The sequence below is a fragment of the Mesoplodon bidens genome (genome assembly GCF_964165515.1).
Source record: "Mesoplodon bidens genome assembly, chromosome: 16".
Classification (NCBI taxonomy): Eukaryota; Metazoa; Chordata; class Mammalia; order Artiodactyla; family Ziphiidae; genus Mesoplodon; species Mesoplodon bidens.
Window position 1 is genome coordinate 29,465,359 of NC_138173.1, and position 72,089 is coordinate 29,537,447.

Genomic DNA, 72,089 nt, shown 5'->3' on the forward strand with positions numbered 1-72,089 from the left:
CATTTTTTTAATTGAAGGTTTGTGGCAGCCTTGTGTTGAGCAAATGTATCATCACAGTTTCTCCAATAGCATTTTAAAAATTTTTTATTTTATATTAGAGTATAGTTGATTTACAATGTTGTGTTCATTTCAGGTATACAGCAAAGTGATTCATTTATACATATATCTATTCTTTTTCAGATTCTTTTCCCATTTAGATTATTAACAGAATATTGAGTAGAGTTATCTGTGCTATATAGTAGGTCTTTGCTAATTATCTATTTTATATATATAGTAGTGTGTATATGTTAATGCCAAACTCTTAATTTGTCCTTCTCCGCCCCCCCCACCTTTCCCCTTTGGTAACCATAGTGTGTTTTCTATGTCTGTGAGTCTCTTTCTGTTTCATAAATAAGCTCATGTGTCATCATTTTAGATTCCACATATAAGTGATATCATATGATATTTGTCTTTCTCTGTCTGACTTACTTCACTCTGTATGACAGTCTCTAGGTCCAGTCATGTTGCTGCAAATGATAGTATTACATTCTTTTTTATGACTGAGTAGTACTCCATTGTACATATATGTACCACATTTTTACCCATTCCTCTGTTGATGGACATTTAGGTTGCTTCCATGTCCTGGCTATTGTAAATAGTGCTGCAATGAACATTGGGGTGCATGTATCTTTTCAAATTATGGTTTTCTGCAGATATGTGTCCAGGAGTGGGATTGCTGTGTCATATGTTAGTTCTGTTTTTAATTTTTTAAGGAACCTCCATATTGTTCTCCATAGTGGTTGTATCAATTTACATTCCCACCAACAGCGTAAGAGTGTTCCCTTTTCTCCACACCCTCTCCAGCATTTATTGTAGTCTTGATTTTCATTTTTCTTATAATTAGTAATGTTGAGCATCTTTTCATGTGCTTTTTGGTCATCTGGTTTGTATATTTTGGAGATTAATCCCTTGTCAGCCTCATCATTTGCAAATATTTTCTCCCATTCTGTGGGTTGTCTTTTTGTTTTGTTGATGATTTCCTTTGCTGTGCAAAAACTTTTCAGTTTAATTAGGTCCTATTTTTGTTCTTATTTTCATTACTCTAGGAGGTGGATCCAAAAAGATATTCTTGTGAATTATGTCAAAGAGTATTCTGCCTATATTTTCCTCCAAGAGTTTTATAGTATCTGGTCTTACATTTAGGTCTTTCATCCATTTTGAGTTTATTTTTCTATATGGTGTTAGAGGATATTCTAATTTCACTCTTTTACATGTAGCTCTCCAACAACATTATTTTTAATTAAGGTAGGTACCCTGTTTTGTTTTGTTTTTTTAGATATAATGCTATTGCACACTTAAAAGACTATAACATAATGTAAAAATAGCTTTTATATTCACTGGGAAACCAAAAAAATTCATGTGATTCAATTGTTATATTTGCTTTATTGCAGTGGTCTGGAACAGAATCCACAATATCTCAAAAGTATGTATACACATAGAGAGAAAGCGGGGGTGGAGAGAGAGACAGAGAGACAGAGATTGAGAGAGACAGAGGCAGAGAGAGAGAGACAGAGAGAGATTTCCCTTACGGAATTGGCTTACTCCATTACAGAGGCTGGTGAGTCCAAAATCTGCAAGATGGGCTGGCAGCCTGGAGAGCTGATGTTGCAGTTCAAGCCCAAAGACCTCTGCTGACAGAATTCCTTCCTGACCAGAGGAAGTCAGTCTTCCTATTAAAGTCTTCAACTGATTGGATGAGGTCCACCCACATTATGGAGGGCGATCTGTTTTACTCAGAGTCCACCAATCTAAATATTAATGTCATCCAGAAAACACCCTCCCAGAAACATCCAAAATGATGTTTGACCAAATACCTGGGCACTGTGGCCCAGCCAGATTGACACATAAAATTATTCATCACACCAAGGAATAGCTCTTCATACTTAACAAGTCCTTTGACATTTGTGGCCACCATCTTTGACGGATAAAAGGAGATGGGGAGCAGAGTTGACTAACAAAGGTCAAGAACATCTTCCCACATTGCCTCTGTTTTCTGAAAGGACAGCTCCAAATCCAAATCCTTTAAAAATAAGCTGAGTAGAGGAATTTTTTATATTGAATGATACTGGATGGGTGCCACTATCGGGATACTATCCACTCAGCCATCTCTTACACTTTATACACATAACTACAAAGTTGTAGATGTCAGATTTTATTCAAATAAAGACATAGTAAATTTGTCCCTCTAAGATACTTCAGAATTTAGAGAAAGGAGCACAAAGGAAAATAACCTAAAAATTCATGCTTCTAATACGGATTTAAGTTGAAACAATACTTCTAGCAGAGAAATCTAGTAAGACAAATGGTATTTTTTTAAATTGGAGTATAGTTGCTTTACAATGTTGTGTTAGTTTCTGCTGTACAGCAAAGTGAATCAGCTACATGTATACATATATACCCTCTTTTTGGATTTCCTTGCCATTTAGGTCACAACAGAGCACTAAGTAGAGTTCCCTGTGCTATACAGTAGGTTCTCATTACTTATCTATTTTATACATAGTACTGCATATATGTCAATTCCAATCTTCCAATTCATCCCACCCCACCGTTCCCCCTTTCATGTCCATAAGTATGTTCTCTATGTCTGTGTCTCTATTTTTGCTCTGCAAATAGGTTCACCCGTGCCATTTTTCTAGAATGCACATATATGCATTAATATATGATATTTGTTTTTCTCTTTTTGACTTACTTCACTCTGTATGACAGTCTCTAGGTCCACCCATGTCTCTGCAAATGGCACAATTTCATTCCTTTTTATGGCAAAGTAACATTCCATTGTATCTATGTGCCACATCTTCTTTATCCATTCCTCTGTTGATGGACGTTTAGGTCACTTCCATGTCTTGGCTATTGTAAATAGTACTGTAATGAACATTGGGGTGCATGTATCTTTTCAAATTATGGTTTCTCTAGGTATATGTCCAGGAGTGGGATTGCTGGGTCATATGTTAGTTCTATTTTTAATTTTTTAAGGAACCTCCATACTATTCTCCATAGTGGCTGTATCAATTTACATTCCCACCAACAATATAAGAGTGTTCCCTTTCCTCCACACCCTCATCAGCATTTAACGTTTGTAGATTTTTTGATGATGGCCATTCAGACTGGTGTGAAGTGAAACCTCATTGTAGTTTTGATTTGCATTTCTCTATAATTTTAGTGATGTTGAGCATCTTTTCTGTGCCTCTTGTCCATCTGTATGTTTTCGTTGGAGAAATGTCTATTTAGATCTTCTGCCCACTTTTTGATTGGGTTGTTTGGGTTTTTTTGATATTGAGCTTCCTGAGTTGTTTGTATATTTTGGAGATTAACTGATTATCAGTTGCTTCATTTGCAAATATTTTCTCCCATTCTGAGGGTTGTCTATTTCATCTGGTTTATAGTTTCCTTTGCTGCACAAAAGCTTTTAAGTTTAATTAGGTCCCATTTGTTTATTTTTGATTTTATTCTCATTACTCTAGGAGGTGGGTCAAAAAAGATCTTGCTGTGATTTATGTCAAAGAGTGTTCTGCCTATGTTTTCTTCAAAGAGTGTTATAGTGTGCAGTCTTACACTTAGGTCTTTAATATATTTTGAGTTTATTTTTTGTGTATGGTGTTAGGGAATGTTCCAATTTCATTGTTTTCAATGTAGCTGTCCAGTTTTCTCAGCACCACTTATTGAAGAGACTGTCTTTTCTCCATTGTATATTCTTGCCTCCTTTGTCATAGATTAGGTGACCACAGGTACGTGGGTTTATCTTTGGGTTTTCTATCCTGTTCCATTGGTCTATATTTCTGTATTTGCACCAGTACCATACTGTCTTGATTACTGTAGCTCTGTAGTACAGTCTGAAGTCAGGGAGCCTGATTCCTCCAGCTCCATTTTTCTTTCTCAAGATTGGCTATTCAGGGTCTTTTGTGTTTCCATACAAATTGTAAAATTTTTTGTTCTAGTTCTGTGAAAAATGCCATTGGTAATTTGATAGGGATTGCATTGAATCTGTAGATTGCTTTGGGTAGTATAGTCATCTTCACAATGTTGGTTCTTCCAACCCAAAAACATGGTATATCTCTCCATCTTTTTGTGTCATCTTTGATTTCTTTCATCAGTGTCTTATAGTTTTCTGAATACAGGATTTTTGCCTCCTTAGGTAGGTTTATTCCTAGATATTTTAATCTTTTTGTTGAAATGGTAAATGAGATTGCTTCCTTAATTCCTTTTTCAGATCTTTTGTTGTTAGTATATAGAAATGCAAGAGATTTCTGTGCATTAATTTTGTATCCTGCAACTTTACAAAATTCACTGATTAGCACCAGTAGTTTTCTGGTGGCATCTTTAGGCTTTTCTATGTATAGTATCATGTCATCTGCAAACAGTGACAGCTTTACTTCTTCTTTTCCAATTTGTATTCCTTTTATTTCTTTTTCTTGTCTGATTGCTGGGGTTAGGACTTGCAGAACTATGTTGAATAACAGTGGTGAGAGTGGGTATCCTTGTCTTGTTCCTGATCTTAGAGGAAATGCTTTCAGTTTTTCACCGTTGAGAATGATGTTGGCTGTGGGTTTGTCATATGTGGCCTTTATTATGCTGAGGTAGGTTCCCTCTATGCCCACTTTCTGGAGAGATTTTTATCATAAATCGGTGTTGAATTTTGTTGAAAGCTTTTGCTGCATCTATTGAGATGATCATATTGTTTTATTGTTCAGTTTGTTAATGTGGTGTATTCCATTGTTGATTTGTGTATATTGGAGAATCCTTGCATTCCTGGGATAAATCTCACTTGATCATGGTGTATGATCCTTTTAATATGCTGTTTGATTCTGTTTGCTAGTATTTTGTTGAGGATTTTGCATCTATGTTCATCAGGGATATTGATCTGTAATTTTTTTTGTGTGTGATACCCTTGTCTGGTTTTGGTATCAGGGTGATGGTGACCTCATCGAATGAGCTTGGGAGTGTTCCTTCCTCTACGCTCTTTGGAAGAGTTTGAGAAGGTTGGGTGTTAGCTCTTCTCTAAATGTTTCATAGAATTGTCCTGTGAAGCCATCTGGTCCTGGACTTTTGATTGTTAGTAGATTTTTAATCACAGTTTCAATTGCATTACTTGTAATCAGTCTGCTCATATCTCATATTTCTCCATGATTCAGTCTCAGAAGGTTGTGCTTGTCTAAGAATGTGTCCATTTCTTCCAGGTTGTCCATTTTATTGGCATAGAGTTGCTTGTAGTAGTCTCTTATGAGCCTTTGTACTTTTACAGTGTCAGTTGCTACTTCTCCTTTTTTGTTTCTAATTTTATTGATTTGAGTCTTCTCCATTTTTTTCTTGATGACTCTGGCTAAAAGTTTATCAATTTTGTTTATCTTCTCAAATAACCAGCTTTTAATTTTAATGATCTTTGTTATTGTTTTCTTCGTTTCTATTTCATTTATTTCTGCTTTGATTTTTATGATTTCTTTCCTTCTACTAACTTTGGGTTTTGTTTGTTCTTCTTTCTCTAGTTGCTTTAGGTGTAAGGTTAGATTGTTTATTTGAGATTTTTCTTGTTTCTGGAGGTGGGATTATATTGCTATAAACTTCCCTCTTAGAACTGCTTTTGCTGCATCCCATAGGTTTTTAGTCATCATGTTTTCATTGTCATTTGTTTCTATGTATTTTTTGATTTCCTCTTTGATTTGTTCAGTGATCTCTTGCTATTTAGTAGCATATTACTTAACCTCCATGTGTTTGTGTTTTTTACAGTTTTTTTTTCCTGTAATTGATTTCTAATCTCATAATATTGTGGTTGGAAAAGATGCTTGATAATATTTCAGTTTTGTTAATTTTACCAAGGCTTGATTTGTGACCCCAGATGTGCTCTATCCTGGAGAATGTTCTGTGTGCACTTAAGAAGAAATTGTATTCTGCTGCTTTCATATGGAATGTCCTATAAATTAAATATCTGTTAAGTCTATCTGGTCTATTGCATCTTTTAAAGGTTGTGTTTCCTTATTAATTTTGTCTAAATGATTTCTCCATTGGTGTAAGTGGGGTGTTTTAAAGTCCCTCACTATTATTTTTTACTGTCAATTTTCCATTTTACGGCTATTAGCATTTGCCTTATGTATTGAGGTGCTCCTATGTTGGGTGCATAAGTATTTATAATTGTTATATCTTCTTCTTGGAATCATCCTTGTTCATTATGTAGTGTCCTTCCTTGTCTCTTGTAACAGTCTTTATTTTAAAGTCTATTTTATCTGACACAAGTATTGCTACTCCAGCTTTCTTCTGATTTCTATTTACATGGAATATCTTTTTCCATCCCCTCACTTTCAGTCTGTCGGTGTCTCTAGGTCTGAGAGGGTGTCTTGTAGACAGCATATATATGGATCTTGTTTTTGTATCCATTCAACTAGTCTGTGTCTTTTTGTTGGAGCATTTAATCCATTTACATTTAAGGTAATTATCAATATGTATGTTCCTATTACCATTTTCTTAATTGTTTTTGTTTTATTTGTGTAGGTCTTCTTCTTCTCTTGTGTTTCCTGACTAGAGAAGTTCCTTTAGCATTTGTTGTAAAGCTGGTTTGGTGGTGCTGAATGCTCTTAGCTTTTGCTTGTCTGTAAAGCTTTTGATTTCTCCATCGAATCTGAATGATATCCTTTCTGGGTAGAATAATTTTGTTTGTAGGTTTTTCCCTTTTATCACTTTAAGTACATCCTGCCACTCCCTTGTGGCCTGCAGAGTTTCCACTGAAAAATTAGCTGATAACTTTACAGAGATTCCCTTGTATGTTATTTATTACTTTTCCCTTGCTGCTTTTAGTATTTTCTCATTGAATTTAATTTTTGTTAGTTTGATATTTATCAAACTAATTTTGATTAGTTTGATTAGATGCATATTAATGTGTTTCTGTGTGTTTCTCCTTGGGTTTAGCCTGTATGGGACTCTCTGTTCTTCTTGCACTTGAGTGGCTATTTCCTTTCCCATGTTAGGGAAGTTTTCCACTATAATCTCTTCAAATATTTTCTCAGACACTTTCTCTTTCTCTTCTTCTTCTGGGACCCCTATAATTTGAACGTTGGTGTGTTTAACATTGTCCCAGAGGTCTCTGAGACTGTCTTCATTTCTTTTCATTCTTTTTTCTTTATTCTGCTCCATGGCAGTTATTTCCACCATTCTATATTCCAGCTCTCTTATTCGTTCTTCTGCCTCAGTTACTCTGCTATTGTTTCCTTCTAGTGTATTTTTCATTTCAATTATTTTGTTGTTCATCACTTTTTGTTTATTCTTTATTTCTTCTAGGTCCTTGTTAAACATTTCTTGTGTTTTCTCAATCTGTGCCTCCATTCTATTTCCAAGATTTTGGATCACTTTTACTATCATTACTCTGAATTCTTGTTCAGGTAGATTGCCTATTTCCTCTTCATTTATTTGGTCTTATAGGTTCTTACCTTGCTCCTTCATGTCTAACGTATTTTTCTGTCATCTCATTTTTTTTGATGGGTAGGGCTGTGTTCCTGTCTTGCTGGGTTTTGGCCCGAGGCGTCCAGCACTGGAGTTTTCAGACAGTTGGGTGGAGCCATGTCTTGGTGTCAAGATGAGATGAGGAGCTCTGGGAGAGCTCACACTGATTAATATTCCCCGGGGCCTGCAGTTCTCTGTTAGCCCAGTGTCTTGGACTTGGTATTCCCACCACAGGGGCTCAGGTCAGACCCCCAGCCTGGACACCAAGACCCCAGAAGCCACATGACAAAAAAAAATAATAATAAAGACAAAGCCCAAGGCAAATAATAAAGTAAAACTGAACAAACAAAAACAAACACCCAAACAAAAAAAGAAAACAGACAAATAAAACCCAAGACAAATAACAAAAACAAATTCAAGCAAACAAAAAACAATTCAACAAGCAAACAACAACAACAGCAAAAACCCACAAGGAAATTAAAAAAACCAGAAGACACCCAAACAAACAAGACAGCCCAAAACCCAAAACCAATAATAACAACTAAACTAACTAAACAGAAAACAAAAATTAAAAAAAAACCCAAAAGGACAAGCTAAAAGAAAAGCTAAGAGAACAAAAGACAAACACATGAAAATGACAAAAACAGAAATAAAAAAATAAAAGAAATTTTTAAAAAGACAAAAACAAAACAAAATAAAAACACTATGAAACAAAACAACACAAAAATGTCAAAAGAACAAACCAACAGGAAACAAAACCACAAAACAAACAAAAACAAAAAACAGACAACAAACAAAAAAGAGCAGAATAATAACAAAGAAAAAAAATAAAATTAGAAAAATTAAAAATATGTTAGAAAAAATAAAAGTGAAACAACAAAACACAACATCAATAAATAAATAAATAATAAATTTAATTAAAAAAAAAATAAAAGTAAGGAATCCATGATGCCTCTTCCATCAGTGCTCTTGCCCCTATGGTGAGCTCCATGCAACCCACACTTCCCCAGGAGGCCCTCCAAGACCTTTAGGTAGGTCTCTGAACCCATTGTGTCAGCCCCGGCTTTGCATGTGTTCTTTTCACCAGCATCTGCTCCTGAAGCTGGCCCAGAGCACATGTGCCCACACAGGCCAACTGGGGCACAGGCTTCCCGCCTGTACCCATGCAGCCAGAGGAGGCTTTGTTGGGGGTGAGACACAGGCCTGGAGCCTGTGCAGCCCTCAGAGGCATTGAGGGGTGCAGTGCTCAGGCCTAGGACACACATGGCCAGAGGAATCTTTGTTGGGGTGGTGCGCAGGCTGCCAGGACCTGCCTGGTTCTTGGAGGTTTTGTGGGGGCGGGGCAGTGCTCAGGCCCACTGGAACCCGTGCAGCCAGAGGAGGCCCTGGTGGGGCAGGGCTCAGACCCGGGACCCTAGCAGGCTCACTGGGGCCCGAGTGGGTGGAGGAGACCCTGACTTGAGGGGTTGGCGAGCCCCTTGAGGTGTGCCCACTGCCCAAGGAAGCCAGGCCAGCAGGTGGGGAAGGGCACTGCAATGGCGTCCCTGCCCTTTGCTCACCAATTAACAATGCTACCCCACTTCTCTGGTGGCCCGGTCTTCCTCCACCAACATTCCCGGCTGTGGAGCCCTTCCCTCTTGCTGCCCCAGGCTGCCTCCCCACCGTCAACAGCCATCCACTCCCCAGGTCCACCCTCCAAACCTCACTCTCTGGCACCCAGCCCTCATCTCCACCAGGAGACACACAACTCAGGCTGAGGTGCACAGTGCTGTGACACAGACCATACACATAGTTCCCACTATGTCCCGCCCTCCACAGACCAGCTGCCACATCCCCCTCTGATCCTCCAGTCCCCTGAAGGTCCCTCTGTCCCCACTGATCCCCTCACCATGAATGGGGCCCTCTGAGTGTGGGAATCTCTTTTCTTCCCTAGCCCCCCTTCAGGGGCACCAGTCCTGTCCTGCCTCCTCTTTTCTTCCCCACCTCCTTCCCTCCCACGTCATACCCAGTTGCACAAAGATTCCTCCAGTCCCCGTGGGTGTCTGGGGTCCCCCACTAGTGCTCAGTAGGTGCTCTGCAAGAACTGCTCCGATACATTCTTGTGTACTTGTGAGGAGACATGAACTCCACATCCTCTTACTCTGCCATCTTGACTCCACCCCCTCTCCAAATGGGTTGTTTTTATATTCAAATCAGCACCAAAAGAAGGACTCAGGAAAGTTGAAGAGAATGCTTTTTAATTTTATTTATTTATTTATTTATTTATTTATTTATTTTGGGCCACACAGCACCGCTTGTGGGATCTCAGTTCCCTGACCAGGGATTGAACCCGGGCCACAGCAGTGAAAACACTGAATTCTAACCACTAGACCACCAGGGAACTCCCATGCTTTTTTATTTTTAATTGTTAACTTTTATTACAAGACAACCACAACTTCAGTAAAGAAGGGGTGGGATACAGAAAAAATGGAAGAGTGGGAGAGACATCATCAATATATCAATGCAAACCAAGACTTAAGCTTTTTGCAAAACAAAATGTGTGTCATTACACATAACAATTTCTGTGTGATTTTTAAAGATAGGTACTGTCCTGTGTACTTCTATATATATTATCTCCTTTGAGAAAGAAAGTTACCATAGGTACTTTATCATTAATGTTCCATTATGTGCTTAATCTTTATTTGCAACTTGGTGTGTTTTTAGAAGGCTATTTATTTTTCACAGTTCCTACTTCTACTTCTGACATCTGTTCATCAGACACTTCAGGGATGCAAATATTAAACAGCAATTGTAAATAACACGTCATCTTCTCAAACCAAAGCAACCTCAATTTAAATATATTAAAGGTATATAAAACAGAAGTCCACTGAGAATAAAGAGACACACATAGATATAATACATATGTGGAGACTTCACCAAAGGTATCAAAACCAAGCACAGGCTGATGGCTATTGCTACCAATACAAATTCCAAAAACCCCTGAAAAGAGCAAAAAAATTTTTTAATTAGATATGAAAACCCATTTAAGGTACTTACGTATTTATGTAAACAAAAAATAAGATATAAGCTACTGATAAAAAATGGGTTAAATTATCCATGAGTTTAGATAAACCTGGCTTACTATTTAAGATGTTGAAAATTCTTATTGTTAGGGTGTTGGCTGTAGGGAATGAACATCTAGCATTTGACTGTTCGTGAGTGAAAATAATCATGACCATTTGCCGGTAGGATAAACATCTTCTGGTCTAGAAGGCATGAGTTCTTTAAGAGGGAGTTCCTAAGGCCCAAAGGAAGTCAAAACAATTTTCCCAGAAAAATATCTCAAGGCAGTAGGAAATTCATGTCAATAACACAGAGTATCCTCAGACCCTCTGTTACTCAAGTAGATATTGACAGGTAAATATTATGGCTTTGTAGGCTCAGTATATTAAAAACAAAACAAATCAAAATAAAAACTTTGGCCAAAACAACTCTCCTTATTTTTTTGTGGATTTTTTTTGGCTTCTGTTTTTGCCAAAAACCTTGAATCCCTATCCTTGACACTTGCTTTGCGTTAGGATTTCAAGTGTTTTGCACCAAACATTACCCTACCTAGGGAGAAAATTCAGTAGCCAGTCACTTTTGCAATGTATTTAAGAGATAGATATGAATCTGTACCTCCAAAGTATAACACAGCTAGTCACAATTTATTAAACCCTTTAATTAGAGGGTCATTCATTTGGGGTTTAAATCATTAAGAAACTCCTTTGAATTGGTAAAATACCCCTGAGAAAGATAACCTATCATCTCAGAGCTTACTATCAGTTATCCAAAAACTGAGAGATGAGAGAAGAGCATTCACGTGGGCATTAGAGACAAATTTCAACCACTTACGCTGTGGTTACTCTTGCCTTCTTTTTTGATGCAAATGAATATCAAATAATAATATAAATAATAATAACTATCAATGTGGCTCTGTATTGTTTGCATGCCTTAACTCATTTAATACATCCCACATTCTTAGGAGGTAAGCATTATTTATTCCCATTTTAGGTCTGAAGACCCTGAGGATCGGCCATTAAAAAACAAGATTCCCCTTCCCTATGTACTCTCTGAGCATACTCTGGAGGCCACCACGTAGCAATGATCATACTATGGTTTTGGTTCATCTGACTGTCTAGATAGATTATAGTCTGCCTGAATGCAGAAGCCAAGTATTATTCCTTTCTGCACCCAGAATACCTAGCAAGGTACTCAAATCATAGTGGCTTCTCAATAATTGATATAATTAGGAGATGGCTGGATGGAAGTAGAAGGAACTGAAAAGAAAAGATGGTTGTAAGTCAACCAAAGCTGATGATTAGAATGTTGCTTCCTCCCGGAGTTCTTTCTTATATTTTGCACTTAGTGAGAGACAAACATCCTAAAGAGACTGCCTAGATTTGAATCTTGGCTCCACTCCATGCTGTGTGACCTTGGGCAAGTGACAAGTTTTATAGATCTATTTCCTTATCTGTAAAATGGGGATAACACTAGTATCCATCTTCTGTATTACTGAGAGAAATAATTTTGATAATCCAAGCAAAGGTTTTAACATGATGCTGAGCCAACCAAGCCTGTTTTACTATTCTGATAACCAAAGCATCAGGCCACATTTCTCCAACAGTTTCCTTATGCTGTCCAGTTTTTTCTTCTTTCCTTTTCTATGATTAAAGAGCACTCCTGTGAAACTCTTCCTCATCCAGACTGAAAGTAAGTTTAAATGTAAGTAGAATTGAAAGGATGGAATTTGTTGGTGATCAAGTTAAGCTGACATTTCAGGACAGGAGATGTTATAACTTGTGACCCCACAGCAGCACTTGCCTCTTCTTATTTCCCACCTGCAAAATCTGACCCTCACTGTGGAAGATACTGGTATGCAGTGGTAGCTAGCTACAGAACTAAACAAAGTAATCTCTGCTGAAAAGACTCATAATGATTTGTCTGACAGTCCAGAGGACTATCCTTCTCTCTAATAAACCGAACAGAACCTGAGAGATTTTATATTGAGTAAAATCTACCCAATAAAAATTAAAACTAAGACCAAATTATCTGTACATGCTTCACAGTTTGTTAGTAATAAAAAGATCTACTTGTAGACATTCTGAATATAGTCTTCCAATAAATTTACACCCAGTATCTTTGATTTCACACAGAAAAAAATTCGAAAACTCACTTTTACCTTATAAGGTCAAGGTAGATTGGGCTTTTGGTATCTCAGTTTTAGTATTCCTGTCATTGATAAAGCAAACCAAATAGAAACTACAATATAAAGAGAGTTTATCAAATCAATTAGGTTTGTCAAGACAACCGCAATGGACGCCATAATGACAAGTAGTAGCACAGACATAAATGGAGAGGAGTAAATATTAAGCATGTTAAACAACAAAGGCAGCTGGCCCTCTTGGCCTGCAATGTATATTACTCTTGACGATTCAAATACATTAATCAGAAGGTTGCTAAATAATGAGGCAGAAATACCAAAAGGAATAACCCACGTTAATGAGGGGATAACTCTATCAGTCCATGTGATAGCCAAAGCATCTGCAGAAAAACCAGAACACACAAAAGAAAATGTATTTAAAAAGAGAATGATAAAACTTTAAAAATTATTTTTAAATAAAAGCAGGACGTTTAAAAAGTCATTAAAAATTTGAATTTCATTTCATTTCACACTTCATTTCCTTATACATGTGTCCATTTTAGCTCTGTCAAACCAGTTATTATTTTATGTGTCTTCCCCAATAGACAAGGAATTTCACTTCTTGAGGGCAAAGATCATTTCCTTTCTATAAAACTAGTACTTCATTCAGTGACAGACATAGAGTAAATTTTCAATGATACTTGTGAAATAAATTGATTTTGTTGAATGGATGATTGAGTGAGTGCTTAAACTAAAACTAGTTTACAGAGTGCTGATAATTACAGTCAGAGTGAAAAAAAAGCATGGTGCAATGCTGCTGACACAGGAATGAGACTCACAAAGTTCCCATATCATGGTGCAATTTGAAATACTTAACAGAAATAAAAATAAACCATATGGACAGGGAAAATATATTACACACAGATTAAAATACTTATGACATTTGGGCACTAGCCTAAACTATAGATCAGGGGCTCTCAGGGGAGATGGTTTTGCTCCTCAGGGGTCATTTGACAAAGTCTGGAGACATTTTTGGTTGTCACAACTGAGGAGGTAGGAGGTTACTGCTGTCATCTAGTGGGTAGAGGCCAAGGATGCTGCTAAATATCCTACAATGCATGGGACAAAACAACAAAAAATGATATGGTCCAAAATGTCTAGTGCTAAGATTGAGAAACCTTGGTATTGACCAATCTTTAGAGAATATTGTGATTTTTTTACATAAAAGTGAGGAGATCTTATGAACGCTAATTCAGTATAAGTCAGTAGATATAAAAGGCATCAGTGAAAACAATTATCCACAATCTATGTGAATCTATCTGAATCCAATTCATATTATGTAGGATATATAAGCTAGGATAGATCATTCAGACTCAGAAAAAAAATTCTCAGTTTTTCAGTGGAAAGAGTGCAACACGATCTTGTGTCCCTGGGGGTAGGGGTCCTCCAGGGTTATGGCAAAGTTGTTTTCCAGGGGAGCCTCCAGCACGTCAACATACTGGCTTATAACAAACAGTAAATTTTTTTTCAATATGATGAAATTGAAATATCATCAGTGGTTCCTGTTCCTTAAAGTCTATTTTTTAAAGCCCTTTCAAATAGCCTCAAGTGCTCTTTTCACTATTCTCTTTAATGCTATTCTATAATATTGGGTCTTGTTTTAAAATGTCTCCTGCCTCACTTAATATTTATTTTAAATAAGGTATTGTTGGTTATTCCTCCTGAACAGTCATACCTCCACACATTTTCCATTTTCAGACACATTTCAGAAATACTTCTTTCCAGTAGTGAAGCCCTTGTTCTCCTTTGATTTCCCATCCTTTTCAAACCTGGTTGGTTATAATTAGAGGAGGTTCTAGTTCAGCTCTGCTGCATAATCTTTATCTCTATCTTACAAGTGATTTTTTTTTCTTTTTCATTCCTTCTCTTATGTCATTTATTTTCTTTAAAAAATTATATTATATATGTTTTTGATAAAAAGTAAAATAAATAACTCTAAAACACATAAAGTAAAAATGTGTCCCTTTCTTTGCCAATCCTTCAATCATACACCCCAGAAGTAACTACTGTTAACATCTTTTCTGATATTCTTTCATAAATTTTCTATGCATATATAAGTATCTGTGAGAGGTATGTATATGTGTACATATATGTATTTGTGTGTGTGTGTATATGTGTGTGCTCCTGCATGGTTAATCTTACTTTTTTCACCTTCAAATATATATTGATCATATTAATACATATACATCCATCTAATTATCTTTAAAATTTTTCAGTATTCCATTATATAACTGCAACTTAAATTATTTACTATTTCCATATTGGTGGATTTTTAGGTTGTTTTCAATTTTTTACTAATTAAAAATGTTCTTTAATGAACACACTTGTGCCCCAGGTGTTGGTGCACTTCTCCTCTGAGAGTAAATTCTTAGAAGTGGGATTTGTGAGTCAAATGGTACATACTTTTTAAAATAAGCTAGGTTTTACAAAATTACCCTCCAAAAATGATTGTACCAATTTGTTAGTAAGTGATTCTAACATTTTCAGTTTCCTCTCAAAGTATTTAATCACGCCTGGTTGACCAGCTATCTGCAGGCTGCTTCTGGTCAAAGAAACCTTCTTAGCCTCTGCTCCCAGACAATGTACTTACTCTTTTGGATTATCTTTTCCTATGCCAATAGTCTCTAGTTTCAAGTAGGACACAAAACCCTCAAGAACACCAAGTGGGAGCAACCCTGTCAATGGTGTGTTAGCAGGGCTTTCAGGAACTTTGAAATCCTCAGACTGAAAAAGCCAGGAACCTGTGCTCCTCACTATGACATTTCCACAAACCTCATTCTAGAGGGACAGGCTTCCCCCACTGTGCTGTAGAACTTACTCTATTTTTTCTTCTAAGAAAAACACACACATCCTAGATGCTCTATATCCCTTTGCAGCTTGTCATGTCTTTTAAATATACCCATTTGTCTGAAAACATTCACTCCTTAATCCTTAAAATTCCTTAATTTAAGAATCCATTTCTTTTGCTTATAATTTTTTCTCCTACTATATAAATTTTGCCGTTCATTAAAGAATATTTGGAAAATTTAGTAAAGAATAAACAAAAATCATTTGTTTATCAATATCATTCCAACAGGTCATTATTAATTAGTTATTGATACTTTGTGTTTTATATTGTAATGTAGATCCTGCCTTTGCTCTCATTTTTACATTATAAACAGTCTTTTTACTTTAAGTATTCTTCAAAAATATGATCTTGAAAAATCTCAGGATGGTCTATTATATACATTTCTATAAATTATTTATTTATTTCAAATTTATTGGATATTTTGGTGGTCCTTAATTTTTTGCTCTCATAGGTAATGCTATGATGATTGTCCCTGTACATACATTTTTCATGTATAGCTCTGATTATTTCCTTAACGTAAGTTCATAATATAATAAAAGGTAAATATTTGAAATCAAAAATATTATTTCAGAACTTAAACAAGATCTAAGGATGATATGTCTAAAAGAGTTGTATCAATTATAGTCAAAACACTTCATGTGTCTTCCATACATGCCAAAACTAGTATACCGCCCACAAAAATGCTGCTACTGTTATGACACACCAGAAGAGATATTCATCATTTTTAACAACGAGTATGGCCAGAGCACTGGCCAAAACAGATGCCAGCTTCAGTGAGCCATTACGGCTGAGCCAGCTGACCAACAGCCCAGACCACATCTGTACCTAGTTTCATAAATTTATTTTCTACATAATCAAAGTAATTAATAAATCATTACTTGTCTTTGTCCAATTTAGCAATTGGTTTGTTCCCACAAATACTCAGAATCTTGACTATTTCTAGTGTACAGCTCCCTAACAGAGCTAGACCACTATGAATCAACACTGATACCATGCATATGACAGCTTCCTACATGGCAGTAACACAAGAATTGAGGCAAAGTGTGTTAGGACTTTTATATTAAACCTCCCTTAGATTTATTTCCAGTGCCCCAAAGATTTACCAAAACAGTAATAGCTACTCAAAAGACATTAGTCCCAAAAGTACTGGCTGATAACTCAACGTTTAATGCTGATTTGAGGAAATTGCTGGTCTTTCATATTTCCTGTTCCTCGTTTCTTTCCAAATTTCCTTTTATTCCTTGAATCTGTTACTCACTTTTAAATGTATGTTTATTTCCTTAAGATTTTCCTATTCTTTCATTTTTTATTCTACAACTAGGGCCCTAAACTAGTTATCTTTTAGTCAAATTTCCAATATGTTCAGGGCCCTTTGCCACTATAAATTTTAGAGTTATTTATGGTAAATAACAACATTATATTACATATTAATCATATTAACAATGTATATCACTTGACCATTAACATCTATTCTTTTAACTGCTAATGTCCTACATTTCAAGTTTATCATTCTTTACTTCACCTAGAAGAATATTTGGAAAATTCATGTTGTGAAATTTTTAGTAGATATAATATATGTATTATATATATTATAAGCACTGATTACACAGTGTCACTCTGGTGAGAAGAGATCATGAAAGGAATACTAACATTTTGAACCCAGTCTGCACCATATGCCATCATTATATATACTTTTCCATGTTATCAGAAAACACATTACCATGCTTAAATGTGAAACTCATTTCTAAGCCAAATCATGCTCTTTGGCCCCTCTGTTATTTTCAAAAATTACAAGTTGACTCTATAAAATAATGAAAAGCAAACAGCAGTCTCAACTGGTAAAATGATACTTACATATGCTAAAAGGACCAGAACTGTCCTTATTATTATTATTTATTGCCTTAGTTATTTACGTACAAACCTGAAGAGAGAATTTCCTTGGGTGTCAGAACAGTCAGGTAGGAAATGTTAACCAGTAAATAAACAATAATCACCAGAGGGAATGCAGTAAATATGCATTTTAGAATTGTCTTCCTGGGTTGCTTCAGCTCCCCTATAACATGCAAAAGAGCAAAATCACAACTGGTAAAACTTATGCCTTAAATTAACCTTTAAAATTGCTTCATGTATCAAGTGTTAGGCTGGACTCTTCCTATCCACCCCAGCCACCACCACCACCACACGTGCATGCACGCACACAGTAGGAACTGCTACACATACACCTCCCTTCAGAGCTTGGTGATAAATGAAAAAAAAAAGGGGGTTAATGTTTTCATTTCCCCCATAGATGGTAAAATTTCTGAAGAAATGCACAAGAATGAAAATGAAAGCTTAGCCCCTAAGACCCTGTAGGTTCAGAGTCTACCTGTGTCTTCAGTCTCCTTTGTTAGGTACTAGGTAATGAGTTTAAGTAGTGGGAATACAGTGGTGAGCAAAAACAAACATGAAAACATTAAGAAGAGGACCTATGATTAATTCAATAATCACCTAAAGAAAAGTTAAAATAGTGACTGTGGTAAGCGTCCATGTGAAAAGAGAGAAAGGGCTGTGAGAATACAGTATATGACAAGTTGATGATCCCCTTTGCTCTCCGTGTTACATGCACACTGGTCTTCTCTCAGTTTCTCAAAAGTGTCGTGCTCCTTGTTGCCCTCAGCCCATTCTCTCACGTGGAATGTTCTTTCCTTTTCTAGTTGCCTAGTTGACACTTACCCTTCCTTCAGCAATCATAACTCCTTCTGGGAAAATAGGAGCTAAAAATCTCCTAGTCTAACAAAATTGTCCTATTACACATTCTCATAGCATTTGTGAAAAGAGTAAATGAGTCCGTCATAAATACTCTCTCCCTGTAGTCTCTTTACCTTCCCTTTATGCCAATAATAAGTGCAGAAAAGACGTTGTGATTTAGCATCATATATAATGATTTTCCAGGATAGTCTTATTCTCAAGTATTGTCCCATTTGTGACACCATTTTCCCCAGTCTCACCGTTCTCTGAGAATTATCCCTGACATAAAGAATTGAACATTATAACTATGTGTACACAATGTGATTCTGTGCCCCGGTAATAGGTAATAGGACCAAGCACAGACCTCTGACTCACTGGAAGCCAATCATTGCCAGTACACGAGAAGATTTCTTTCAAGAATTTGAACTATATGTCAACAAAACTGAGAGAATCAGGAAAGAAGCACGTAATGGAAGCACAAAAATCCAGCTAATATCTCTAGTTTTTAAGTTCTAGAGCTTCCCTAATTCCTGTTGTTCCTGAAGACTGGTTGCTCAGGTCTTCCTTGAAATACAGCATTATTCTTGCAGCAAGTTCCCCTTTGCTAGTTTAAGCTAATGTGTGTGGGTTTCTGTTACTTAAAGCTAAATCCCTCTGACTAATAAATATTTGTCCTTTGACAAATGTCAGATTCCTTCCATCTGCATCTGCCCAAAGGTTGAATGTAATGCCCGTGGCATACACAAATATGAGCTGATTAAGTACTTGATGGGTAAAGAATTAGGAAACTCTCATTTAAATGCTGCCTGAACCACTTAACTATTTATGGGCTTCTGGACAATGTATTGCCTGTCAAGATTTCAATTTCCTTACCTGTATATCGGGGAAATGGAAAATACAGAGACAATAAAATTCCAATCAAATGCCTAGCACTTAATAAGTTATTAATGACTACGGTTATTAGTTAAAGCTTTTGGGCAAGCAGAAGGGCTACTTTTTATGATTACCTGTACTTTCCTCTGGGCCTTTTGCTCTTTCTCATTATGTATTAGATTGTTACGGAGGATATAGGAATATAATACAATATAATATACAATATAATAGCTAGACAGGTAGTGAATATCCTTGGTTTTGAACTTAAAAGATGGCTGTTCCTATGGTAGGCAAAGTCAGCTGCCTACAAATTATTATTTTACTGGTAAAAGTGTTACTTAGAAGTTAGTTATACTTAAAATTTATTAAGTGAATTAACAATCCCAGCATACACTGAAATTCCTTCAGCTTTTGTTTACTGCTAGCTGGTTTTCAAGAATTCTGTAATAATTGATAAGTTAGCAAATTTTCTTAATTTGTTTTCAGCAAAGTCATCTAGCAATGAAACATCTTTGGCAATGGAACAAGATGAAATTGGCACAGATAGACGCCAAAGATATCTCTTCTATCCTTAAAAGAGAGAGAGACAAAATGAGAGAGAGAGAAAAAGAAAATTTTTCTCATTATGCTAGCCTCTCAAATTGCAGTGACCCATTTACTCATAAAAGACTAATCTCTTATAGCTTTCTTTTCTCAGTACTTCACTTTTAAATTCAAAGCCAAATTTCCTCTCATGCTCAAAATTCACCAATGACCTCTTAAAATTTTTTCTGATCTGTTCTCACACTCTTCAATTTCTGAAGCATTTCACCATGTTGATTTCACCCCCTTTTGGAAACATGGTGATTTTCTTTCATAGTTCTCTAAACTTCCCCTGGCTTCTTCAGCAGATCCTCTTTCTCCACCTACTGCCTAAAAGTTGACATTCTCCAGTCATCTGTCTCCAGTCCTATGCCATCTTGTTCTACCTCTCTCTAGGTGCTTGGCTTAACAATCGTGTCTATCATCAAGCCCATCAGATGGAAAGCATTTTTGCAGTCACCCAAGATTGTGTGCCGTGTCTTATACACACCTGCACACTTCTAGTCTCTCACTCAGATTTTTCTACTGCTAGAATTTTTTGGATTCAATGAAAATTGCTACCTTTCCACTTGATGACACAGCAAAAGGTGATTTTATCTTCCACTGAATTTCCATAGTAATTATATTTTCCCCTTGTAGCCACTTATTAAATACTATCATGCCATTATTTGCTCATAAGGCACAGAATTATAGTGATTTTAAGCGATAATGCCCATTTTTCAAATGAAGGAGAAAAAAAAAGTAAGTCCAGAGAGTTAAAGATACTTGCCAACCTAGTAAGTGGCAGAAGTCAGGCCAAAATCTAGGTATTGCCACTTCTACTAGACTATAAGCCTTTTTGGGGTAAAGACTACATCTTACTCATCTTCAGGCTCTAATACAGGACTTTAAAAATAGTCGGTGTTTAAAAAATATCTGCTGATCGAGTGATTTAATGAATGATGGACACATCAGTCACTACAGGGGGTACTAAGATTAAAGGAAAAATTTGTTCAATAGTAGAGCGTCTGCTTCATGTTTAAATGTCAAAGAAAAAAACTGATAAAATGGTTGACTTTGAGAAACATGAAATAAGTGTGCAAGTTTCCTGAGGAGGTGAGAGGGAAAGGATACAGGTAGAGTTCAAGGAAAGAGACTGACTTTGAAAGTGGAGAGAAAACTTTTGTCCTGACATTGAAGGGAAGAGTATTAAGTCCAGCCTTAGAGCAATCAAGGATTTCTATGATTCTATTCTTTTTAAAAATACTTAAGAGCCTGGGTGTGTCACACCCACCCATAACACAAAAATAGTCTGCATTGGATTATTCTTGGATTCACAGTTTCATGGAAGGGGAGTGTTTCCACAACCCCAGAATTCATCCATTAATAGAATAAAAACTAGGTTTACATGGAGATCCTATATCTGTGGTCCCGGAATAGAAAGCTGAAAAAGAGAAGTTATTCAAGAAAATAAATACTTTGGAATAACTGTGGAAAAAATTAAGAGTAGGTGATAAGTGCAGAGCTGGCATATCTTGATCTGATTTAGAAAATAATAAGGAAGAAAAAATAGATTGAATCATTTATTTTAAATGAAACACAAAATATAATAAAAGATGTGCATTTCACATGGCATGCAGTAAGTCATGGCTTGAGATTTCTCTTCTCAAGGTATTGTTGGTTACCTGCTATATACATAGAGTATCCTCCACCTGAATATGAAAAATATCCTTGGAAGACAGCTTCTGTAAACTGGGAGGCTTCTGGAAACTCAGCACCGAAGGAGTTCTAGATTCTGCTTCCTCCCTCTCACCAGCAACACTACTCCACTTAGGGAAATAAGGCCGAGTATGGCCATTTTCAGCACGGTGCTGGATATCTGAAGCCAAGTCACCTCTTTCACACCACGAAAATTCAGGATTCCCAAAATCCACAATATGGCCAGGGCCAGACATTTCTTTGGCAGCTTTGGAGCAGAGAAGCTGGGATAAAAAGGCTGGATGCTGTACCCAGTGAGGAGCGGAGCTTGACTGGCAGCTAGCCCTGGCCCCAGAAACAAGGTTATCCAGAGGTTCAGGAAAGAGATCAAGTTGCCAAAACATTCCTTGAGACAATAGTAGTGAGCTCCACAGCATGGGAAGGTTATACCTATCTCTGTGGAGCAGAGAGAGGTCATAATGGACAATAAGGCACAACCAGCCCAGACGCACAGGGAGAGCCCCACGTTCATGCACGAGTACTTCAATACCCCTTTGGTGGCCACAAAAATGCCTGCTCCAATTATATTAACATAATTATATTAATTATATTTAATTATATTAATTAAAAAACTTGTGCCCCAGGAATATCCAAATACGCTCTTGAGCTGTATCTTCCTCTCTGCATCCATTGTAATTGAAGAATTTTAAAATTTTATTTATAAATAAATTTTATAATTAAATTTTATAAATTTTATAAATTTTATAAATAAATTTTATTTATTTCTTGCCTATGTTGCTGGAAAGGATGTTCATGGATTCTCTGAAATAAAAGAGTGCTGCCCCGTTTTTACACCATTGTTAAATATAGCCTATGTTCAATCATTAACAAAATATATGTGATGCATCCAAGTGAAATAATGTAAGATTACTTGGAAGGGTTTAAGTTTGACTTGTTTTTTTAAATTATTATCAAAATAATACATTCAGATGGAAAAAAAGGAGTTCAATAAGACAGGGTATTGCAGCAAAAAGCAGGGGTTTCCTGCTCTACTTCACTCCTTCCCAAACATATTCCCAGTTCTTTTCTCTGGAAACAACCATTTAAAAGTATATATGGTTTGGGTTCTTTTTGGTGGTTGCTTCCACAACTCTAAACAGTATGAAAATACTTTTATTCTTAAATATCTCTACTTAAGAAAGTGTCCGTTGACTTCCTCCCATGAACACTGAGGAATTAGCTCAGTTACTATCCTCTCACTTACTCTACTCCCTCTTCCTCCCATTTTTTACCATCAAGCTTTCAAGAAACCAAGTATTTACCTTTAATCAATTCATGGAAACCAATTAACAAGATGAGGGAGTGAAAGGCCCTGCAACATAAGCCTGTCCCCTAAACAGCCAGCATTCTGGTTTCCTGGGTCACACGCAGAAAGATGTGGACAGGAAGTATAGGATGAGGCCTGACCCCCATGGACAGAAGGAAAGAGGATCCTGATCATCTGAGCAAGGTCTGAGCCTTAATAGCTCTTATATATGTTGACTCTACAATGCAAAGTGTTGTCCTGAGCATTTCTAAAGCCTCATAAGCTTGGAGCACACCCCCTGTCTCAGAAGTAAATTATTTCCAAATTATCCTTTACGAGTAAATGAAAATGAAATTGTTTATGTTTTTGCTTTGGTTGTGGGTAAACTGGCTATTTTCTGCAGATTGCATCTGATCCGCCAGAAAGTCCAGTAATAATATTGTACAGATCCAAATAAACATGAGCGAGTTCACTACCCAAATGAAAGCATGCCTCCCATCCTATCCCAGAGAGAAGGACCTAGGAGTGAGGGAAGGAGACCAGAAAGCTCACCTTAAAATAGAAATACAGTATGTGAAATGAGCCACACACAGAAAGACAAGTATTGCATGATTCCACTTATACGAGATACCTAAAATAGTCAAATTCATAAAGTCAAAGACTGGAATGGTGGTTACCAGGGGCTGAGTCCAGGGGGGAAATGAGTAGTTGTTAATTAACAGTCATAAAATTTCAGCTATGAGTAAGCTCTAGAGATGTACAACATTATAACTACAGTCAACAATAACGTACACTGAAAATTTAAGAGGATAGATCCCATGTTAGGTACTTATCACAATAAAATATTTTAAAAGAGGGTAAAATATAATTTAACTCATGGAAAAAAACAAACAAAGTAGAAGCAGGGGGCAGAGTTAGCCAATGTCCTGTCAATCAATCTCCCACCTACCTATTTTCAGGAGAGACAGTGAGTGAATCCACGACCCATGCCTTGGATTTCACAGCAGGAAGATAAGAATAGAGACAGAACTATGGCTCCCAAATAGCAGTGTGGTAGCTTTGTAGTGTATGAACTACACATTTGGTTATGCTAAACTACATTTCCCAAATTTCTCAGTTAGAATGGACCATAAGGAAGATTCTTGTGTAAGATTTAGAAAGCAGAAGCGAAGCAGCAGTCACTTTGATGTTTCACACTGACAAGGAAGCCCTCCTTAACCAAACTTAAATCAGGCTCGTTTGAGCCTTCATCCACGGCCTGCTCAGCACAGTTTAGCAAGAATACCCACACCCTTGCTATCTAATCAAGTTCCTTTTAGTCCTTCTCCATTCACTGACTCCCTCACTCTGCCCATGGCTATAAATTCCCAGGTGTCTTTGCTGTATTTGGTGTCAAGTTCATTTCTAGACTGAAGTCCCTTTCCCCTATGGCAGTAGCTCAAATAAAATCTGCCTTGCCATTTGTAACCAGCATTCTCGGCAATTTTTCTTTTACAATATGCATTGTGTTATACATGATGGCCCACCCCTTTGCTGTAATTGTCATATATCTGCTGGCTTATCTCTCTAGCATGAGACGGTAAGCCTGTAACTCTTCCACCTTCACCAAGATCCTCCTTCAGCTGCTCAACTTCTGGGTCTGGTATGTGTTTAGTTCCACCAAGAAGGGCCCCAACTTCTACAAGATGTCCACACCATCAAGGTTAGTGGTAATAAAAACTGGCAGATTTCAGTTCATCTTTGTAGGCTCCAGCTTGTTCTTGTTTTCCTTCACTTTTACATGCATCACCCCTTCTGGATGACTTGAACTTCAACTTCCCAGCAGCAGACTTGAGGACAACACCCTTAATAGAGACTACTTAATCAGCTCCCACAATTACATAAGGTCAATCTCTAAGCAAATCCTTTTAGTTTTTATAGATAGAGATAGAAATAGAGATTCAGATAAAGAAATAAAGATAAATAGATATAGATAGATCTACACATAGATATAGAAATAGATGTAGATACAATTTCCTAGTGGTTCTGCTGCTCTAATTGATACAGAGAGCAAAAGGCTATGGCATTTCATGCATCCCTGGAGTTTAATAGTATTCAGGTATGAATGTGACACTGAAAACTAAGAGTGTAAAACAAGAAACTTGGGCTGGAATATCAACCCGCATTTCTGGCTTTCTCAGGACTATCAGAGATTCTCCAAACTCAGGGGAAACACTCTTTGAAATGGGACCCCTACTTTAAGGGGGGTATTCTTGAAGATTCTATGTGAGGCTATTCCATCAAAGGGGAGAATGTGTAAGTCATCCAATATTAGGCTCACTGGCACAGCACCTCCAGTGCCCAGAGAATTATCTTCCACATAGCATGTAGGTGAGCTCAGTCCTTAGACAGAAACTCTGCAAAGCTAAATGAGAAACTGCCATGCCCATGTCTTTTCACACATGACTTAAGAAATAGAAGATTGGGAACAGCAGAGAAGAGACATTTCAAAAGACTAAATTTTGCAACGAGATGCCACCCTGAAGAGTTTACAGTGTTTTTTCTGTTTATCATTATTTTTCTTTTTCTATAATTGCCCTTGTAAGAGAAGATCTGTCATGAAGGCAGACCTAATGGTGTCAGTCTTGTTGAGTGTATATCATTACCTCAATTGTACAGATATGCAATAAAAAGCTTACAGAGGTAAAGGAACTTGTCCAATTCATAAGCCTCCAATCCTGTGTTACTTCATGTTCTTAATGTCTAATTCTACTTTTTGTAGCCCTGATTTAAAATATAAGTAATGCCAGATTGAGGATCCCTATATGTCTGCTCTTCCATAAAAGCAACAAAATACTGAAAATTTTGTCAAAATCATCTTTTTCTGTACTTTAGAAACTAACCCAAGACCTGCCTCAATCTAGGGAGAATTTATTCAAGAAAAACTTCTGAACTTCCATTAGAATAGTTGAGTTTGTGGATTTTTAAATTTGGCCTGTTCCCATCCTCCTTCCCCTAACTCTGAACTAGTCTTGAAAACCAGCAGCCCTGACATATTGTAGCTGTAAAAATGAACAGTGTTGCAGCCACTGAAAAGGGGCAAACCAGGAGCTCCTCCAAGAGCACCATCTCCAGAACATTCTTCTTACTGGACTTATCTCTTGGCTGCTTGAAAAACCCCATATGCAGGGCTCGGAAAAATCCCTCTCAGCAGAGTATTTAACTCAAGCAATCAACTACAATTGTTGAACATAGCAACAGCCTAAGGCAGCAATGCCAGTTCAGGGGAAAAAAATTCCAGCCTAAAATAGGAAATGTCCAGAAGGGCCTTTGGAAATAGCTTATATATTCTTAAATATCTAGAAGGCCATGTGCACATTCAGGGCTGTATAAATGCCCAGGAAAGACCTAACAGGGCTCCAAGCTCTCACCTCTGGCTGACACTGAGGCCCTGTGAAAACCGGAAATGAAGTGTAAGTTAGTCTAGTAATTTGCCTGAGCATAAAAGGAGTGCCTCAACCCACACGGAGAGCTCCTTAGCAAAGACTGGAAGGCTTATTGGTCCCAAGTATTTATGGGAACCTCTGATCAGTCATTAGCTGACTACTAAGCCCACCTAGTAGAGAATACAATGGCTGCACACTAGGGAATACAAACTGTATTTGTTTATCAGGGCTGCCAAAAACGAGGTGTCTTAAAACAACAGAAATTTATTGTCTTATTGTTCTGGAGGCTAGAAGTTCAAAATCAAGATCTCAGCAGGGCCACACAATCTCTGGCATCTCTAGGTGAGAATTCTTCCTCATCTCATCCAAATTTGAGTGATTTCTGGCAATCCACAGAATTTCTTGGTTTGCAGGTGCAAGACTCCAGTTACATGCTCTTTTCTTCCTGTGTATTCATATGTTCTTTTTCCTCTGTGCTTTTCTTGTTTCTTCATGAGTCACAAAAATATTTTTTGAAACTGGACATTTTAGATAATGTGAATGTGGCAACTCTGAAAATCAGATCCCCCCTCCCCAAAGTTTGTTGTTATTGTTGTTATTGCTGCTAGTGTGTGTATGTGTGTGTGTATGTATGTGCTTAATCACTTTCCTAGACTAATTCTATAAAGTTTATATTATGGGTTGAATTGTGTTACTCCAAAAGACATGTTTAATTCCCAATACCTGGTACCTCAGAATGTGATGATATTTGGAAATAGGGTCTTTACAGAGGTAATCAATTTAAAATGAAGTCATTAGGGTGGGCCCTAATCCAGCATGACTAGTGTCCTTTCAAACTGATGAAAAACCAATGAGCCCCAAATAGAATAAACTTAAATAAGTCCATACCCTAGCACATTATAATCAAACTTAGATTCTTGAAACCATCAAAAGAAAAATGCTCATAATGTATAAGAAATTCTCAGTAAGATTAATGCTAACTTCTCATTAGAAAATATTGAGGCAGGGGAATGATACAATCAAAGTGCTGGGGGTGGAGGGGGGAAGATTGTCAATCAAGAATTCTATATTCAGCAAAACTATTCCTCAAAATAGTGAGAGAAATTAAGATATTCCAAGATAAACAAATGCTGAGGGAATTCACAACTACCAGCTCTAATGGGAATTTTTCAGTCTCAAATGAAAAGACGCTAGATGGTAACTCAAATCCACATGAAGAAATAGATTATCAGTGAAGATAACTACATAGATAAATATAAAACACAATACAAATGCAATTTTTGAAACTTTTTTCCTCTATCTGATTTAGAAGACAACTGTATAAAGCAATTAATATAAATGTGTGTTGATGGTCTTATAATGTTTAAAGATATAATTTATATAACAATAATATCACATAGGAAAAAAGAGGGAATGCAGCAAAATTCTTCTCCATTAGAACAAAGGTTCTGTATGCTACTGAAATTAAGTTAATATTAATCTAAATTAGATTGCTTTAAGTTAAGGAGCCAAATGTAATCCTCAGGACAAACACTAAAAAAAATAACTTTTAAAAAAGAGTAAACAGAAAAAGAGAGAATTTAAATGGTACATTAGAAAATATCTATTTAACACAATAGAAGGTAGTAATGGAGGAACAGAGGAATAAAAAAGACATATAGAAAACAAACAGGAAAATTGCAAACATAAATCCTACCTTATCAGCAGTTACATTAAATGTGAATAATTAAATGCTCTGATCCAAAATGCAGAGACAGGCATGATGGAATTTTTTTTAATGATCCAATTATATATGGTATATAGGAGACACTTAGATTCAAAGACACAAATAAGTTAAAAGATACATAATGCAAATGGTACCCAAGAAAGAGCTGGAGGGGTTATACTAATAAAAGACAAATAGACTTAAAAAAATGCTACTAGATAGGAGAAACATTTTATAGCAATAAAAGGATTGACTTACAAGAACAAATAATAATTATAAGCACCTAATAACTGAGTCCCAAATATATGAAACTAAAATTGACAGAATTAGAGGTGAAAACAGAAAATTCAACAAAGTTGCTCTCGGGAATTCCCTGGTAGTCCAGTGGTTAAGACTCTGGGCTCTCACTGCCGAGGGCCAGGTTTCGATCTCTGATAGGGGAACTAAGGTCCCACAAGCCGCACAGCATGACCAAAAGAAAAAAAAAAGAGTTGAAAAAAATCGTTGCTCTCAAAAATTGATAGAAGAACTGGAACAAAAATCAAAAAGAATTTATACAACTTAAAAAATATCAACCCACTTAACTTAACACCCATCATCAGCAGAATATACATTATTTTCAACCACACATGGAACATTTTCCAAGATAGATCATACGTTAAGTCATGAAATAAATATTAATAAATTTAAATGGATTTGTCATACAAATAGAGTTAAATTAGAAATCAAAAACAGAAGGAAGCTACAACAATTAAGACTGTGTGGTATTGGCCAAAGAATAGACAAATAGATCAAGGGTGCAGAACAGAGATCCCAGAAATAGACCCACGCAAATACAGTCAACTAGTCTTTGACAAAGGAACAAAGGCAATTCAATGGAGAAAAAAGAATCTTTTCAACAAATGGTGCTGAAACAACTAAACATTCAAATGCAAAAAAAAAAAGAATTCAGACACAGACCATACACATTTCATAAAAATTAACCCAAATATATCATAGACCTAGATATAAAACACAAAACTACAAAACTCTTAAAGACAACGTAAGAAAAACCCTAGGTGACCTTTGGCTTAGTGATGGCTTCTTAGACACAACACCAAAAACACAATCCATGAAAGAAAAATGTGATAAATTGGACTTTTCCTAATTTAAAAACTTTGGCTCTGCAAAAACACTGTTAAGAGAATGAAAAGACTAACCACAGACTGGAAGAAAATATTTGCAAAATACATATCTGGTAAGGTACCAAAATATCCAAAATATAGAACTCTTAAAACTTAGCAATAAGAAAGCAAACAACCCAATTAAAAAGTGAGCAGAAGAACTGATCAGATACCTTATCAAATAAGATATACAGATGGCAAATAAGCATATGAAGAGATGCTCCACATCATATATCATGAGAGGATTGCAAATTAAAGTACCACTACACACCTGTTAGAATGGCTGAAATCACTGACAACAGCACTGACAGCATCAAATGCTAGTAAGGATGTTGGGCAATAAGAACTCTCATTTATGGGGCTTCCCTGGTGGCGCAGTGGTTGAGAGTTTGCCTGCTGATGCAGGAAACACGGGTTCATGCCCCGGTCCGCGAAGATCCCACATGCCGCGGAGCGGCTGGGCCCGTGAGCCATGGCTGCTGAGCCTGTGTGTCCGGAGCCTGTGCTCCGCAACGGGAGAGGTCACAACAGTGAGAGACCTGCGTACTGCAAAAAAAAAAAAAAAAAAAAAAAAAAGAACTCTCATTTATTGCTGGTGAGGATGCAAAAATGGTATAGCCACATTGAAGACAATTTGACAGTTTCTTTAAAAACTGAACATTGGCTTACCATATGATCCAGCAATTGCACTCCTTGGTATTTACCGAAATGAGTTGAAATCTTATCTCCACACAAAAACCTGCCCATGAAGTTTTATTCATAACTTAGCTAAAACTTGAGGGCAACCAAAATGTCCTTTAGAGGTGAAAGAATAAACATCTGTGGTATATCAACGGAGTATTGTTATGTGGTATACAATGGAAAACCATGCAGCAATTAAAAGAATTGATTAGACATGGAGAAACCTTAAATGTATATTGCTAAGTGAAAGAAACCAATTCAAAAACACTACATAATACATGATTCCAACTGTTGAGAATTTAGCTAAGCTACTCCATGGTATTGCAGCCTTGGCATCCATTTTTTTGGTCAAGAAACTTGCAGGGGTCTTAAACTGGCATTAGCTCCTCATGCAAGAACATTGCCCAGATAACAGCCTGCAGTCACAAGTAAATGTAAGTTCTCAGTATGACTTCCCCAACAGCCCTTGTGATAAACAGTCACACCTCCTCCCAGAGCCTTCCCCCTGTGTACCCCTTAGATAAGACAGTTGGGGAGCTTATCAAAGCCCTACTCTTTTTGGTTTGAATTGACCAATATGACTTAGCCTGGAAACCCCAAAGCACTCCACCCATGGACCTTAATAAAGGCACATATCCCACATCCTGTCACTCTCTCTGCCTACACCATGCCTTGACCTCCCCACGTGGTCCCTCAACATATGCTGTGTACTTTCTCCAGGACCTGTGAGCAATAAACTTCTCTATTTCAATTCCCTTGTGGTCATTTGTTGAACCAGAGCTCACCATCTGTCATCACAGGACTCAACAAAACCTAATTTAATGTTTATTAACTTCACAGCAATGCCATTCTGGAAAAGGCAAAATTACTGAGACAGTAAAAAGACAAGTGGCTTCCAAGGATTTGGAAGGAGGGAAGGATCAATGAACAGGTGTTGCACAGGTAATTTGGGGGCAGTGAAACAACTTGTATGACACTGTAATGGTGGATGCATTTGCAAAAACCCATAGGATATACAACATAGAGTGAACACTAATATAAACTATGGACTTCAGTTAATAACAATTTATCAATATTGGCTCGTCAAATGTATTTCTTACAGTAGATCCAACAATTGCTGGATCACATGGCAAGCCAATTTTTAGTATTAAATAACGTATTAACAAGATGTTAATAATAGAGTAATCTGTGTAGAAGGGATAGAGGCGAGTGGGGGGGGAGGGGTATGTGGGAACTCTCTGTACTTTCTGCTAAATTTTTCTGTAAATCTAAAACTGCTCTAAAAAATAAAGTCCATTAATTTTTTTAAAAAGATACAACAAGCTTGCTGGATACAACATCAATTTACAAAAATCAATTGTATTTTGATACATGAGCAAAACTAAGAATAAAATTTCACTCACAATAGCACCAAAATGAATAAAATACTTACGAATATATTTAACAAGAGAAGTGCAAAGCATACACTAAAAATCATAAAACTTTGCTGAAGTAAATTAAAGACCTAAATAAATAGTCATTCTATGATTATGGATTAGAAGACTCAATATTGTTAAGATGGCAGTTCTCTCCCAAACTGATCTATAGATTCAACACAATCCCTATCAAAAAACTTTTTATAGAAATTGACAAAGTCAAAAATTTATATGAAAATGCAAAACACCTAATAGCCAAAATAATTTTGAAAATAAGAACAACGTTGAAGAACTTCCACTTCCTAATTTCAAAACTAACTATAAAAGCTAAAGTAATCAAGACAGTCTGGTATTGGCATATAGACATGTAAATATAATTGACCCTTAAATAACACAGATTTGAACTGTGAGGGTCCACTTATATGCAGATTTTTTCAACAGTATGTACTACAATACTACACAATCTGTAGTTGGTTGAATCCACGGATGTAGAACTGCAGTTAAGGAACCTTGGGTGTAGAGGGCAGACTCTAAGTTCTATGTGGATTTTCAAATGTGAGGAGGGCCAGTGGCCCTAACCTGCTGTGTTGTTTAAGGTCAACCGTACACAGATTAATGGAAGAGAATTGAGAGCCCAGAAATAAAGCCTTATATTTCAGTCAACTGATTTGTTTTACAAAGATGCCAAAACAAATCACTGTGGGGGGTGGGGAAAGGATAGTCTGTTCAACAAATGGTGCTGGGACCATTAGATCCACACACAAAAAGGTAGACTTCATCTCAGAATAAACACAAAATTAACTCAAAATGGATTATATACTTGAATGTAGGATTTTAACTCTAACAAATAAATAAGTTAAATAAATAACATTTATTTATAATAAATAATAAAAACATAAATAAATAAGTTAACCAGTAAAACTTTTAGAAGAATATGTAAAGGAAAATCTTGTGTTAGGGAAAGACCTTGTGTTAGGGAAAGACGAAAAGAATGATTCATAAAATTTAAAAATTATTTAATTGGACCTCATCAAAGTTTAAAACCTTTGCACTTCAAGAGGCATCATTAAGAAAATGAAAAGACAAGCAATAGATAGGAAGCAAATATTTTCAAAACACATGCCCAATAAAGGACTTATACACAGAACCTATGAAGAATGCTGACAACTCAATAATAAGATAATCCATCAGAAATGGTCAAACTTGTGAACAGTCCTTTATGAAAGAAGATACAGGAATGGATGAAGAAAAATTGGTACATGAAAAGATGCTCAACAATATCATCCATTAGGGAAATGTAAATTAAAAGCACCATTTCACGTCCACCAGAATGGCTCTAATAAATCAGACTGACATTAACAACATGTTATGTTGACATTAACAAGGATGTGGCAAGGATGTGGACAAACAGGAACCCTTCTATGTTGCTGGTGGGAGTGTAAAGTAGTGCAGGCATTTTGAAAAACAGTTCAGTTGTTTCTCAAAATGTTAAACATTAAACTACCATATCACCCAGCAATTCTACTCCTAAGTCCAAGAGAAATGAAAATATATATCTGCACAAAGACTTACACAAAAACATTCATAGCAACATTATTTATAATAATCAAAAATTGGAAACAATCTAAGCATCCATAAACTGGTGAATAGATAGGGAGAAAATGCAGTATATCCGTACAATGAAATACTATTCAGCACTGAATAGAACAACCCCTACTGATACATGGTACATCATGGATGAGCCTGAAAAACATTGTGCTAAATGAAAGAAGCTAAACAAAAAAGACCACAGATAGTATGATTCCATTTACATGAAATGTGTAGAAAAGACAAGTTTACAGAGATAGAGAGTAAATTAGTGTTTGCCTGAGGTTAGGGCTAGGAATAAGAATGAACTGTAAATAGTCATGAGGGATCTTATTGGGAAAGAAAAGATGTTCTAAAACTGTTTTATGGAAATGGTAACACTACCTGGTAAAATTACTAAATATCATTAAATTGTACACTTGAAATGGTTGAAGGTCAACTAACTTCAATAAAGTTTTTTAAAAAAGAACAATGGTGGGCTTCCCAGGTGGCGCAGTAGTTGGGAGTCCGCCTGGCGATGCAGGGAACACGGGTTCATGCCCCGGTTCAGGAAGATCCCACATGCCACGGAGCGGCTAGGCCCGTGAGCCATGGCCACTGAGCCTGCACGTCCGGAGCCTGTGCTCCGCAACGGGAGAGGCCACAGCAGTGAGAGGCCCAAGTACTGCAAAAAAAATAAAAAATAAAAAAAGTAAGGGCTTTAGAGAGGAAAAAGAGAGTTAAGCACACTGTAGAGGACATGCCTCTTCTAAAGTGACTAACTCCATGACTTTCTATGTTCAAACTGAAAGTCCTGCATCCTGGGAACCCCTTCACTCTCAGGCAAATCAGGAAAGTTGGTCACACTACTCTTAGCCGTACCTTCTATGTCAAGTTCTGGGGGATTGAGGTAGGGGTGTGGGTATGGAACCAAAAATAGAAGAAACTTGTGCCCTGATTTCCATCTGAGATTTCTGAAAGTTGGGAACCTACTGCACCCTCAAGGAAATAGGAAAACGGTGGGTGCAACATTGTGATTTATAAGAAGTATATATATTTGGTCATTCTAATGACCAAAATATATTTCTCAGATATATTTGGTCTTCATGCATAGTTCCTGGCTCTGAAAACTCTTGGAATTTTCTGATGAATAAGAGTAATGGGAGCATCTTTTTAAATATTCTGGCCTCTTGTCCTCAGTTCTTGTCTTCAGGGCCATAAAGGTGAAGTGGGTGTTATTCATAACAAGCCCTTTCCATCACAGTTGGGTTTATGCTAATGAAGATGACTTTTGGATCCCAACCCAGGAAGGGGGTTGGTTGCCAGGAGCACCAACCAAGTGATGAGAGGGTTGGAACTTTCAGTCCCACCCCCTGATTTCCTGGGAGGGGAGAGGGGTTTGAAGTCGCATCAGTTGCCATTGGTCAATTATTTAGTCAATCATGACTATGTAATGAGTTTCCCATTAAAACCCCCAAGGGACAGATTTTTTCAGAGGGCTTCCACATACCGCTGTGCCCCAAGCTCTAAAAGGACAGAAGTTTCTTTGTTAGGGACCTCACCCTATGCATCTCTTCATCTGGTTGTTGATTCGTATATAATAAATTGGTCATCTACTGAGTAAATGGATTTTCCTGAGTTCTGTTAGCTGTCTAGCAAATTAATCGAACCCAAGGAGAGGGTTGTGGGAACCTCTTGTTTACAGCCAATTAGTCACAAATACAGATAAAAACTGTGTTGGCATCTGGCATCTGAATTGGAGAGTGGTCTTCTGGGACTGAGCCCTTTACCTATGAAATTTGATTCTATCTCCAGGTATGTAGTGTCAGAATTGAACTGAATTCTCAGACACCAGAATTGCTTGTAGGAAATGTGGGGAATTTTCTTTTCCCACCTTGGAAATTGAGTCTCAGAACATCAGTTCAGTGGGGAAGTAGGGATGATAGTGTGGCAGGCTAGCAGAGAAAGAGATATACACATCCTCCAGAGACACCTGTGGCACCTGTGGAGTGTAGAAGGGGGTCTGAAAGTTCCTTTGGGTCCCAGTTGTGGCATGGATGTTAACTGGGAGAAAGCATGGTTACCTTTGCAGATGGTCTTACAACTGGGATGAAGAGATATACATCCAAAGGGTCCTTTGTGGGTCATCCTCAAAACAGAAAGGATAGAATGGGCTCAGGGCATCACCGGTGCTATGAAGCAGAGTAGATGCAGAGATAATGCCACATTCTCTCCAGGTTGCCATTAGAGAAAACATCATATTTCGCCTTTGCCAAGAGTCTGATAGGATAAATTACATAGAAAGTAAGAATCCAGTGTAGGATTGAACAATTCAAGACCTGCAGGAGATCGGGCCCCTCCCACATCACCCAGAGTGGGAGTTGCATAAGCCCCTAAAATTTAAAAATACAACCCAGGAAAAAGGATAGTAAGAAAAGACTAAACAGGGGGAACATCGTGAATATAAATAAACTTCAAAATTAAATGACTGAAAATAACAGAATATATTTTTACTTAGAAATGACTAAGTTTTCTGCCTCAGGCAAAATAAGAACTTTGAGATAAAAATCAAAGTGAATTACACAGAAAATAAAGGAATGGACATTAGAGAAGCTTCTAAAGCAAGAAGTCTACCCTCCACTGAGATTCCCAAACTTGAACTTCTAGAAAGTATGGCAGGAACAGTTGGCCTGTAATTTGCTTGAGGATACGTGCGTGCAGTCATGGGATCCCCGGCGTAGCCTCTGCACATCTGAAAGTGCTGGTACCATCACTGGAAATGAACTGCCAGAGAGTGAGGTGCATCAGGAAACAGCTCGCTGTGCCTACAAGAAGGCCTAATGAGGAGGCCTTGGAACTCATTATTTACTTATTTTAATAATTTACAGACTGGGAACAAAGGTTTACTTCAACAAACAGCAATTTTAAACTTAGACATCTTTCAACAATCTTGCCCCCGAACTTTGGATTCTGGTTAAATACTATCTGTTCAGATTTTCAGACTAATACAAACAGAGAAACAGTGTTTCAATAGATTATTTTAACTTCTGGAAAATATGTTCTGCTTTTTTTCTCTCATTTATATACTAAGTGGCCCTTTTTGTGCAAGGAGATGGTTAAGCTTGCTTTCAATATGTCTTACTCAACATTAAGCTTTTTTTTTTTCTGATCCTGTTCAGTTAAAAATATTTATAACATACCAAATTATATTATTTAATCCTATCTTATTTCTCAGACACTGATGGAGCTATATTTAGCAAGAATATATAACATTAACATGCACAGTGTTTTTATATATGTGAGTGGAAAAATATTGGTAAATAATCAAATGTGATTATTATTATTATTTTTTTAAAGGGCTTCAAATGCTTGGCTTATTTATTTATTTATTTATTTATTTATTTATTTATTTATTTATTTATTTTTGGCTGTGTTGGGTCTTCATTTCTGTGCGAGGGCTTTCTCTAGTTGTGGCAAGCAGGGGCCACTCTTCATTGCGGTGCGCGGGTCTCTCACTATTGTGACCTCCCTTGTTGCGGAGCACAGGCTCCAGACGTGCAGGCTCAGTAGTTGTGGCTCACGGGCCTACTTGCTCTGCGGCATGTGGGATCTTCCCAGACCAGGGCTCGAACCCGTGTCCCCTGCATTAGCAGGCAGATTCTCAACCACTGCGCCACCAGGGAAGCCCCTCAAATGTGATTATTATTTGTGATTTCATATTTTGTTTTGGATCAAAAATCCTCTGTGACATAATGGCATGTACTTCAAACATGGATTATATTTTTACAGAAAAAAAAACCTCGGGGAAAACTATTTGAAACTGAAAATATGAGAAACGTTTCCATTACTGGTTTTGTTGTATAACATGTTGTATAACATGCTGGCAAAGTCCCCACAATATTCATAAGGAAAAAATGTCTACCACAAAGGTGCATAAATACTTAGAAAAATGTCTATATTCTTTATGAGAAGTATATCACATTACTCTGATAAAAGAAAAGTACCAACTATAGGAAAGACTTTTTTTTTAAAGGAGAGTGGAAAGATTAAATAAAGAAAAACATTAAGAGAGGAAGGAATGAGTTGGAAACAAAGAGAGATAAGGGAGAAAGGAAAGATCTAATTTATCCTTTGCCATTAATTACATTTTATATTTAAATCTTAGGAGTTCTTCCAAAGTAGAAGTTTTTATATTGATTTATAATAATGCTTTGAGAGAAATGGCCAATCTGTAAAAACCATTGTTTGTAAGACAATATAATTTGCCCAGTTCATATGAGGTGATATAAACAATTAGACTTATGAAGACAAAAATGATAACTGAAAAGGAGAAATGTCAAACTAGTAAATGCACTTTTCAATTTTGAAATTGGTCTTGAAATTTTACATTGCATTGAAAAAATGGGACGATGTCCACTTTGGCTTCAATATCATCATCAGTCCTCTAAGTCTTTGGCATGACCATATTTTATTGGTCATTTTATGGTTATACCAATAAAATATGGTATAACCAGATTTTATTGTATCAGTTAGGACTACATGCAAATCAAGTTACAGGAAATCAGAGTAGCTTTTTAAAATATAGTCATCTTTTTTTCTCACATCAGAGGAAGACTGAGGTAGACATCAGTTGAGTGACTTACCCCTGCCAAGGTCCCTAATGGTCACAAGATGGTTGCTAGAGCTCAGGGCAAGAGGAAGACAAGACCAGCAGTGCTGCCTCACATGTTTCCTTTGCCAGAAAATCAAGAAAATTCAGGGAAATTCTCCAGTTTAAGTGGTAGAGAGAACTGTTGGGTCAGCCAACCAACAGTGTAAGCAATAGTTTTCAAGAATTGATTTTATTTCTTTGTCCTAAGATCCTTATTATGAAATAAATCAAGTTCAAGTGCTTCATAATAAATTGCAAGGATTTTATTTCAAAAGAACTAAATATTCTAGGAACTAGGTTAACCTTTAGTATCCTACTTTGTATATACCGAAAACGCCAATATTGCTCTGCATTGCATACCTCTTTCCGTGAGAACTCACTTTCCCCCAGCATCTGTGTCTACCAGGGGTGAGCAGTTGGCCCAAATATACCCAACACATACAAGGTTTAGTGGCCTGTGTTGCTCTCTAAGACCTGATCAAAAAGATGGGCTGGGGGCTTCCCTGGTGGCGCAGTGGTTGAGAGTCGGCTTGCCGATGCAGGGGACACGGTTCGTGCCCCGGTCCGGGGAGATCCCACGTGCAGTGGAGAGGCTGGGCCCGTGAGCCATGGCTGCTGAGGTTGCGCGTCCGGAGCCTGTGCTCCGCAACGGGAGAGGCCACAGCAGTGAGAGGCCCGCGTACCGCAAAAAAAAAAAAAAAAAAGATGAGCTGGGCCAGTCAGATTCCTCACTTAAGAAATGAAAATTGAAAAACAAAGGCAGAAACAGTGGTGGTTGTGAACATGAAAGGGTTCCACTAAGTTGAAATGGACCCATGGTAAGCATTATTCATGTGCAAGAAAAGTTCTGACAGCCGAAGTTTATTAAAGTACATGAAGAGTGCCCCGAATGCATAGTTTAAAAGTTTTTTGTACATGATTCAAGAATAAGTCAGTTAAAAACAACAGGCCTAATGAGTTATCCACATCAAAAAGAGTAATGCAAAGTTTCAAGAAATATCTATTCATTTTATAAATAAGGAAAATGAAATGCTATTTATTCTGTTCTCTGAATAAATGTTGACTTATAATTATGAATCAGCAAAATAAACCACGTCAAATCGCAGCTAACTCACCTAGAAAATTAAACCAAATCGTTTGTTGATTAACAATGGTATCAGACATTGAGCTTCCAGCTGTTTTGGGGGCATATCTAGGAGTCAACACTATGGCTGAAGACATCAAGGCCAAAATCAAGAACCACCACACTGCCCCTTTGACAGTCCCTTCCCCAACCAGAACCAGACCTAGAACTGAAGGCAGAACTCCCTGGACCTGCACCCCTGTGAGAAGGCAATGAAACCTAAAGGGAGCCGTATCTCAGGGTGCAAATGGTACCATGTGTACAAGTCCCTCAGCCCCATATCTCGGGTGTGAGTCTGGGTCGATACATCCTGAGAAGATCTAAATTGGCTCCACCCACCTCCTCTGTCCTCCGTCCTTCTCCCCAGGTGGCAAAGGAGGACCCGGGTACGTGGTGATCCCGACCCGGGATCCTGAATCATGGCTTACCTAATAATAAATACTCATTGGAAAACTGGGGGGGAAAGGGTATTAAAAATAACATATATGCAGTACTATATATAAAATGGATAACCAACAAGGAAATACTGTATAGCACAGGGAACTATTCTCAATATCTTGTTATAGCCTATATGGGAAAATAATCTGAAAAAGAATATATATATATATATATATATGTATATATATATATATATATATATGAATCACTTTGTTGTACACCTGAAACTAACACAACATTGTAAATCAATTATACTTCAGTAAAAAATAATTTTTTTAAAAAAGGGTATTAAAAGATTATGACCCAGTATTTCATGTGACTGTAACAAGTTCTACAAGATGGGAATTTAGAAATCTCTTTACCGAAAAGAACACTGAAACTATTTTTTTCTGGACCAAAGTAGCAGATTTTTTTTAAGTGGAGAATAATGCCAAAATTCCACTCCCGGAGTACTTTGAATGTTTATCTTCTCAGGTTTTTTCGCTTGTTTTTTTTTGTTTGTTTTTGTTTAGTTTTCATACTTCACAACATGTCCACATGATTACCAACCTAGAAAATATCTCAGCATAACAATAATTTTTCTTGTTCCCTGCTGGCTTCACATATAGATGTTAGAACGGCTCTCAAGGGGAAAGTTCATAAAATGGATTTGGAAATGTTGGATGGAACTGTCTTCCAGGACTAATGAAAAAAGTTAGCAAAGCCATCAGACTTGTATTAAGGCTTCTTCCAGTAAGTTTTAGACAAGTCAGGTAAAACAAGTTAATCAACAATATCAGAGATTCTCGATTTGTCTATAGAAGAATCCTCAGGCGTCTGTGACTGCTTCTGTTTCTGGTTGAATATTCTGATGAAAGCAGGACATTGGCCACTGAGGCCCTGTTCCTTATCTTGGAGGTATTTGCTGGAAAGAGTGATTCCTTTAAATTCAGGGAAACCCAAGGGCCTCACAGGGCTGTGTGCTAGCACTGTGCTTGAGGTTATTTAGATCTTTAAATTATAGCTCATATTTGAAAAAGTCAGGAGTTTGCTCTTGCCTCTGGAGACAGGCAAAGGCAAAATAGCCTTTATGGCTCAGTGTCTGTGGCCAGGAAAGGTTACTCACACCAACCAGGAAACTATTTTTGATAACTCGGACGTGGAAAGACCAGCTTAGCACTCTGTGAGCTATTTAAAACCTGCTCTGGATTCTCAGGCAGCATCAGATCCTCTGATTACATGTTTACAAGCCAGTCCTTAAAGATCTGTGGGGCTCTCCACTCCATAGCCAGGACACCTAAAGCTATTCACTTTTAAAGTGAAATCCAGATACTAATGGACTCATCTCCATAAACATCTGTGCATGCAGATGAGTGCAATTAACCCCATTTTAGAAATCGGCCAATAAGTTCCTTGTCTAGTATCATCAGGAAAACCCACATTAAATCTGGGTCCAAATCATACATTTTTCCAACTTAGTCACAGCTCTTAAGATAAACGTGATGTACTGGAAATAAAGTATTTGAAGAAATATAAGATATATTCTGAAGAGCATGAGAAGGCACTGGTTAAATTATAGACTCCAGAACCAGACTGGCTATGTACGACTTTGGCAGTTTGCCTAATCTTCCTGTGCCTTAGTTTCCCCATTTTTAAGTGGGGCTGATGCTAATAAGCACCACATAGATTCTATGTAAGAAAAGAATGAGTTTAATATTTGTAAAACGGTGAGAACAACTCCCTGGAACATTGTAAGTATATCAGGAGTATTAGCCAGCATTAGTGCAAAGCAAGAGATCCTGTTCTCCATGAAGGCTTATTTCTCATCACCAAAAATAATGCAGTTACAACTCTGAACAAAGAAAATTGGCATTGCCCTTCTGTGACACTAACGATCTATTTCTTTTATCTTTCTCTGGTACCAAGAAGTCCCTACAAATTGTGAAATAATGGGTGTAAAGATTTGTAACTACAAATATTGATTGTGCAAAAGTCTGTAAATAACTTTTATTTCTCCATAACTGAAGTTAATTTTATTCTCAAGCCCTAATTCGTATCTGTGGTAGAAAATTCATTCTTGTCAATTCAAGGTAAATTAGTCACTTTCAGTTTAAAACTTAGTCTGTCATGACTGTCCCATCTCTCTCTTTGCTTTTACCCCTTTTACCCAGTGGTAAAGTTCCTGGGATTTTATAAGTTCCTGAGAGAGTTGTCTTGGGCTTGTGGAAGTGGAAGTGTGTGCTGACCTGTCTCAGGTATGACTGCACTGAGAGTGAAGTTTGGGCTACCTGAGGTTGGGTATCAGCCTCTGTCTCCACTGCTTCCCATATGTATCCTCAGCTGATGCTACATGGAGTCTGTTGCCTTGGCATGGGTGATCCACTCTGCAGACCCTGGTACAGGGTTCCATCACCCTACTTCTGGGCTCCCCTTTCAGATCTTAATTCTTATCCAAAAACATTTGGTGGGGGAGGGGTAGACAAGTTCATTCTCTCTTTGCACAAACATGCCACACCACCATTTCTCTGGAAGTTATCTTTTGTTGGTGCTAGACTGTATTGTCACACAGTGGTGCATAACATAATACCCCAACACTTAGTGGTTTAAAACTTTTAAAATGTATTATCTCAGTTTCTGTTGGTCAGGAATTCAGGAACAAACTAGGTGGGTGATTGTTGCTTGGGGTCTCTCATGAAGCTGCAATCAGGATGTTGAAACCAAGCAGGACATTGTGGGGCTCCCAGGTACAAATCCTTTCTGTGTCCTCCATTTCCTGTTTGTAGTAAATTAGCTTCATTCAGCCTCCTTGACTTTTCCTGAGTTCCACAGGGCAGATTCAGTTGCTAATCAGGGAAGGGAGGGAATGCAGAACCAAGGGAGGAAGAGTCAAGGAACAATAGTGCAGCCTTGGACATGGAAGCAACCTAAATGTCCATAGACAGATGAATGGATAAAGAAGATGTGGTACATATATACAATGGAATACTACTCAGCCATAAAAAAGAATGAAATAATGCCATTTGTAGCAACATGGATGTAACTAGAGACTATTCTACTAAGTGAAGTAAGTCAGAAAGAGAAAGACAAATATCTTATGATATCACTCATATGTGGAATCTAAAATATGACACCAAATGAACTTATCTATGAAAGAGAAACAGAATCACCAACATAGAGAACAGACTAGTGGTTGCCAAAAGGGAGAAGGGTTGGGGAGGGATGGAGTAGGAGATTGGTGTTAGCAGATGTAAGTTTTTAAGTATAGAATGGCTAAATAACAAGGTCCTACTGTATAGCACAGAGAATTATGTTCAATATCCTATGATAAGCCATAAAGGAAAAGAATATTTTAAGAAAGAATATATATATGTATAACTGAATCACTTGGCTCTACAGCAGAAATTAACACAACATTGTAAATCAACTATACTTCAATTAAAATATATAGATATAACTGATATAGATATAGATATAGGTTAAAAAAATAGTATGGTCTTGGGTCAGGGTCCTGGTTCCTCCTCAAGGAATATACATAACAATATCTTTGAGCTCTTCTGCAGAGCTAAGACCCCCCACCGAGGTAGAGGATGGCAACTTCAGGCTGAACACAAAATTCCTGGAGTATAGCCCTGTTACCCCACCACCAACCAATCAGAAGAAAGGCACACACCCTGCAACCCTCACCCCAAATTTTGCCTATAAAAACTTCTCCTCCTAAACCATCCGGGAGTTCAGGGTTTTCGAGCATGAGCCACCTGTTCTCCTTGCTTGCCCCTGCAATAAACCTTTCTCTGCTCCAAACTCCGATGTTTCAGTTTATTTGACCCCACTGTTTGTCAGGCACATGAACTTTTGTTCAGTAACAATATCAGTAAGGCTGCAGTTATCTGAAGGTTTGGCTGGGGCTGGAGGAGGTCTGCTTCCAAAGTCACTCATGTTGTTGTTGACAGAAGGCCTCAGTCCTCACTGGCTACTGGCAGGAACCTCAGTTCCTCACCAGGTGACCTTCTCAGTAGGGGTTCTGAAGACTCCCCAGGACATGGCAGCTAGCTTCTCCCAGGGCCAGTGATCTGAGAAAGAGAACAAAGAAGCCACATTGTCCTTTGTGGCCTAGACTAGGAAGTTATATGCCATTCTACTGGGCACACTGTTACACTGCAGCTCTACACAAGCATGCCAACACCAGGAGGAGGAGGTCACTGTAGGACATCTTGAAGGCTGACTCTCATGTAAATATTCTGTCAGGTTTCTCTCCTCCCAGAATTCCACATGGGATGCAAGGCACAAGTCACTCTTTCTGATCCCAAAGCTCACTAGAGGTGGTGCAGGCTCTGGAGTTTACTGTCTGGTTTCTAATTCTGTATCAACACTTTTAAAGTATGTGACCTGGGCAATTTACTTAATATTTCTGCATCAAATTCCTCATGTATAAAATGGAGTTAATAATTCCACCGACAATGAGGTGTTGGGAGAATTATAAAGATAATCCATGTAAAGCACTTAGAACACTCTGACATATACTTACTGCTCAGTAAATATTACTATCATCATTGATACTCACAAAGATTTCATCCAGGGAAGGGGAGAATGGGCAGGTAGGGAATAAAGTTTCACATTTTATCTAAGCTCTCTGGCTCTTCTTTTCAAATCCTACCCATATGTTTTTCTCAAACCAAGGGGGCGTATTTTCGGTTGTTGAGTTTCTGTTTTGGTTTTTGTTTTCTAACTTCCTTACCTCGTGACTTAAAACTGTTCTTTTATCTGCATCCTATAGTCTCATACTCCATAATGTTGTGGTATACTCTTTGCTTTAAGCCCACAGCTTTGCTTCTTGACACTTAAAGTCAAGATTCTGGAATTCAGAGAGCATTTTTCTCTACCGAGCACCTGACTCTTGGAAGCTTTGATGTCCTGTTTTAAAACTCACATCCACTGACAAAAGCAATAGCAGTTGCTCACTAAGGGCCAGGTCCTAATGCAAGTGCTTTATACATTAACTCGTTCAATCACTACAACAACTACATGGCATAGATGTTATTATTACCCCATTTTACAGATGAAATAGGTACATAGAGGGTAAGTGGGCCAAGTCAACAGAAGAGAGCTAGCAGAGTTGATCTTTGTCCTTTGAACCAAGGCAAACCCGACCCCCACACCTCCACCTTCCACCCAACCCCTTCCCCCCTCCAGAGTCTGTGCTCCTGTCCACTGCCTTGTACAACCTTTCAAGGATGTGCCCTTGCTGTTCGCTTGTTCTTTTGCATTCTCCTTTTCTTGTAGCACTTTATCTCAGCCTCAAAGACACTGCTTTTAGCTTTTTATTTTGACATCACTTCAGACTTACAAAAAAGTTACAAAAATAACGCAAAGAGTTCCTTATAACCACCACCTGAATTCTGCAAGTGTTAATATTTCACCATATTTGCTTTATCATTCTCTCTCTGTTTTGTCTCTCTATGTGCAGAGATTATATGTATATAACCATATCAAATTTCTTGAGAGAAAGGTGTAGACATAAAACCTCTTTGCCCTTATATATTTCAGGGTTTGTTTACTAAAAACAAAGATATTCTCTTACATAGTTTAGTACAATTATCAAAATCAGGAAATTAACAATGGTAACAATACTAGTTGTGGGATGTTGGTAAATGTTTAACAATCAGTTCTCCGGGTTTAAAAAAAAAAAAAAAAAAGCCCTGGTTTGTCTTATTTGTTAGTTCCCATGGTATAGATACTCCCACTATGACTAATTTCAAGCCAGCAACCTGATGTCACTAAACTTGGAGTTGAGAGGATGTCACAGTCAGCTCTTGAGAACAAGTACAAGCCGACTCCAGCACACCACTGAAAAAGAACATTTAATTGGTATAATGGCTGTAAAATTTACAAAGCATTAAGGAAAAAATACATATTTATAATAATCAAAATATTTTCCTACTGCTTTATTTACATATGTTCCATTTGTATCCTCCTCAGTTCAATCTAAGGATGGTTGTCACCAAGTGCCACTAGGAGAAAGTGAGGCTTAACAGTCACAATTTTATGTAAAAGACTAACATGTTTTACTTATAAAACAATGTTTCACGTGACTCTATTGCTTGATGTGGCTTCCAAAGCAATTAAGGGAATTTTGATATATAGAATTAAAGAGATGATAATCCTGGTCTATGATTATTCTCATTAGTAATTTAAATAGATGTCAGATATTGTGAATTGGAAGCTGTGAGACTGGATCTGCAAAAATGGGAATAATAACAGCAAACTTTGTCACAAGAATCAAATTTTGCCATATAATTATGGTATTTGAGCAGAAAGTTGATGTGGGTCTTATTTTGAATTAAATACACACACACAATAATATTGTTTCTCAAAGGCATTTGAGACGAGACTTGTTTTGAATGCACACAGGAAAAAAAAACCAGATAAATATCCCAATATATCAGCTTCCCCCACTCCCAGGAATAAAATACTAGGAAGAAAATATTGATTGGGCAAATGGCATTACCCTCATTTTCAAATCAGTATCAGCAGAAATAGAAAAACTGAAGAGAGTATTTTATTTTAGTCCAATTATTTCCTTTTAATTGAACATAACTTACAAATACAATAGAAAAAGTACAGGAAAAAAGAATTGAATATGAACAACTCTTATTTAATGAAACATTCATGCTGATCATTTTTTTTTTACATCTGTATTGGAGTATAATTGCTTTACAATGGTGTGTTACTTTCTGCTTCATAACAAAGTGAATCAGTTATACATACACATATGTTCCCATATCTCTTCCCACTCGCGTCTCCCTCCCCTCCCTCCCAGCCTCCCCATCCCACCCCTCTAGGTGGTCACAAAGCACCGAGCTGATCTCCCTGTGCTATGTGGCTGCTTCCCACTAGCTATCTATTTTACATTTGGTAGTGTATACATGTCCATGCCACTTTCTCACCCCGTCACAGCTCACCCCTCCCCCTCACCATATCCCCAAGTCCATTCTCTAGTAGGTCTGTGTCTTTATTCCTGTCTTACCCCTAGGTTCTTCATGACATTTTTTTTTCTTAGATTCCATATATATGTGTTAGCATACGGTATTTGTCTTTCTCTTTATGACTTACTTCACTCTGTATGACAGACTCTAGGTCCATCCACCTCACTACAAATAACTCAATTTCGTTTCCTTTTAAGGCTGAGTAATATTCCATTGTATATATGTGCCACATCTTCTTTATCCATTCATCCAATGATGGACACTTAGGTTGTTTCCATCTCCGGGCTATTGTAAATAGGGCTGCTATGAACATTTTGGTACATGACTCTTTGAATTATAGTTTTCTCAAGGTATATGCCCAGTAGTGGGATTTCTGGGTCATATGGTAGTTCTATTTGTAGTTTTTTAAGGAACCTCCATACCGTTCTCCATAGTGGCTGTACCAATTCACATTCCCACCAGCAGTGAAAGAGTGTTCCCTTTTCTCCACACCCTCTCAAGCATTTATTGTTTCTAGATTTTTTGATGATGGCCATTCTGACTGGTTTGAGATGATATCTCATTGTAGTTTTGATTTACATTTCTCTAATGATTAATAATGTTGAGCATTCTTTCATGTGTTTGTTGGCAATCTGTATATTTTCTTGAAGAAATGTCTATTTAGGTCTTCTGCCCATTTTTGGATGGGGTTGTTTGTTTTCTTGTTATTGAGCTGCATGAGCTGCTTGTAAATTTTGGAGATTAATCCATTATCCGTTGCTTCATTTGCAAATATTTTCTCCCGTTCTGAGGGTTGTCTTTTGGTCTTGTTTATGATTTCCTTTGCTGTGCAAAAGCTTTGAAGTTTCATTAGGTCCCATTTGTTTATTTTTGTTTTTGTTTCCACTTCTCTAGGTGGTGGGTCAAAAAGGATCTTGCTGTGATTTATGTCATAGAGTGTTCTGCCTATGTTTTCCTCTAAGAGTTTGATAGTTTCTGGCCTTACATTTAGGTCTTTAATCCATTTTGAGCTTACTTTTGTGTATGGTGTTAGGGAGTGTTCTAATCTCATACTTTGACATGTACCTGTCCAGTTTTCCCAACACCACTTATTGAAGAGGCTGTCCTTTCTCCACTGTACATTCCTGCCTCCTTTATCAAAGATAAGGTGACCATATGTCCGTGAGTTTATCTCTGGGCTTTCTATCCTGTTCCATTGATCTATCTTTCTGTTTTTGTGCCAGTACCATACTGTCTTGATTACTGTAGCTTTGTAGTATAGTCTGAAGTCAGGGAGCCTGATTCCTCCAGCTCGTTTTTCATTCTCAAGGTTGCTTTGGCTATTGGGGGTCTTTTGTGTTTCCATACAAATTGTGAAATTTTTTGTTCTAGTTTTGTGAAAAATGCCAGTGGTAGTTTGATAGGGATTGCATTGAATCTGTAGATTGCTTTGGGTAGTAGAGTCATTTTCACAATGTTGATTCTTCCAATCCAAGAACATGGTATATCTCTCCATCTATTTGTATCATCTTTAATTTCTTTCATCACTGTCTTATAATTTTCTGCATACAGGTCTTTTGTCTCCTTAGGTAGGTTTATTCCTAGATATTTTATTCTTTTGTTACAATGGTAAGTGCGAGTTTTTATTTTATTTCACTTTCAGATTTTTCATCATTAGTGTATAGGAATGCCACAGATTTCTGTGCATTAATTTTGTATCCTGCTACTTTACCAAATTCATTGATTAGCTCTAGTAGTTTTCTGGTAGCATCTTTAGGATTCTCTATGTATAGTATCATGTCACATGCAGATCAATTTTAAAGAGATACATATTATGTAAAACAATGTGAACCTACAATAAATGAGGTTTGAATTTGAGCACATTGACCTAGTATTTCACTTCAGAATTAAATGTATTATAGTATTTTCACTATTTTTGATTGAGCAACATTTATTCTTTATTTGGAATTTGAAGCATCCTCACAAAGCTATGTTTTTCATAACTTCCTGCTCTGATAGCTATTCATCATCTACATCAGGTAAAGAAGCATTTGATAGCAGCTATAAATCAATGATTTTCACCAAAACAAAATGAAATACAGTTTAAAGAATACTAGAAGTCAATAAAACATACCCTACAGAGAAAATATTATAGATAGATAAAATGGAGATGATCATTGGGATCAAAACCAAAATAGATTAACAGGTTAGATATGAAAACCTATAAGAAGATACCTGCGTATTTCTCTAATGATACAGAAAACAGGATCTGGGTTAAGAGCCTATAGCAAGTTGAGCACCTCTGAAGGTATAAAATGAGACTGAATGAAAGGAGACAATTTCAGAGGGCGTCTTTGTCAGGATTTTGCTTAGATAAAAGGAACACTCCTTAGTTATCCCACCCCACATATGTGTCAGGATTATGACCCCTTGCAGCCCTGGTGAGCATGGGCTTAGGGAGATTATCTTTAGGGCAAACAAGTAATCAGATCCCAGGCTAGACAAAGTTCATGTTATAAACCCAGAAAACATCATCCAGCTGTGTTTCAGTCAGATGGTAGCAGGTTACTGGTGTGATTTAAGAGGTGGAATGAAGGGGGGAAGGGCTGGAGAATAAAAAATGGTGTGTTGACCAACGATTCCCTCAGCCATTTCTGAGCTTTATCCCTTCCCCTCCCCCCAAATACCTCCACTGCTGGTGCCAATATTTCAGCCACTAATCTCATCTTTCTGCTGTTGAGTCATTCTGCATTTTCTCCTAATTCTTAAATACTAGTGTGAAGGGTAAGCCAATCGCCTAACACCTTTCAGGACAGTCAAAAACTGAGATTAATGGAGAAGCAGGAATGAGCAGAAGATAACTAAATAGGGCACACAAGACAAATGTTAGCCAATTCTCCCTTACACCTGAAGCTAACTTTGCCACTTTTAAAATGCAAATGTATGTCAGGGTACAATCATAATCAAAAATTCATCTTATTGAATGTTTACTATGGCCAGACACTGTGCTAAGTGCTTTGTTGTCATTCAGTCATTTATTTATTCAATTATTAAGGGTCAAACACTATTTTTGGTACATGGGTTATACCAATGAAAAAAAGCAAATAATAGCCCTGTTTTCATGGAGTGTACAGATTAATGATAATCAACATATCAATAGGTCATAAGGGCTACGTTGAAAAATAAGGCAGGGAAAGATGGTTAGAAAGGGTTGGCATTATCTCATTTTGTTACCAAACACAAGTTCGTGTGCCTGACCCACAGTGAGCCCAAACAAACCAAAACGTCTGAGTTTGGAGCAGAGAAAGGTTTATTGCAGGGCCATGCAAGGAGAATGGGTCGTTCATACCCCCAAATAATCTAGAACTCCTTGAAGGGTTTCAGCAAAGCCTTTTTAAAGTCAAGTTGAGGGAGGGACATGGTTGGTTGTTGCAGACATCTTGGTGTGGGAATCCTTTGTTCTTGTAGCTGTCCACCTAGGTCAGGTCACAGATGCTCCTGAAAACCTCCAAAGAAACAAATGTTATTCTCTGTTCTGCAACTTTTTAATCTCTGTATGAATGGAAAAGTATTATACCCTTGAAGGTCAGAGGCTTGAGAATGGGCAACATTCCTAAAGAAGAAAAACAATAGAATACAAAGGTTAAAGTAAAAGAAACGTATCTAATATGCAGTCAGATTTGTTCTTCCCTAATTTAATATTCACAACAAACCTAAGAAGTACAAATGAGAAAACATAGATTCTGAGAGGTTAAGTAACTAGGCCAAAGTCGCACAGCTAATGAGTGGAAAGGTCAATGAGCTCTTAACCATTGTGTGGCTCTCCTCATTATTTTTATTTAATTATGTGTGCTATTTGATGAAAGAATGGGACAAAGAACAGCAAAGAAGAAAGGGAGGGAAAATATTGTACCTCTTAGAACTTCTAAAGAAGGTTAAATCATAGTATACTGTCACCACTGCCAGTCGTAAAAACCTCCCCAGGGCCAGCTGTGGGGTGCCTAGCTCTCTTTGTTTGTCCCTACAAGGTCCTTACCATGCTGTATTTGCAGTTCTTTGTCTATTTTCTAACTCTTCCATTGGGCTGTGGGCTGCGTGAGGGCAGGGACCATCTATCATTCATTTTTATATTCACAATAACTAGCACAGTCCCAAGACCATAGTTGGTGACCAATAAATAATTGCTGGATAAATAACTTAGCAATTAATATAGAATTTGAGAGAAACCCTTTTGAAGAAGATAACCCATGTAGTCTTTATTCCGGGTGTTCTGTCCTGCATCCCAGAATTCTCTCAGTGCTTTGGTTAAGAGCTCTGACAGAAGAGTCAGAAATCCAAGGTTAGATTCTCAGCCCCCATACTCATTAGCTGTGTATCTGTGGCTCTTTACTCAATTTCTCTAAGGCTCAGTTTCGTTATCTGCAAATCATAGATAATAAAGGTTTCTAACTTTTTGCTGATGTAGGTATTAGATATGATAATTCAAGTCATATTCTTAGCAATAAGACTAATATTTTGCAATTGCTTCATACATGTTAGCTGTCATTATTATTATTATTATTACTGATACTTTACACAAGCCTACAATTACATATAGAGTACCTTTTCCTGGTTTAAGTCCAGAACTTTTTGACCAATACTTATTCATAATAGGAATGTTGTTACCTACTCATTCTTTCCATCAAAATTCTCCTTATCTTTTGAGACAATGAAGACCAAATAGTTTTCCAAACTCAAACCAAACCAGAAAGTTAAGATGGAAATTGTAAGGTGGTAGGTTGACATTTTGGGTTAGGAGTTCTCAAAGCACCACTTAAGAAGTTGTCTATTCTACTTGTCATATGATTAAGAAGAAATGCATATATATGTCCATGCCTCTCTCCAAATGTAAGGTAGATAGCTAGTGGGAAGCAGCCGCATAGCACAGGGAGATCAGCTCGGTGTTTTGTGACAGCCTGGAGGGGTGGGATAGGGAGGGTGGGAGGGAGGGAGACACAAGAGGGAAGGGATATGGGAACAGATGTATATGTATAACTGATTCACTTTGTTATAAAGCAGAAACTAATTTAAAAAATGAAGAAATGCAGAGTACTAATTCATGAATGATCCAGTAATTGTTTTCAAGCATGTATGCCTGATTAGCTGCAGGACTGCTCTTCTGAAGCAGAGTTAGGCCCTAGGATACAAAGTGTCCCTGGTGTGTATTTGCTCTATAAGGTGATCTAAGGACTTCAGTAGCTCTAGTTTGTCTTTAATGACATCAACATATTGTCCTCTCATAAAATAATAAGAATGATGAAATCACAGTGACATCATATGGTTCAATAGTTTAATAGCTTCAGTGAGTTCATTTTTTAAAAACTCATGAGTTATTTTTGTTCTCTTTCTAATGCCAGTATACCAAAAATCTCATTCTACTTAGATTTTCCTCCTGTCTGATCTGCTGTTCATGTCCAATAATAATATTGATGCTGGCTGCTCTTGGATACACTTACTTCTACACATTTTCCTTCTACACTTTTCTACAAGATCACTGCCTATAAAGAACTTTGAAGCAAAGCAAAGTTATTCTGAAACTGTCTATCCACAACATTTAAGTAATGGAAACAAAAACCAAACAAACAAACAAACAAAAAACCCAACTAAATCAAACAATGAGACAAGTGTCATCTAATATTGTCATCTAATATTTGTTTTCCACAAGATGTTGATGCAAAATTGGTTGATGTAGTGTGATAAGTCTCCTAACACTCCTGTTCTGACCACTTCCAATTCACCTTATTGGTGAAGGAGGGATTCCTCGCCCTAAATAGTATGAGATGGCTGAACACATGACACCCAACACTGGACAGATGAGAATGACAGTAGTTTATTAGTCACATAGCTCACACCTTAGGGTAGGCCATGTAGGGCCACACAGTGATTGCACACAGGAGCAGAGTGAACCAATGACTCTGGGAGTCAGGCTTTGTAGTAACAAGTGGATGAGGTACCTCCAATCCCCACTGGAGGACGTGATTGCTTTTGAATAATTTGAAGGCTAACACAGAGGTAAAACCCAGTAGTTTGAGGACTAAGTTCAGTGCAGCTGGTCAGCTGAAAGAGGAACTAGCCACATGAGAAGCCTCTCCTTATGGGTGGGAGGCATATCTGGCAAGAGCAGGAGAACTCACAGCCTTTGGGGCTCAAGGATGTCATGGCAACACTTGAAATTGTATGTCTTTACCCCTCTATATTGTTTAGTAAAAAATTCCTAAGAATTCTCTCTAATACTCCAATACCTAGCCTTTAAAGTAAAACTCAGTTCCCACTATTGGGCATATACCCTGAGAAAACCATAATTCAAAAGGAGTCATGTGCCAAAATATTCATTGCAGCTCTGTTTACAATAGCCCGGAGATGGAAACAACCCAAGTGTCCATCATTGGAGGAGTGGATAAAGAAGATGTGGCACATATATACAATGGAATATTACTCAGCCATAAAAAGAAACGAAATTGAGCTATTTGTAATCAGGTGGATAGACCAAGAGTCTGTCATACAGAGTGAAGTAAGTCATAAAGAGAAAGACAAATACCGTATGCTAACACATATATATGGAATTTAAGGAAAAAAATGTCATGAAGAACCTAGGGGTAAGAGAGGAATAAAGACACAGACCTACTAGAGAACGGACTTGAGGATATGGGGAGGGAGAAGGGTAAGCTGTGACAAAGTGAGAGAGTGGCATGGACATATATACACTACCAAACATAAAATAGATAGCTAATGGGAAGCAGCCACATAGCACAGGGAGATCAGCTCGGTGCTTTGTGACCACCTAGAGGGGTGGGATAGGGAGGGTGGGAGGGAGGGAGACGCAAGAGGGAAGAAATATGGGAACATATGTATATGTATAACTGATTCACTTTGTTATAAAGCAGAAACTAACATATCATTGTAAATCAATTATACTCCAATAAAGATGTAAAAAATAAAATAAAAGGGAACAGTCTAAAAAATAAATAAATAAATAAAAATAAAGTAAAACTCAGTGAGTCATCTTATTTCTGTCATAGAAATGAATGATGGGAGAAACTGTTTCAATAGGGGAAACTAGCCATGAGATTGATTCACAGTGGATCACACTGAATTGGACAATTGATCTGCGACTTGATGGTACTCACTCTTCACAATTATTTTCTGAGCACCAAGACAGGGAGTGAACCTGCAGCAGAAACATCGTTATGTGTTCACCAAACCCAGCTAATGTTTTTGCTGAGCCCACATTTTCTCTGCATCTCCAAGCTACTTTCAACTACGTGGGTCCATGGAACTAAGTTTCAGCCAATGGAATGTGGGCAAAAGTTACAAATGATACTTCCAGACCCATGTGAGAGTCTTTGTTTTCTCTTCCCTTTCCATAATGACCCTGGAAGCCACATGTTGAAAATGACAGCCTCACAAAATAAAGGAGTTTAGTCCCTGAAAGACTATGGTCTCCTTCCTCCACAATATCCTCACTGGACTAGGACATAAGTGAACTAAAATAAACTTTTATTGTGTTAAATTTCCAAGGTTAGAGAATTACTTTTTACAGCAGATAGCTTAACCCTAATAGATAACCTCTGTACAGAATGTTAACAAAAAACTTCAGATATGAGAGCAGAGCCTAAGTATTGTTACAAATATTAGATATAATTTTCTCTGGGTTATCCCCTACTCCTATCATGTTTTGTGCTACGGAAAACGTCTCTAAATTGTATCGCAGAAAAGAAAGTCAACTCCTCTTAGGTACAGTGGCAAGAGAACCGATAATTAAATATATTAGAACAAAAATAAATTCTGAGCAACACTAACCAAGAATAAGGTAAAAAGAAATGGGCAGACAATCTACTATGTTAATCAATTTAAAAAAGCTAAAAACAAGATGAGAAGAAAAGAACAGAAGGAGAAGAAATGAGAGATTAGAAGAATTCAATTGAGAGGCAAAACAGCATCATTACAGATAAATGAATTAAAAACAGAATGGACAGAGATGAAAATTGAATTACTAAAATAGATGAAAAGTTTGAGAAAATCACCAATACAGTCAATCACCAGATAAAAATATAAGGGCGGGTGGGCATTGAAATAATCAAATATAAATAGATAAGTAGCACAGATACCTACAATTCAACAGAAGCAACCTGAAACTACAGAACTAAACAAATGTAATAACAAAAGCCTCCAAAGAATTACTGCCAACAGATAACCCTCAAATAAGTAATGATTCCAGTAGACTGAACACACATAATCAACACTAATCAAGCCATAGCTTAGTAAAATCATGATATTTTAAAAATAAAGAAAACAAAGAGAAGAAAGGAAAAGAGGGGGGAGAGAAAGAGAGGGACAAATAAAGGAAAAGTCAGGAAAAGAAGAAATTCTTCAGGCATAAGGGCAAAAAAAAGAAATCCACTGAAAAGGAGAAAGAATTGAGGCACAGCATGATGCAAGCCAAAACATAGTGGAGAAATACATGCAGAAAACTTCTAAAAGAAAAAAAACACCCGTATGGGCCAAGAAGATTATACTCAACCAAGATGTGAGAATATCAAACAGACCTTCCAAATTAGAAAAAAATGCAGGAACATAGGACTCATGGGTTCTTATTAGGAGGAAAAAAAAAAAAAAACCCACAAAAACCCAAATTACCAAATTCAGAAATGGAAAATCCATGTAAAAGGACTGAGATGGAATGAAATTCACCTAAATGTGGAATAAATACTAAGCTATTGTGTTTGAAAATCAGTGGTATACAGTTGACCCTTGAACAACGTAGGTTTGAACTGTGTAGATCTGCTTATCTATGGATGTTTTTCAGTAAATACGTATTACAGTACTACACAACTCATGGTTGGTTGGATCTGCAGATGCAAAACCATGGATATGGAGGGCCAACTGTAAAGTTATACATGGATTTTTGACTGCACGAGACGGTCAGCACCCCATATCCCCAAGTTGTTCAACGGTTGACTGTATATATACAATGGAATATTGTTCAGCCATAAAAAAAAAAAACAGGGAAATCTTACCATTTATGGCAACATGGATGAAACTTGAAGGCATTATGCTAAGTGAAAGAAGTCAGAGAGAGAAAGACAAATACTGTATGATCTCACTTATAGGTAGAATCTAATACAAAAAGAAAAATTAAAAATTAAAGAAACAAAACAAAACAAAAAAACACCAAGCTCATAGGTAAAGAGATCAGATTTGTGGTACCAGAGGCAGAGGTTAGGGGTAGGGAGTAGCTAGAGGAAGGTGGTCAAAAGGTACAAACTTCCAGTTTTAAGGTAAATAAGAATTAGTTTTAACATGCTAACACTGCTATATGATATGTAGGAAACTTATTAAGAGAGTAGAACCCAAGAGTTCTCATCACAAGGAGAAATTTTCTCTGTTCTTTTTTACTGTGTGTATATGAGATGATAGATGTTAACTAAACCTTTTGTGGTAATCATTGCATAATATATGTAAATCACACTTGACGCCATGTTGCACACCTTAAACTTATACAGTGATATATATCAATTATTTGTCAATAAACCTGGAAAAAAAATGAAAAGAGGTAGGAAAAAAATTTCAGTTTGACCTTAAACTCAAAAACAAAATGAAACAAAACAAATGGAATGTAAAACAATAAAAGTGACATACAATTTGACGGTATAAAAAAGAATTAGACTAACCAATGGGGATGCAGGCACCAATCTGAAAAGGGGCAGTGGGAGTTAGAAACCCAAGGTTCTGGGCCCAGGTCTGAATCCTAGTTTTAGTGCTTTCTTAAGTACATAGCCCAGGGCAGTCATGTAAATTTTCTTTATCTTAGTTTTTTCATCTAAAAAATGAGGTTGATACCTCCACCTCGTGGGGTTGTTCTAAGGATTATATGATCTAATACACTTAAAGCATTTAGAATAGTGCTTGGCATATTGTAATCACTCAGTAAGTGTTAGCTTTCATTAGTAATGTCCTCATTTCCCATATCACAGACTTCAATCTATATTGTTTAAAATAGAAATAAGTAATTTTTAAGAATGATTCCAACTTCTTAATGCATTTTATTATCTCTTTCCTTAAGCTTAGAGAAGTCTTTTAGAACATAATATCCCATCAATTTTATTCCTCTTAAACACTAATAAATTTAAATATAATATTTTTCATTTAGAATATAATCTTATTAAAAAATTACTTTCACCAATTTATATACCTATGCTTTCATCTGTATATATGTATTGAAAAATATATGGGGTAAAATTACTTCTAAATAGTGGACTGGCAGTGGTTTTTAAACTTTTTTAAAACTTTTTTACATTAACTTCTTTATATTGATCCTTTATTATTAAAATAAAAATCATATTACCTGGGAAAAAGAAAAATTGTTTCTTGCACTACTTGTTTCTTGTGTATCTTTAAGTGTTATATACTTAAGTGTAATTACTGTTAGTATATTAAGGGATTTGATACAATCAAACACCATGTCCCTGGCAAAACTAGCTGGTTATAGTCAGTAGATCTTTTGGTTCAGCTCTCTACCCTAAAAGAGCCTGCAGGAGCTTTTTTTATTTTTTTTACCGTATTTGTTTTTATCTTTCAAAAACTCTTTTAAACATTCTTTATTATAAAAGAATGTAAACTCTTGGAAAATTTCAAAGAAAAAAGGTATTGTGAAAAGCAAATCCTATCATCGAGAATCCTCTATTCCCATTTCCACTGCAACAACTTTTTAAAAAAATTTAACTATAGTTTATTTACAATATTGTGATAGCTTCAGGTGTACAACTTCAGATTCTTTTCCATTATAGGTTATTACAAGATATTGAATATAGATCCTTGTGCCATACAGTAAATCCTTATTGTTTATGTATTTTATATATAGTGGTGTGTATCTATTAATTCCATACTCCTAATTTATCCCTTCTCCTCCCCTTTCCCCTTTGGTAACCATAAGTTTGTTTTCTAAGTCTGTGAGTCTGTTTCTGTTTTGTAAATAAGTTGATTTGTATTATTTTTTTGGATTCCATATATAAGTGATATCATATAATATTTGTCTTTTTCTGCCTGACTTACTTCACTTAGTATGATAATCTCTAGATCCATCCATGTTGCTGCAAATGGCAATATTTCATTCTTTTTATGGCTGAGTAATATTCCATTGTATATATACACATACCACATCTTCTTTATCCACAACTTCTTATTACACCATTTCAGACATTTTCTAATCATTTACAAGTGTGCACAAGTGTGCATAGAAAACATGTCTAGTCTATTTTTTACATACATAAGATAAAATTACAAATACTGTTTACTGCCATAAGTCAGTTTCCTGGGAAATAAACTTGAAATGCAGATTTGCATGCAGAAGGTTAACAGAGGAATGATCTCAGGAATAACACCTGTGGGAGAATTAAGGAAGTATTGAACTGCAATGCTGAGCATTGGTACCCAGGTTGCTCTTGCAACCACAATGATTCTATGCAACTTCATCCTAACTTAACCTATCACACTCTTGCTACTGGAATGTTCTTGAAATTAGATCAATATTTAATTCCTCCAATGGAGTAATATGGGAACAAACAGATCAGAGTTCAGAACCTGGGCCTGGTATAAAATCCACAAGAATACTGACCTTCTATCTTTTCTTTTCAATCTTCTGTTTATTACAGCTTTGAGTGAGTTTTTCAATGTTGACCAAGAAACACACATTGTCCACATACTAGTTATTGCTGCAATAATGATATATAACAAACCAAATCAATGACTTATGAAAACAAGCATTTATTCTTGGGCTGAAGGATCTGAAAGTCGACCATAGTTCATCTGATTTATACTTGCCTTAGCTGGGTGGCTGTCCTCCTGTCCTGGGTCCAGACTATGGGTCAGGTTCTGGTTTGTTCTGTATGTTTTCATTCTGCCTGAGGCATGCTCTCCTCATGGCATGTCACTGTGATTCCAGGACCAATACAAATTAAGAACTAAACACAGTTAGAGCTTCTGCTCACATCATGACTACTAACATTCCATTGGCCAAAGCAAGTCACAAGGCCAAGTCCTACATAGTGAGATTGGTCAAGCATACTCCACCTACAGTGTGAGGGGAAGGGAAGTGAATACTTGCTGAACAATTACCCAAATTATCGAAGACCAGTTCACTCAATGTAATAGACATCACTTCAGTTTTTCAATGTATTGAGTTGGCCAAAAAGTGCCTTCGGTTTTTAAGTAAAAGTAAAGACACATTTTTCATTTTTACCAAGAACTTTATTGAACAACATATTCACCATTTTGCTCCACTACGTTCTGCCAGTTTTCAGGCAACTTCATAATTCCACCTTCCCCAAACTTATCTTTTTGAGCCAAGAACTGTTCCAGGTACCTTTTACAGTCTTCCAGGGAACTGAAATTTTTTCCATTAAGAGAATTTTGTAAAGACCTAAATAAATGGAAATCCGAAGGTGCAATGTCTGGTGAATATGGCAGATGAATCAGAACTCCCAGCCAAGCCTTAACAGTTTTTGCCTGGTCATCAAAGAAACATGAGGTCTTGCATTATCCTGATGGAAGATTATGTGTTTTCTGTTGACTAATTCTCCATGCCTTTCATCGAGTGCTGATTTCAGTTGGTCTAACTGGAAGCAGTACTTGTTGGAATTAATTGTTTGGTTTTCTGGAAGGAGCTCATAAGAGAGGACTTCCTTCCAATCCCAACATATACACAACATCACCTTCTTTGGATGAAGTACTGTCTTTGGTGTGGTTGGTAGTGGTTCATTTCGCTTGCCCCAGAATCTCTTCCATTCCACATTATTGTACAGTATTCACTTTTCATTGCATCACAATTTGTTTTAAAAACGGAACTTTCGGGCTTCCCTGGTGGCGCAGTGGTTCAGAGTCCGCCTGCCGATGCAGGCGACACTGGTTCGTGCCCCGGTCCGGAAAGATCCCACATGCCACGGAGAGGCTGGGCCCGTGAGCCATGGCCGCCGAGCCTGCGTGTCCGGAGCCTGTGTCAGCAACGGGAGAGGCCACAACAGTGAGAGGCCCGCGTACCACAAAAACAACAACAACAAAAAGAAAACGGAACTTTCCTTTACATTTAAGTAGAGAATCGCATGCAAGGTTTTTTTCGCTTAACTTACGTGGAACCCAAACATCAAATCGATTAACATAACCGAGCTGGTGCAAATTATTTTCAACACTTGATTTGGATATTTTGAGTACGTCGGCTATCTCCCACGTGGTATAACGTTGATTGCTCTCAATTAATGTCAACTTGATTGCTATCATCTTCAATTGGTCTACCCGACCGTGGAGCATCGTCCAGTGAGAAATCTACAGCAAGAAACTTTGCAAACTACGTTTGACATGTTCGATCAGTCAGAACACCTTCTCCGTACACTGCACAAATCTGTTTTTACATTTCAGTTATGTTTTTACCTTTCTTGAAATAATAAAGCATAATATGCCCAAAACGTTGCTTTTTTCATCTTCAATATGAAAATGGCTACACAAAATTCACCAATTTTGATGTCTTTTTTTAAATGCACACTGATATGACAGCTGTTACATACAATCTAACAAAATTGTTTTGAATGAAGTTAAAGACAACTAAGTTCTACTACAGCCGTCTTGCAGAAAAAAACAAATGAAGCTTTTGGCCAACCCAATAATTGGTTGATTGAAAATGTTCACTCTATCATTTTTTTTTTAATTTAAGGAAAATACCTCTAGATTGGAAATATCTTTTTCAAAATAAGAAAGTGATATATGAATAATTTAGAAAATTTAGAAAATAATTTAGAAAATTTAGAAAATAAAAATTGCCCATAATAACATGAACAACAGATTATTACTCTTAAATTTGGTGTATTTATATGTATATAAATAAATCTATTCTATATCTATGATTATAGCACATATCTCAGTTACTTAATAATTGAGATATGTGCAATAATTTTATAATTTTAGGGCACATATCTCAGTTACCACTAAGCTGTAAGCATTATATTACATCATTAAATATTCATTATAAACATGAGCTGTATGATAGTCCATCACATGTTCATACCCCAACTTATTCAATACTATCCATTGCTGGACATCAATGTGCATAAATCTTTGTGCACCTCTGATTTTTGTTTCTTCTACTCATTGTCTTCTCACTCCTTGCTCTCTTTGTTCCAGTCACATTTGCCTTCTTTTTGTTCCTCAAAATGCCAGGCACATTCCTGCCTTAGAGACTTTGCACTGGCTGTTCCCTCTGTCTGGAATGCTCATTTCCTTTACCTGCTTAAAGCCTTTTTTCAAATGTCACCTTCCCAATAAAGCCTCTTGTGACCACCCCATTTGAAACTGCAACCCATGCTTTGTCCTTTTCCCCATTCCCCTTATCTTCATCTTTTTCTTTTTCATAACGTGTAACATCTTCTAATATCCTAATAACACTTAATACCTTATAATTCCCATCATCTAATAACTAAATCATTATTTATTTGTTATATTTACTATCTATAGTTTCTCCCCCTTTGCTAAAGTGTAAGGTATATGAAAACAAAGATTTTAATCTAAGTTTTTTCACTTATAGATCCCCAGAGTCTAGAAAAATGTCCAGAGCACACTAGATACTAGTAAACATTATTAAATAATAAACATCTAGAAGTAGAATCAAAAACTGTACTTCTAAACTTTTAAAAGTTAAATTATACCCAAAATTGGTCTAAGAGTAAGCATTTTAAAGAAAAGTAAATCAGGTCACATGTTATTCATAGTCAGGTCACATGTTACTTATAGTGTTTCCACACCCAAACAAAATAAAAATTTTATTAAAATTATTACCTATACACAATACACTCATAGTTCTTGAAAGTTAATTGATCATTATTCATATACAATGCTTTCAAATTTTGTTACTAGAAAAATTGATCCTGCTTTTGTTTAGTTGTCATGTCCCTAGTATGGCTAGGTCATTAAAATCCAACATCTTCTATTCTTCACATAATTTAAGAACAGAGGTAAAACTAAAAACCATTATTAGAGTCTTACACAAGCTTTCTAAACCCCTTAAGCATTCACTAAAGAGTCAATTGTCATGTGCTCAAAAGGAATTTGCTTTCAGTGTTTATAGTAGTAAATGAGGTTTAGTGTTTTATTTAGGAAATTATTAATTCCCCACATCTCTAGTTCTCACTCTTTTCCACATTTCTTCATCTTCCTTGGATATGTTACTGTTTAATACATTCTTCTTTTTGAGATTTTTGTGGTGCATATTCTTATTCTTTTCCCATTTCTGTACTTAACAGGGACTCTAAAATACTGCTGTATCTAATGTTTATTATTTTAAGGGCTTATTTTCAAAGTGACTTTACAACAAATATCCATAAGAGTATTAGAAATTGTTGGTTTGCTGGCATGTTTTCTATTAATCTTTAGTATGTACTCTTTCAAGAGAAAACACCCTTTTACACCCATGAGCATAATTGTTATTTAAAAAAAAAAACAGAAAGCCACAAGTGTTGATAAAAATATGGAGAAACTGAAGCCCTAGTGCATTGTTGATGGGAATGTAAAATGGTGTAGCCACTGTGAAAAATGGTACGGTGAGTCCTCAAAAAATTATTAAACTTAGAATTGCTGTATGATCTGGAAATTCCACTTCTGGGTATTAAAATTAAATTAAAAGAATTAAATTAAAAGAATTAAAAGCAGGTACTCAAGCTAATATTTGTACACCCATGTCTATAGCAGCATTATACACAATAGCCAAAAAGTGGAAGTAATACAAGTGTCCATTGACCAAGTGGATAAATAAACAAAATGTACTCTATACAAGCAATGAAATATTATTCAGCCTTAAAAAGAAAGAAAATTCTGACACATGCTACTACATGGATGAACCTTGAAGACATCATGCTAAGTGACATAAATCAGTCATCATGCTAAGTGAAATAAATATTGTATGATTCTGCTTATATAAGGTACCTAGAGTAATCAAATTCATAGAGACACAAAGCAGAATGGTGGTTGCCAGGGTTTGGGGTGAGCAGGGGAATGGGAAGCTAGTGTTAATCATTATGGAGTTTCAGTTTGGGAAGATGAAAATGTTTTGGAGATGGATGGTGGTGATGGTTGCACAACAGTGTGAATATACTTAATGTCACAGAACTGAACACTTAGAAATGGTTAAAGTTATAAGCTTTATGTTATATATATACTTCACACAATTTTTAGAAAAAATGAACAAGAACAGTCAAATAAATAAATAAGAGTAAACACTCTTTATTTCCAATTAAGAACTGTGAAACAGTTCTTTGAAACACAAACCCTTCCAAGATTTTATAGAAGGTGTCACTGTACACATGGTGCTTAGGGAAAGCCTTATGAAAATGGATTACGAGGGCTTCCCTGGTGGTGCAGTGGTTGAGAGTCTGCCTGCTGATTCAGGGGACACGGGTTCGTGCCCCGGTCCGGGAAGATCCCACATGCCGCAGAGCGGCTGGGCCCGTGAGCCATGGCCACTGAGCCTGCGCATCCAGAGCCTGTGCTCTGCAACGGGAGAGGCCACAGCAGTGAGAGGCCCGCGTACTGCAAAAAAAAAAAAAAAAAAAAAGGATTATGAAAAAGAAACCAGAAACTTCAGTCAAATCTTTACCATGCAGTTTCAATTATGGTATTTGAAATGAACTTAATTATCATCAAAAAAAACCACATAATTATATTTAAGGATAAAAGTTTTCCTACACAAAAAATAGTTTTGGTTGTTCTTTATGATAGATAATTACATATCTATAGGTAATTATAATTGTAGAAATTATATAAATACAACTGTCTTCTACAACATTCCTCAGTAATTCATTGGCACTTAAGCACTTGATGAATGAGAGATAAGTTCATTTTTCTCTTGGTTATTTGCTATCAAACATAAATAGGGGACTTCCTAGAGGGTCTGAAAAAGTAAGCAGAGAAGAAACCACAGTCACTAAGGGAACTGTCATGAATTGTATGTTTTGGAATCATCTGGGGTTCTTCAGTTTCCCTAAATAACAAAGGAAAGAAAAAATAAATATTGTTCATTAGATTTCTGAAAAAGATATGCTCTGCAATTCAAAGAAATAGACACATATGTTCCAGACACATATCACAGATTTTTCACAGTGCTGAAAATTTCATAAAACTGAAACCCAATTTCAAATATTACATCCTGTTCTCACATTATAGGCCCCAATTTTTGGTTTAAAGTGTGGTTAATATAGACAATGAGAACAGGAAACCCTGGTCTTTATCTTACTAGCAGTGGGAGCTAGGGCAGTTTAAGCTAACTCTCTAAGCCTCAATTTCCTTAAAGCTAAACGGGAGCGATAATATCTACCTTGCAGTTGTTATAAGGATTAGATATAATATCATTAGTGTCCCTGGAAAACTGTAGGAATTTAGTAAATCATTATTACTATTAATAATACTAATAGTGCAAGGACTTTGTAGAAGAGGGACATCTGTTTAGATTATCTGTAACTGCCTGATAACTTTGTGTTGTACTCATACACAACTAAACTTGTAAGAAAAAACAAGGCTTCAAACTGATGTCAATAAAGGCTAATGAAACACCATTATCATCTATTCCTAGAGCTTGAACCCAAGGGACAATAGAATAAATGTTTTTTATAAATCTTGATCCAAACTGCCTTTAAATTATCCTTGTACAGGAAACATTGTTTTTCAAATTAAAATACCCACCCAGACCCACAGTGAGCAATGACATTTTCCCACCTGCAGCTCTCTGTCAGATTCATTCCTACCTAAATAACAGTACTGGGGAAAGGACTGCAGGATAACTTGCCTGTTAATAACTTTTCTAAAACTGTCTTTAGGGAGAGTGATGTGAACTTCCATTCTACCCCATCCAGCAGTGGAACAAGAGGAAATTGGCTGATTGTAACCAGAAAGATTTACTGTTATTATGGAAGTTTTCTTCTTTCTGCTTTCCCCTCAAATTACCATTATATCATGACTTTCTTTCATCACAAATGTTACAAAAATAACTTTTTCTTTCTACTACATAATCCATGTAATGTAGCTTCCTTCTCCTTCCTTGTAGAGATGAAAAGAGTCCAAAAATGTCCACCTCCCACTTCAATCTTTTTAATTTCTCCATGGCATGCGACTCTTTTGAGTAACCTTTCCTTTGGGGAACTAGATTCGTCCTCTCTGAATACAATTTCTAGTGTCTTGAATACATTTTCCTCTGTAACCTGTCTCCTACAATTAGGTATTGCCTAGCCTTATGTCACCTTTCCCTCTGTCTCCTTCACTGCACACTTCCTTCAGTGATTTTTGCCGTTTTCATGGCATTATAGGTACACTTTAGTATAGACACCTTGGGATAAATGTCAATTTCAGTACACAGCCCTTTCTTTTCTGTCTCCCTAGCCTCACTTCTATTGTTTACTTTAGCTAAAATGATCTGTTCAAGACCATTTTTCAAGACTCAGCTCAATTCGCCACCTTCTTCATGAAGCCTTCTCCAAAGGGAAGTAAATATTCTTTCAATGAACATCCATAGTAATTTTTTCACCTTTTTAAAAATGAGAACACTTAAGTTCTCTCTCAGCAAATTTCAGTTATACAATACAGTGTTACAAACTATACTCACTATGTTATACACTAATCCTCAGACCTTATTCCATTATAACTAAAAGTTTGTACCCTTTACCAACCCCTTCCTATTTTTTCCACACCCAAATCCCTGCAACCATCATTCTTCTCTTTGTTTCCATAAGTTTAACTTTTCTTTTGGATTCCACATATCAGTGATACCATACAGTATTTTGTTTTTTTTCTTTGTGGCTTATTTCACTTAGCATAATGCCCTCCAGTTTCATCCATGTTGTCACAAATGGCAAGATTTCCTTTTTTTTAAAAATTCAAGTATAATTGACATAGTAACATTATATTAGTTTCAGGTGTACAACATAATGATTTGATATTTATATACAGTCTGAAATGATCACCATATTAAGTCTAGTTAACATCTGTTAACAAAATATGCCCATCAACCACCACATCTGGTATCTCTCCCTTTTTTATCGGAATTGGATTGTTGTAAAGTAGCAATACTATGGGAAAGCACAATCAGGATATCCTTCTTTTTTAAGGCTGATTAGTACTTTAGTATACATATTATATATACAATATAAATATATATACAATATAAATATATATATATATATATAATTTTCTTTACCTATTCAACTATCAGTGGCTGTTTCCATAACTTGACTATTGTCAATATGCTGCCATGAATGTAGAAGTACAGATCTCTATAAGATAATGGTTTCAGAGAGGCGGATGAAGATGGCTGAGCTAGAGGACATGGGGCTCAGGTCCCCACACGAGCACATCAAAAAGGCATCTATGCAAAAATGCATGTGGAACAATTCTCACGGAAAACCAACTGGAAACTGGCAGAAGAACTCCTATACAAAAAGGCTACAGGAAAGATTCCCACATAACTGAGTAGGATGGGAGAAAAAGCATCAGGTTGGGACCTGTACCCCAAGGATGGGTCTAGGAGGAGAAGAAAGACCCCACAGGCACACTCCTGGCCTGGGGAGTGAGCTGCAGACTGGGCACCCCTGTCCTGGGTCCTATGCAGAGGAGACAAGCCCCCCTGCCTTCTGGGGAAAATGCTGGAAAAGATAGAAGATATGGAGAAGCTTAGACTCCACTTGTGAGGAGTGCACGGGTGCTTGTTTGCCAGCAGACAGGGCAGAGAGAGCTCTACACTAGCAGCTGCCTCCTCGCCTCACTCCCCAATCCAATCTGGGCAAACACAGCGGCCCCACTCACTCCATGCGATGGCACAGGGTCTAGGGCAACCTGGTCTCAGAAAGAGATCTGATCTAGTGATACACAGATGGCCGAGGGACCTGGGGAGTGATCCATGGGAGGCAGCAGCAACTGCTGTTGGCACTTACACTGGCAGTACCACAGATACAGCCCAAACTTCTGGCAGCAGTGCAGCTGCTCAAGCCCTTGCAACAAACACACTGTAACCCCCAGCTGAGCCAATGCCCTGGTCCTGCCAAAAACACACCACAACGTTGCACTAGATCTGGAATGATCCCAGCAGGAGAAGGGATGTGACCTTAAGCCTGCACAGGCAGCATATTGGACCACAGTGAGTGCCATGAGCCTCACTTTCTTCAGCACTCCCTTCCTTTGGGTAAAAGGTCTCAGTGCAGGGAGAAGGAATAACACACACTTAAAGGGAACAGAGCCTGTTTGAGCCAATCTTCAGGACTTCCACTCCAGCATCTGGGGAGCAGACCCTGCCCTTGACAGGGTGACAGCAGCCATGGAGCAGGAAGTCCCGCCTCACACCCTGCACAGGCTTTAGCTTCTCCAACACCAACCACACACCCTACTAAGATGATAGTGGCCAGCATACCCTGAGGAAAGACGTGGCTGGCATCCACATCAAATCCAAGCTTCCCACCAAAGGCATTAGGCACATTCAGTCTACATAGGGAGCTCCCACATAAAAATACCTTTTCAAAACCACAATAGATAACCGTTTCATCTAAATTCACAGAGATAGAGAAAGTTAAGTAAAATGAAAGGCAGAGGAAATTGAAAGCAAAAGAAAAATCCTGAAAAAATAAACAATGAAACATAGTTAGTCTACCAGACACTGAGTTAAAAAAGTTGGCAATAAAACTGCTAACTGTATTAAGAAAGAGTATCAACGTAAATACAGATCATTTTAACAAGGAACTAGAAACTATAAGGAAGACCCAATCAAAAGAGGATAATTCAATTTCTGAGATAAAAAACACCCTAGAAGCAATAAATAACTGAATAAATGACACAGAAGAATGCATAAGTGATCTGGAAGATAGAATAATGGGAATCACCCAATCAGAACAGCAGACAGAAAAACAATTATTTTTTTAAAAAGCAATATATGAGAACTATGGGATAATATAAAATGTGCCAACATACACATAACAGAGGTTCAAGGAGAGCCTCTTCTGGAAGAGAGAGAAAAGAGAGAAACGGGGATCAAAAATGTATTTGAAGGAATTATGGTTGAAAAATTCTTAAGCCTAAAGAAGGAAACAGATATCCAGGTACAGGAAGACCAGAGCATCTCAAACAAGATGAACCCAAGGCATATTATAATTAAAATGGCAAAAGTTAAAAATAAAGAGAGAATTCTAAAGACAACAAGAGAAAAACAAAGAGACATATACAAGGGAACCCCCATAAGGCTATCAGCTGATTTCTCTGCAGAAATTTTGCAGGCCAGAAGGGAGTGGCATGATATATTCAAAGTCCTGAAATGAAAAAATGGGCAAACTAGGATACTCTACTCAGCAAAATGTTATTTAGAATTGAAGCAGAGATAAAGAACTTCTCAGGCAAGCAAAAACTAAAATATTTTAGCAATACTAAACCTACCTTAAACGAAATGTTAAAGGGTCTTCTCTAAAGGGAAAAGAAGCAAGACTCTATAGGAAAGGGACAATCTCAATAGGAAAGGCAAATATATTGTACAGATTGAAGATCACTTAAATAAGTCAGTATGTAGATTTAAAACAAAAAACAAAAAAAAATGTAAAAGCAACCATAACTACAGTAAGGAGATAAGTATGAAATGTAAAATATGAGATCAAAAACACAAAGTGTGGGGGAAGGGAGTAAAAAATGTAAAACTTTCAGAGTATGTTTGAACTTAAATGATTATCAGTTTAAATCAAGTAGGTATAATTGTGGGTCAACATATATGAACTCCATGGTAATCACAAATCAAAAACCTACAATAGATACACAAAAACCAAAAAGAAAGGAAGTCAAGCATACTACAAAAAAAATCATCAAATCACAACAGGAAAAACAAAAAGAAGAAATGAACAAAGAACTACAAAACAACTGGAAAACGAGGAATAAGATGGTACATATCTATCAGTAATTACTTTAAATGTCAATGGAATAAATGCTTCAATCAAAAGACACAAGGTAGCTGATTGGATAAAAAAAAAAACTTCAACTGGATAAAAAGAGCCTTCAATATGCTGCCTACAAGAGACTCACTTCAAAGTGAGAGACACACACGGACTGAAAGTGAGGGGGTGGGAAAAGATATTTCATGCAAATGAAAAACACAAGAAAGCAGGGAAGCAATACCCATATCAGAAAAAATAGACTTTAAAACAAAGGTCATAAAGAAAAAGAAGGATATTATATAATGATAAAGAAATCACTATGAGGAGAGGATATTACGCTCATTAACATATATGCACCCAATACAGGAGCACCTAAGTATATAAAGCAAATACTAAAAGACATAAAAGGAGAAATTGACAGGAATACAATAATAGTAGAAGAATTTAACACCCCACTGACATCAATGGACAGATCATCCAGACAGAAAATTAATAAGGCAACAGAGGTCTTAAATATCACAATAGAACAGTTGGACTTAATTGATATCTAGAGGACACTATATCCAAAGAAAGAATACACATTTTTTTTTCAAGCACGCATGGAACATTCTCCAGGGTAGACCACATACTAGGTCACAAAACAAGCCTCAACAAATTTAAGAGGATAGCAATTATATCAAACATTTTTTCCAACCACAAGACTATGAAACTAGAAATCAACTACAGAAAGAAAAATAGGAAAAGAACAAACACGTGGAGACTAAACAGCATACTACTAAAAAACCAGTAGGTCAATGATGAAATCAAAGAGGAAATCAGAAAATACCTCAAGACAAATGAAAATGAAAATGCAACATTCCACAATCTGTGGGCTGGAGCAAAAGAAGTTCTAAGAGTGAAGTTCATAGAAATACAGGCCTTCCTCAAGAAACAAGAAATATCTCAAATAAACAACCTAACCTACCACCTAAAAGAATTAGAAAAAGAAGAACAAACAAAGTTCAAATTCAGCAGAAGGAAGGAAATAACAGAGATCAGACAGGAAATAAATAGAGATAAAAATAATAGAAAAGATCAATGAAACCAAGAGCTGGTTTTTGAAAAGATAAACAAAACTGATGAAGCTTTATTTAGGCTAAGAATAAAAAAATAAAAAAAATAAATAAATAAAAAATAAAAGAGGAGAAATAACAACTGATACTACAGAGATACAAAAAATTGTGATACTATGAAAAGATATATGGCAACAAATGGGACAACTGAAAAAAAAATAGACAAATTTCTACAAACATACAGCCTGACAAGACTGAGTCAAGAAGAAACAGATAATTTGAACAGACTGATAACTAGAAGTGAAGTAGAATCTGTAATGAAAAGCTCCTTGCAACCAGAAGTCCAGGACTGGATAGCTTCACTCGGGAATTCTGCCAAAACATATAAAGAAGAACTTATGCTTATCCTTCTCAAATTATTCCAAAAAAATTGAAGAGGAGGTAACATCCCAAATTCATTCTATGAGACCACTTTACTTTGATACCAAAATGAGACAAAGGCACTAGAAAAAAAGAAATTTATAGGCCAATATCCTTAATGAATATAGATGCAAAAAGCCTCAACAAAATATTAACAAACCAAATCCAACAATATATAAAAAGGATCATACACCATGATCAAGTTGGATTCATTCTAGGGTCACAAGGGAAGTTCAACATATGCGAATCAATCATTATGATACACCACATTAACAAAAGGAAAGAAAAATCACATGATCACCTCAACAGACAAAGAAAAAGCACTTGACAAAATTCAACTTTCGTTCATGATAAAAACTCTCACCAAAATGGGGATAGAGGGAGGATATCTCAATATAATAAAAGCCCTTATGACAAACCCACAATCAACGTAGTATTCAATGATGAAAAGCTTAAAGCCTTCCTGCTAAAATGTGGAACAAGACAAGGATGCCCACTCTCGCCATTTCTATCTACCATAGTATTGGAAGTCTTAGCCATGGAAATCAGACAAGAAAAAAACATTTAAATATCCAAATAGAAAGGGAAGATGTAAAACTGTTACTATTCGTGGATGACATGATACTCTATGTAAAGAACCCTAAGTTCTCCATCCAAAAACTATTAGAACTAATAAATGAAGTCAGCAAATTTTCAGGATACAAGGTCAATGTACAGAAATCTGTTTCATTTTTATACACTAATAATTAAATATCAAAAAGAGAATGTTTAAAAATCCCATTTAAAATTGCATCCAAAAAAACAAAAAAAAACTTAGAAATAAACTTAACCAAGGAGGTGAAAGATCTATACTCTGAAAACTAGAAAACACTGATGAAGGAATTTGAAAATGATTCCAAACAATGGAAAGATATACCATGCTCTTGGATTGGAAATATTCATATTATTAAAATGGACATACCACCCAATGAAATCTACAGATTTAATGCAATCTCTATCAAATTACCCAGGACCTTTTTCACAGAACTAGAATAAATAATCCTAAAATTTATATGGAACCACAAAGGACCCCAAATTGCCAAAGAAATTCTGAGAAAAAATAACAAACCTGGAGATATAACCCACCCAGAATTCAGACTATACAACAAAGCCACAGTAATCAAAACAGCATAGTATTGGCACAAAAACAGATACATAGATGAATGGAACAGAATAACAAACCCAGAAATAAACTTACATTCAATTAGTCTACAACAAAGGAGGCAAGAATATACAATGGAGAAAGGACAGTCTCTTCAATAAATGGTACTGGGAAATGTGTACAGGCACATGTAAAAAAATGAAAATAGAACATTCCCTCACACCATATACCAATAATAATAATAATAATAATAACCCTTCAAATGAATTAAAAACCTAAACATAAGACATGACACCACAAAGTTTCTAGAAGAGAACATAGGCAAAACACTCCTTGACATAAATCATAGTATTATTTCCATGGATCAGTCTTCCAAGGCAAAAGAAATAAAAGAAAAATAAATGAATGGGACCTAATTAAACTTAAAAGCTTTTTCACAGCAAAGAAAATCATCAACAAAATGAAAAGATAAGCTATGGAATGAAAAAAAATATTTGCAAACGATGTGATTGACAAGAGGTTAACATCCAAAATATACAAACAGCTCATACAACTCAATAATTTAAAAATCCAATCAAAAAATGGGCAGAATATCTAAAGAGACATTTTTCCAAAGAAGGCTTACAGGTGGCTAATAGGCACATGAAAATATGCTCAACATCACTAATTATGAGAGGAATGCAAATCAAAATCATAAAGTATCACCTCACACTTGTCATCAAAAAATCTACAAGTAAGAAATGTTGAAGAGAATGTGGAGAAAACCCTTGTACACTGTTGGTGGGAATGTAAATTGGTGCAGCCATATAGAAAACAGTATGGAGGTTCCCAAAAAAATTAAAAATAGGACTACCATATGATCCAGCAATTCCATTCCTGGGTATATATATGGAAAAAATGAAAATACTAATTCAAAAAGATACATAAATCTGAATATTCATAGCAGCACTCTTTACAATAGCTAATACACAGAAGCAACCCAAGTGCCCATCAACAGATGATTGGCTTAAGAAGATGTGGTATCTGTATACAATGGAATATTACTCGGCCATAAAAAAAGAATGAAATACTACCATTTACAGCAATGTGGTTGGACCTAGATAATACTATGCTTAGTGAAATAAGTCAGACAGAGAGTCAAAAACTACACTACATCACTTATATGTGGAATCTAAAATGTAATACAAATGAATGTTTATTCAAGACAGAACAGACTCACAGACAGAGAAAACAAACTTGTGGTTACCAAAGGGGAGAGGGAAGGGGGGAGGGACAAATTAGGGGTATGAGGCTAACAGACTATTAATACCATATATAAAATAGATAAGCAATGAAGATTTACTGTATAGCATAGGGAACTATACTCATTACCTTGTAATAACCTATAATGGAATGTAATCTGCTAAACTACTGAATCACTATGCTGTACACCTGAAACTAACACAATATTTTAAAGCAACTATACTTTCATTAAAATAATAAATTAGTAAATAAATAGAGTACTTATACTTTTCAAAAAAAAATAGGTAATGGCTTTATTTCCTTTGGATATACACCCAGAAGTGGAACTGCTGCATTACATGGTAGAAATTTTTAATTTTTTGAGGAACCTCCATAGTGTTTTCCATAGTGGCTGCACCAGTTTACATTCCTACAACCAATGTACTGGCTAGCACTTCCAATACTACATTGAATAAAAAAGGCA

The 72,089-nt window shown here is 36.7% G+C and overlaps 1 protein-coding gene across 1 annotated transcript; it reads right to left on the reverse strand.

The window, feature by feature from the left end:
* Positions 1–10,171: 10,171 nt before the first annotated feature.
* Positions 10,172–22,083, reverse strand: SLC7A13 (solute carrier family 7 member 13; the record flags this gene model as incomplete). Its single annotated transcript, XM_081258413.1, is given in 8 exon segments — positions 10,172–10,302; positions 10,305–10,443; positions 12,665–12,673; positions 12,677–13,026; positions 17,455–17,586; positions 21,380–21,471; positions 21,473–21,993; positions 21,997–22,083. Coding segments are annotated over 8 exon segments (1,461 nt in total).
* Between the last annotated feature and the right edge of the window lie 50,006 nt (positions 22,084–72,089).